The 72,089-nt window shown below is 39.5% G+C and overlaps 1 protein-coding gene and 1 non-coding gene across 2 annotated transcripts; both read left to right on the forward strand.

Moving 5' to 3' along the window:
- The first annotated feature begins 35,954 nt into the window (after positions 1 to 35,954).
- On the forward strand, positions 35,955 to 36,062 carry LOC127133704 (small nucleolar RNA R71). The gene has a single exon (XR_007807654.1). It is a non-coding gene; the product is annotated as a small nucleolar RNA R71 (small nucleolar RNA).
- A 9,288-nt stretch (positions 36,063 to 45,350) lies between these two features.
- On the forward strand, positions 45,351 to 47,359 carry LOC127130511 (eukaryotic translation initiation factor 4 gamma-like). Its single transcript, XM_051059503.1, has 3 exons — positions 45,351 to 46,324; positions 46,463 to 46,658; positions 47,300 to 47,359. The coding sequence occupies exons 1-3, from the start codon at positions 45,351 to 45,353 to the stop codon at positions 47,357 to 47,359; spliced, it is 1,230 nt and encodes a 409-aa protein (XP_050915460.1).
- Positions 47,360 to 72,089: the final 24,730 nt, after the last annotated feature.

The following is a 72,089-nucleotide window of genomic DNA, read 5'->3' on the forward strand; positions in this document are numbered from 1 at the left end:
GTACAAGAATAGTAAATTGCATAAAAGTAAAAGTTAATTGTTAATTGGTTAATGTTAGTAGTTAGTGTGCCATAAGGCAAATTTAGCTCTATGTTAAGCAATCGTAATTGGACTTATATAGAAGTCACAACTATCTGAGGCCGGTCAATAATAATGTAGGCAATAACACAAGTTAGAAGTCTTGATTAGTGAACCAAGTTCCAACAACTTGCCATTCCAAAAAGAAGAAGAGAGTTGATCTTGTATTGGTTTAAGTCCTTTGCATGATTTAGAAAACAACCTATCCTTAATGCAAAGCCATTCATTTGATCAATTGATCAAGATGAATTAGATTTGAATCAAGGAAGATTAAGTCTGCCTAATCAATACAAACTTATCAACCTTTAACTCATTGATCAAAAAGAAAAAAAAGAAGAAGGAAAAGAAAGAGATGAATAATGGAAAAGGAAATGGAAAGAATAAGGTGAAATAAAATGTACCAATCCATATGTATTGACCAAATGACATTTGAAAGTCAAAGTCAAACAATCAGAAATCAGAAAATGAGATGAAGATTGGAGGACAAACAATAAGCAAAATATTTTTGGAATTTTTAATATTAAAATAAACTTGAATTAAAAATAAAAGAAAGGTCAAACTTCAAAATCACTTCAAATCAACCTTGAAAGGTCCAAGTGATTTATCCCAAGTTCAAACAAAGTTTGACAAAAAATTTCAGCATTTTTAAAAGTCAGAAACTATTTTTAATCAATTAAAAATGAATAAAAATAACCTAATTGAACTAAAATCTTAAATAAATCTCAAATCAATTAAAAAATTGATGAGAATATTTTTCATAGATCCATCATCATTCAAATAGGTTAGGAAAATATTTTTGTAATTTTTTGAATATCAAAACTATTTAAAATGAATTAAAAATAACCAGAAAAGAAAAAATTCACAAAAAATATCAAATGATGAAATAAAAAATATTAAAAATGAAAATTAGAAAGTATAATTTATTTGGAGAAGAATGCAATTGGTCCCATATTTTTTGGATTTAAAATGAAGAAGATATGAATTTTTGAAAATAATGGAAATAAAAGAAATTAAAACAGAAATTAGAAAATTCAAAAAAACAAGGAGCGTCTGATCAAGCCTCATTATTGACGTGGCTGATCAGACGCTCCACATGCGCGCTTCCATGGTATACCAAAGTCATCAGCGAAACACATGGCATTATTAAAAGTCAAAAGATCCAAGGGTTGGGATACAAACTGGAGATCAGATCCAATGATCCACAATCCATTTGGCAAAGGGACGGTGACCGGAGCCACCGTCTTCTCCAGTGAGCACGAAGATTCTGGCCAAAATTGCAGGTTTCAAAAGCTTAACCAAAATACAAGATCCATACATCATTGGAAAGGTGGGAGGATGTACATCATCCCTGTACCACTCAATTCCACTCTAGATCTCTATATTGAGAGAAATCAGAGATGGAAATTCTGTGGTGTTCATGTGAACTTCATGGATTTCAACAATTAAGCACTCAAAACAATTGCCTCTATGAAAAGGACTTCAGCCAACCTAATATCCAAGCAAATAGATCATTAATGGTGAGTTTCAAAGAAAAAACCAGTTGAAGAACAACCTTGGATTGTGAAGATCTGAGCTCTTTTCCTTGCTTCCTTTGGCAAAACAGAAGTTCAATGGACTAAAGGATGAAGGTCTAGGAGCTTTAGATACAAAGATTCAACCAGATTTAGTTGAATTTTAGATCTGAAAAAATTGAAAAGTGAAATAGCTCCTTTGGTAAGAGGTTTGGTGTTCAGTTCAGTTGCATTTCAGGTTGATTCATGGATGAAATTTGAATGGAATGATGCTTCTATTTATAGATGGAGAGGCAAGGCAAGTGTGATCCAATCCGTGTGCATGGCAAATGGATACTCTTTGCATGGGCTTACATGATCATTCAAAAGGCCCAAATTCAATGCCAAATGCAATCTGAAGCATAATTGAGCTGGAATGGTCGTGTAATTGGCAATGCACAAGCTTGTATAATGAGTTTCAACATGTTATGCACAATTATGCCTAAAACTTCTTCTCTTCGAAAATGCCATTTGCCAAATCCAAACATGAGCATGTGAGTAATGGTTGGAAAGGTTTTGATGTAAGGAACAAATGTTATGTTGGGAAAAAATCCATTTAAAGTGTGGAAATTAGTGAATTTTGAGTTTAAAGTGTAAGGTGCTAAATATGCAAAGGCAAGGTTTCCAAATTTGGCCAATGTTCAAGCCCCTCTGTTTTGATGATGCATGCCTCAAATGAAAAAACCTCCCATATAAAAGTTGTAGAGCTTTTCAAGAAAATCAAAATGGACTTAAATTTTGCATCATTTGGAATTTTGATGAAAGCGTTATGGGCACTTGAAGTTGGACTTTTTTGACTTTCAATGCATTTGGTCCAAAGTGACCTATAATGTCTTACATTACCACATGTATTTCCTTTGAGATTTTGAAATTTTGTTCAACATAGCATTTGAAGTAGACATCTAAATATTTTAAATGCGATTGATCCCACCTCAAAATCACAAGAAATGAATGAGTTATGTTCTTGGGAAGTTGACCCAAAATTAGGGTTTCAGTCAAAATGACCTATAATGTCTTGGAATGGAAGATGACCTTCCAAGCTTCAAATCAATTTTTGATGAACATGAAAGTTGTTCATATTTTCCTTAAGAACATTGTTTCTTTTGGGATCATCTCCATTTGACCAACACATAAAAAGTTAGGTCTCAGTGCATTTCAATATAGTCAGATGAATTGACTGATCAACTTCTCAAGTCCATGACACATATCTTGATGAATTGATGATTGAGGACACTCAAATAAGTTCAAATATGCATTAAATGATGAATTAAAGAACTTCCCTTGATTGTATTTGACCATGGGCTGTGGTTGCTTCAAGAGCAAGGCATTGTGGTACACAAATGAATTAGGGTTTCCTTGGGGAACAAACCTGAAACCCTTTGACTTGCTTTGATAAATTGAGATGCTAGGGAGGCATATTTGATGGAGGAGAGCTTTGGGAACCATTACCATGCTTGCTTTCCTCTTCTTTTGACCTTTTCATGGCACAAAGGATCTCCTTGAAGCCTTTGACCTTGTGATTGCTCAAGCTACAAACAAAAGATGTTAGTGACATATTTTTGTGCTTTTGGTTAGTAAACAAAGTAAGAAAAGCAATAATATACATTTCAAGCATGCTTGATGATCTCAAACCACTCACAAGAAGTCCCACCCACAGGCAAAGGGAACCAAGATGCTTATGATCCTTGAGGCTTTGCAAATGTAATGTTATGATGCCATGAGGGATCTTAGGGCCAAAATTGGGGTCTTACAACTGTGACGTCGCCACTATCACAATTTTCTATCTGACCGCTCAGATCAGTGTGCTAGTAGCGCAACCGGTACCACCAGTGCGACCGCATCAATCCACTATGACCATCACGACCCCTTTCTATTTTTTGGACTATTTTTCTATTTTTTATGATTTTTCAAAGATGAATGAAATAATATGCATAAAAAAATAAAATGGAGGGAAAAACAATTATTTGAATTAATCAGAATTAATCCTAGCCATTGGATGAGGCGCGAAAATCTGATCACCGGTCCAAGTTTAAAAGGCAAAACGCACCGTTTCAATTAAACGTGTGGCAAGCATAGTCAACAGTCAAACAAACACATGGCACAGTCAAGCAAATGGTAACCAATGGAATACACACGCATGCAGCACAATCAGCATCCAGCAAGGCCAAATGAAACGCATCGTTTCATTAATGATTTGGCACGCAACGTCAGCGAGTTAAAGCTCACGTGGCCTGGTCAAAAGAACATCAGCCAATGGAAAGGCCATGCAAGCGCTCAAGTGGAATACACCTGTACAGAAACCCTAACCGAACCAGACGGCGGAGCCGGTCATCTTCTCCGGCCGTCTCCGGCGGAGTTCAACATGACATTTTCCAGAATTGAATAAATCTTATACCGTACGAAAGCTCTTCCAACACACATTCCAAATATCATAATCATTTCATCTAATTCCTCCTATCATGCACGAGTCGAAGCAAAACAATTTCAACATCAAAACTTTAAGTTCATCATACATGTTCATTTCTAAGCCAAATCAAGATCTAAACAAATCAGCATACTCAGCTAAGCAAGATCTACACAATTATCACAAGAAAACAGCAAAAGAAAAGGATCAATTTCAACCTACTTGAAATTGCAGTTCACTATTCACGAGTGTTCAAGCTCTCCAAAGTTCCAGATCCACTTCCTTGAACCTATATTGAAGCTTTGTGCAAGAAGAATCCACTGAAACCAACTGGATCTAGCTGAATTTCAAAAATCCATTTCCATGAAAGTGTTCTTGAACTAAACGATTATGGACTGAATTCTTGAAACCAATGGTTGATTCTCAGTCAATGATGCATGATAATCAAGAATATGCGAAGAAATTTGGTGTTTGTGTAGAGAAATTTGAATTTTGAAGAGAGAGAAAAATGGAGGGAATTTGAGATTTTGAGATCTGAATTCTGTTATGAACAAATGAGATTAGGGTTTGGCTTTTATATGATCTGTTAATGACACTGAAAATCCAAATTAGGCTTGTGCTAATCATTATTATAGAGAATTCAAGTGTCTTGCAAAATTGCAAATGAAGCTAGCATGGCCAATATCCACGTGGGCATGCTCATGCAAGGGTTTGATTTCACTTAAAAGCAACCAAGGATCATCATGGGATTGGTAATTTGCTTGTATCATAAGCCAATTTTAAATTGTAGAAATTCCCTCCAAAATGAACATGAATGAAATAGTGCGCATACAAGCTTCTCCCATGCATGGCAATGGTTCATTTGAAATGTATTGGTCATGAGGAGTATTTTGCAAAAAGAAGGGACCAAATTGGAGTTTTGTATCAAAAGTTATGCCACTTTGAATTTCCATGCACACCTTGTGATCATTTGGCCATAACTTCTCAACCATTCATCATATGGACATGAAATAGGACCTTTTGGAAAGGGGAGACAAATATCTACAACTTTCATGTTCACCAAAAATCCATTTGAAACATCCTTGATATTGAAAAGTCAAGTTGAATGTGGACCACAAACATGCCATTTTTGGAAACTTGAAATTACAAGTCATTTTCCATTTTTGGAAACTTTTTCCAGGACTTCAAAATCTTCAAGATAGATGTTTAGAATGACAAATGGACTCCATTTGAACATGATTGAGGTGTCTCAAATCATTCCCCCACCTCATGGCCCTCAGTTGACTGCCAATTGATTACTTGGTTCTCAGATGACCTTGAAATGCCTGATCAGCTTGAGCCTCTACTGTGCAAGTTAGGTGTGGCTTGCTTCCTGTGCAAGTCATATTTAGGATAGACTTGCTCCCTGTGCAAGTTAGCTAGAAACCTTAACTTAGGGATGGTTTTGCATGATAACATCTAGGCTCGAGCCGTAGTCTCCCTAGTTGTGTCTCCCTTTGTTATCTGGTTAGGCTAGTCCTTTATCCCCCCGTAGGGGAACTACGTCGCCCTGATCCTCATACCAGATGAGGTACGTAGGCAGGAGATGAGCTGATCTCTCCGGGCGCCTGTGTCTTTGTTTTGTCTTGTTGTGTGCTTGGAAGCTGATGTAAGTCCATCGAGTGGCATTTGGGTTCCAGTGTGGGTTTGTTGGTTCGGATGCTGATGTAAGTCCAGTGATTGGCATTCAGGCTCCACGTTTGCCTCTTTGTGTGTGTTTTGGTTCGGATGCTGATGTAAGTCCAGTGATTGGCATACAGGCTCCACGTTTGCCTTTACCAGTGTTTGTTTGTGTGTGTGTCAGCCGAGCTACGAATGCTCTGATTCTTCTCTCATCCGAGGAGATACGTATGCATAGGATGCGATATCCTAGCGAGCATGTGTCGTTTCCCCAGTCCGAACTACTTTGACTCTGATGTCTATGCCTGATAGACTAAGTAGGACCAGGATGCGATATTCTGCCGAGTCAGTCTCTTTTGTTTTCTTGTGTCTCTTTCAGCCAGTTGTGTGTGTGTGAGCAGTGTTTTTAGCAACCATTTTCCTTTCTATTGTGCGTGGATCCCGTCGAGTACGACGGATGCGTAGGGGTGCTAATACCTTCCCTTCGCATAACCGACTCCCGATCCCATTCTCTTTGGTCGCGAGACCACGTCTTTTCCAGGTTTACTCTGAGAGTTTCCTTTCCCTCTTTTGGGATAAATAACGCACGGTGGCGGGTCTGTTGTTCTTGTTTCCCGCCGGTTTTTCGCGTAATGCGACAGCTGGCGACTCTGCTGGGGATTATCAGACATTTACCGATGACTGCAGAAAAGACTCGATGTTTACCGACATCGAAAGATGATGTTTACCGACATCAAAAAATGACCAGACATTTACCGATGACTGGGGTGAGACTCGATGTTTACCGACATCAAAACAATGATGACCAGACATTTACTGATGACTGGAGTGAGACTCGATGTTTACCGACATCAAAACAATGGTGTTTACCGACACCAAAAATGATGACCAGACATTTACCGATGACTGGGGAGAATACCCGATGTTTACAGACACCGAAACAATGGTGTTTACCGACACCAAACAAAGAAACACACGCGGGTGCTAGCATGACACTTACCGGTATCTTAGATATGTCAAGGCAAAGTTGACCACTTGCTGGGGGTCTCACTGGGGAGAAACAAACTTTCTGTCACCAACGGGTGAGGTAATAAACCTCTGTGGGGATATCAATCCTGAATGCTGTCAAGAGCAACTGTAGCAGACTTGCTGTGCTGATGTTGAATGAAATGATCCGCCTCTGCCGGGGATACGGTCTGGTGAGGTTAACACATGAATGCATATGTTTGAATTTTTCTATGGCGTAATGCTCCATATTGAATGGGAATGCTACGCAGTTTGAGGATGCAATGATCACTAAAATACAAAAATGCAAAAATGATGAAAAAACTCCGGCTGGGGAGCCAAAACTGATCGGGTACTCCAACTCTGCGGGGAGACTCTGCAGGGAGAGCAACGACTTCTCACCCATGTTGGAGAATAACACTGCTGCTGGGGAAAGGTAAACTCCGCTGGGGATATCCTTCAGTCCACAGATAGGATAAATGCTGGAGATAAATTTCAATGAACCTGCCTCACTCGGGGAGGAAATCGGCAAATACAGGCCTGCTGGGGATAGGCAATCGTTAGATCTGTTGGGGAATAGAAGGCACTATCCACAGACGTCTCCGCAGGGGAACATAGCTCTGATAGCTTCCAAACTTGCTTGGGGAAAATATCTGCTGGGGAAACGTCCTCACAGACGCCAACCTGAAAAACAGCACAACAAAATGCCCCAGGGGATACATGGACAAGATACGCTCAAGTGTCCTCAACATTCAAAATGATTTTCAAATGTTTTGTCACTTTTGCACATTATTGTGTAGCCTTCATGTTCTTATATGCAATGCTTATCAAAAATTCGGACATTTTTGCAAACAAAACAGTAAAAAATAAAAGCAAAAGAGCCATTTATCTGAATAACGACTTTTATTGATTGAAAATGTGCCTGAAAAGGCAAATACATTGGGAAGCAATTCCTAGAAAGAGGTAATTACGCGTAAAAGGAAAAATCTATCCTAATGGCAATGTGAACACGGCATCCACTATTTCCCGGTTACTTGGCCAGGCACCTGTCTGAAGTCCTCCTTAAGAGGCAATGTTTGTGACTGTTTACATTTGTCCTTGTATAGAGTCAAAGACCTCCTAAGTGAAGAGGCAATTGGCAGACACAAGGGATATGCAATCTATCCCCTGCTATTTTGTGTGTCATCTGCTTTGCTCACACCACTGTGTTGATGCATTGCAGATACAAACCCAAGATCTTGTACAATTGTACAGTTGAGTCAGTTTCAAATGTGTAGGAGGGTTCCCACCTTCTGAACCCACACATTCTTGTCTTAAGCTCTCCCAGGCCAGGGATAAGAGCTGTGAAGTCTCATCTTCACTCACCTTTCATCTGCTTCACCTTAGCCCCTCAATGGCAAGGTTAAGAGCTAACACTACCCAGTTCCAGAGGTTTGTTTGTTGAGGTTGATATGACCCCTCGACTAAAACCTGACCTTGTTTGAGCCCATTGCTTGCATATAGTGTGTGCTACTTGTGCTTGTGTGTTTGCTTTAGCTTGCTTCCTGTGCAAGTCAGGTTTAGTTTAGCTTGCTTCCTGTGCAAGTTAGGTGTGGCTTGCTTCCTGTGCAAGTCATATCTAGGATAGGCTTGCTCCCTGTGCAAGTTAGCTAGAAACCTTAACTTAGGGATGGTTTTGCATGATAACATCTAGGCTCGAGCCGTAGTCTCCCTAGTTCTGTCTCCCTCTGTTATCTGGTTAGGCTAGTCCTTTTTCCCTCCGTAGGGGAACTACGTCGCCCTGATCCTCATACCAGATGAGGTACGTAGGCAGGAGATGAGCTGATCTCTCCGGGCGCCTGTGTCTTTGTTTTGTCTTGTTGTGTGCTTGGAAGCTGATGTAAGTCCATCGAGTGGCGTTCGGGTTCCAGTGTGGGTTTGTTTTGGTTCGGATGCTGATGTAAGTCCAGTGATTGGCATTCGGGCTCCACGTTTGCCTTTGCCTGTGTTTGTTTGTGTGCGTGTTAGCCGAGCTACGAATGCTCTGATTCTTCTCTCGTCCGAGGAGATACGTATGCATAGGATGCGATATCCTAGCGAGCATGTGTCGTTTCCCCAGTCCGAACTACTTTGTCTCTGATGTCTATGCCTGATAGACTAAGTAGGCCAGGATGCGATATTCTGCCGAGTCAGTCTCTTTTGTTTTCTTGTGTCTCTTTCAGCCAGTGTGTGTGTGTGTGAGCAGTGTTTTTAGCAACCATTTTCCTTTCTATTGTGCGTGGATCCCGTCGAGTACGACGGATGCGTAGGGGTGCTAATACCTTCCCTTCGCATAACCGACTCCCGATCCTATTCTCTTTGGTCGCGAGACCACGTCCTTTCCAGGTTTACTCTGAGGGTTTCTTTTCCCTCTTTGGGGATAAATAACGCACGGTGGCGGCTCTGTTGTTCTTGTTTTCCCGCCGGTTTTTCGCGTGGTGCGACATCTACCACTTGGGGAAATTTCTCAAAAATGACACCCTAGCTCATGTAATCTCTTCATAACAATCATGTGATCCTCATCCCCAGCAAATACCTCATCTCTTTGAGAAACCCTAGTTGGAAGAAAGGCATTGATTAGGGTTGACCAGAGGTTACAACCCTAATCCAAAGGAACTTGAGAATGAACAATGAAACCCTTGATGATGATAGAACCATGATGATGGTAATATATCCTTGCAAACACAATGATGCTCAGGACCTTTGAAGAATCAAGAAACCCTAACTGAAGCCCATGCCCTCAGATGGTTGATCATCAATTCATAGAGACCCTCAGGCTTGAATCATGTAACCTCTCATCTTCTGAAAAGACTTTGGAGCATGACCTTCTTATTTCACATGATACGCAAAATGCAATGCCTAATACTCTACACTATGAAATGCAATGTGTCAAACTAGTCTCAAGAAGAGGAGGGCAAATTTTGAGGTGTTACAATTATTAGGCGATGAAGTTTGATTTTCCGGATGAAGACATCATGTTCCTCAAGATGAAAGACTGTGAAGAGCCAGTTGTTAAGAAGGGACCTGATCCAGATGAAAAGTGGACTTTAATGTTTGATGGGGCCGTCAATGCCAAAGGAAGTGGAATTGGTGCTGTCATTACCACTCCAAAGGGTACCCACATGCCTTTCACCGCTCGTCTGACTTTTGAGTGCACCAATAATGAAGCTGAGTATGAGGCCTGTATCTGGGGTATTGAGCAAGCCATTGATTTGAGAATCAAGACTCTGGACATATTCGGAGATTCAGCTCTAATGATCAATCAAGTGAATGGTGATTGGAATACTCTCCAGCCTAATCTGGTCCCCTACAGAGATTACACGAGAAGACTGTTGACTTTCTTCGCAACAGTAAAGTTGTATCATATACCTCGTGATGAGAACCAGATGGCAGATGCTGTTGCTACTCTATCCTCCATGATCAAGGTGATTGGGTGGAACTATGTTCCCAGGATCGATGTTATGCACCTTAATAGGGCCGCGTATGTGTTTGTTGCTGAACTGGTAGTTGATGACAAGCCCTGGTATCACGACATCAAGTGCTTTCTGAAGAATCAAGAGTATCCTGCAGGGGCATCCAACAATGATAGAAAGACTTTGAGAAGATTGGCAGGAAGTTTCTTCCTGAACAAAGACGATGTGCTGTATAAGAGGAACTTCGACATGGTTTTGCTCAGATGCGTGGATAGACACAAAGCGAACATGTTAATGCAGGAAGTTCATGAAGGCTCCTTCGGTACTCATGCCGGCGGACATGCAATAGCTAAGAAATTGTTGAGAGCGGGTTATTACTGGATGACCATGGAATCTGATTGTTTCAAATATGCTCGGAAGTGTCATAAATGCCAGATTTATGCTGATAAGGTGCATGTGCCGCCAAATCCTCTGAATGTGATGTCTTCGCTGTGGTCGTTTGCTATGTGGGGCATTGATATGATTGGAAAAATTGAGTCGACTGCTTCCAATGGGCATCGCTTCATCCTTGTTGCCATCGACTATTTCACCAAGTGGGTCGAAGCAGCGTAATTTGCAAAGGTCACCAGACATGTGGTTGCCCGATTCATTAAGAAAGAAATCATTTGTCGTTATGGGATTCCCGAAAGAATCATTACTGATAATGGTTCTAATCTCAATAACAAAATGATGAAGGAGTTGTGCAAGAACTTCAACATTCAGCATCACAATTCTTCCCCTTATCGTCCTAAGATGAACGGTGTTGTTGAGGCAGCAAATAAGAACATAAAGAAGATTGTGCAGAAGATGGTCGTTACGTACAGAGATTGGCATGAGATTCTACCCTTCGCCTTGCATGGGTATTGTACTTCAGTACGTACATCGACTGGGGCAGCCCCTTACTCCCTTGTGTATGGTATGGGAGCAATCCTACTTATTGAAGTGGAGATTCCTTCTCTAAGAGTCCTGCTGGATGTCGAATTAGATGAAGCTGAATGGATTCAGACAAGGTTCAATGAGTTGAGTCTTATCAAAGAGAAGCGAATGGCAGCCATTTGTCATGTGCAGTTGTATCAAAGTCGGATGAAGAGAGCCTTTGATCAGAAAGTGCGTCCTCGATGCTTCCAAGTCGGAGATTTGGTGTTGAAAAGGATCCTTCCTCCTCAGACAGATCACAGGGGCAAGTGGACTCCTAACTATGATGAACCATATATTATCACCAAGATTTTTGATGGTGGATCCTTAATGCTTGCAACTATGGATGGTGAATACTTCACTTCCCCTGTGAACTCATACGCAGTTAAAAAATACTTCGCATAAAATAGACCCGTTGGACAATAAAAAGAATAGTCCAGGCAAAAAAATGGGCATCCCGACGAACCAAGAAAATGAAAAAGGTTCGGGAAAAAGTTAGGGATTAAAAATGAAAATATTATACACCCGGTAAGTTGAAAACCTGAAAAGGGCAACTTAGGCAAGAATGGGTATCCCGGTGGATTGAAGGCCCGAAAGGGCGATCCAGGCAAAAGTTAGGGATTAAGCGAATGACTGCGTTCTGAGTAGTTCTGAATCTCATCTCGTGTCAATAACTGGAAACTTTTGAAGGATAGGAAACAGTCCAATCACCTTTTTCAGAAAGCTGGTCATTTGGAGGATCTTGAAGACGAGCGAGTCATAGCAGAATTGGAACCCGATAGAAATCCATTTAACATTGCCATTAGATTAATTTATGTTTTTATCTTGTGTGCAATTACCTCTTTCCAGGGATCACTTCCTGATGTAAATGCCTATTCAGAGGCCATTCAATCAATAAAATCATGTTATTCAGTATATCTCTGTGTTCATTTTCATTTTACTGTTTTGTTTGCAAAAATGACGTCCAAATTTTTGATAAACATTGCATCATGAAACATAAGAGCTTTACAGGTACATGCTTAATAAACATTTAAAATTGGTGTAAATTTTAAGTGCTTTGGATTGTCTATTCAGAACAGGTACACTCGGGGCATTTCCTTAAGGTTCCCAGCAGATGATCGCGGATGTTTTTCTTCAACAGTTGGTATTTGGTATCTTATCCCTACAAAGTTTGTTCAAGCACTGGATTCTTCAATCCCTAGGAGGTTCTCAATACGATACTTCCCCAAGCATTTGTTTCAGATTATACCTTCCCTAGTAGAGTCGACAGTGTCAGACTGTATCTTCCCAGCAAAAGCGGATGCTCCTTAGAGTTTGATGCCAGATCGATGATCTTGATGCTAGATCCGCGGTCTCTTTCCTTGAAGCAGAATCTCGGTACCGTATCGGTGTTTTCTTCCCCTGCTGAGTCGTCTCTCTCGCAGATTATGGTTGCCAGAACCACGATTGCTTTCCTCAGCAGCAAACTTTAAGTGTCATTCTCTCCCCAATCAGATTCTCGATATTTTGTTATTGCCAGAACACCGCGTGGCTGATCATTTCCCCACAGAATTCATTGTGTTGTGTATCTCCAACAGCATTGCCAGGGTTCAGAAGATTGTGATCATTTCCCCCTAGCAGAATTCCTTGCCTCAGCTTGGCGTTCTCTCTAACCTAGCATTTCGCATCCCTGCATGTAGAATCATATCGCATTGCATCCTCCCAAATCGCGTAGCATTTCCATTTTCATGGAGCATTAAACCATTGAAAAATTCAAACATACGCATGTAAAGCATAAGACATTCAAGGTATCCCAAGTGATAAGCTAGAAGTTTGTTTTCAGTACTCAGACTGAAGTTTGTTCATGACTTATCCTTTATTATTCCCAGCAGGGGTCGTTGGCCCACGCGCCGCCTCAACTATCATCTTCCCTATTTCTGCCGATGCTGACAGGCATGCAAGTTTCCGGTATTCAGACCGAAGTGGCATCCAAGCCAGTTTTCCGATGTTCAGATGGAAGAAGTTTCTGACGTTCAGGTCGACGCAACTTGTGGCATTCAGTCCAGTTTCCGGTATTCAGGCCAAAGTGGCATTCAGGCCAGTTTCCCGATGTTCAGATCGAAGAAGTTTCCGATGTTCAGGTCGATGCAACTTGTGGCTTTCAGGCAAGTTTCCGGTATTCAGACCGAAGTGTTATTCAGGCCAATTTTCCGATGTTCAGATCGAAGAAGTTTCCGACGTTCAGGTCGATGCAACTTGTGGCATTCAGGCTAGTTTCCGGTATTCATACCGAAGTGGCATTCAGGCCAATTTTCCGAAGTTCAAATCGAAGAAGTTTCTGACTTTCAGGTCGATGCAACATGTGGCATTCAGGCTAGTTCCCGGTATTCAAACCGAAGTGGCATTCATGCCAGTTTTCTGACGTTCAGGTCGATGCAACTTGTGGCATTCAGGCCAGTTTCCGGTATCCAGACCGAAGTGGCATTCAGGCCAGTTTTCCGGTATTCAGACCGAAGTGGCATCCGGGCCAGTTTTCCAGTATTCAGACCGAAGTGGCGCTCAGGCCAGTTTCCCGGTGTTCAGACCGATGTTTGATAATCTAATATCTTTTGATGCTCAGATCTAAGTCATTTCCAGTATTTAGCTTGATGAGTGGCATTCAGGCCATGGTTATTTCCGTGTTATTATTTATTTTGGTATTCAGGCTAACATTCTTTTTCGGTGTTCAGACCGACTCTCATTGTACTAGATGGATTCTTTGTTGATGCTCAGATCAAGACCACTTCTTTGCCGATCCTGACAGGCATCATTACTTTATTTTTCACTTTCCTACTTCAGTGTAAATTTTCGGGCTTTTATCGTATTCAATCCCTTGATACCTCAAAAGTACGAAAGTCGTTTCTATCTTCCTTTCGAGTTTCCAGTTGATTGAATAGGGGCAGCTGTAATACCCCAAAATTTACCCTTCATCTTTCCAGGAAGCATGGGATTATGTTTTACACTTCATTGGCATCACACTAGGTCATACTCATCGCATACTGCATTAGTGACATGGAAATCAGGTTTTGATTGATCACTCCTTAACAGAAGGAGCCCACACAAAGCAAGATTGAGAATTGGACTTCATTCTCTAAGTATACAAGTCTCAAAGGTCGGAGGGGGCTCCAGGTATCTCATTATGGTCCTCAGTTCATCAGTGAAGGATTCAGAGCTATCAGAGTGTTCATCTGGATTTAATCTGGAAATTAGGGTTTCATGGTTACCTACAACAAGCAATGCTTGGTTAGAAGTAGAGGAGATCATCCTTGTCATGATTGGAGAGGCATCTTGGCCTAGGAAGATTCACAATTATCTTAGAAAGATCCATTGGCAAGCAGTGCAATCAGTTCCCGATCAATTTTGCCCTAAAACTAGGGTTTGGTATAAAATCAGTTTATTTCTGATTCATGGGGTGAAACTCTTTTCCATGGCCCTCCATATGTCCACAAGGGTCTACATACAAAAAACAGCTTTTTATTTGAGCCAGAAATGCTTCAATTGATCACTGGAATCGGGAATCAGACAGTTTGGGAAGAGTCAATTGTGGGGCCAGAAAAGTCAACTCCTGCCTAGGGGAGCCTACATGTGAAATTTGATCAAGGTTGGATTATGGATTCATCATTTAATCAGGAATTGGAAAAGTTACTTAATTTGGAAATGGTTGACTTTCCATTTAGGGCAAGTTTTTATGATTGTTGCACTCACTTTAAGCCCATTTTCCACGAAGATAAAAGCCCCATTTGAAAATTTCTCCAACATGAAAGTTGTTACTCTTGTTCCAAGCCTTCTAGAAATTAAAAGTTTGCTCCATTTGGATCAAAATTGAGAAAGTTGTGCTTGGTAAAAGTAGCTCATATTTTTGGGACACTTAGAAAAATTTCTAAGTATAAAAATCTTCAAAGTTTGTTAAAACATCTTGGCCAGTTTTCTTGCACTTCAAGGCACCAATTGAAAATATTTTCTTCACAAATATTATACCTTGCCATGTCCTCTTTCACCTCCCTTTGGAATCATCTCATTTGGATCCATGGTTTGAGAGGTACATTTACTTAAAGTTGGCACCATGACTTGAAATTTCTAGGCATATTTTATGCCTAGCGTGCCCAACTAGTTTTGCATGGTGTGATCTGAACTTGAGGCCCATTTTTCACCTTTTTCCACTCATCATTTCCACTTATGCTCAACATGAAACATGTCAAGCTCCATGATATCTTGCTACTGTTTGCATTATCTCATCAATTGGTGGTGTGCTCATCAAGTTATATGGCCACAAAGTCACCCCTTTGAGCCGATTTCTTGCCTGCCAAACCAGACCCACCATGCTGCACAAACCATCCCATGTTTTGTTTGCCTCATTTGGCCATGCAGAATATTTTCACTCACTTAAGAGTTTTGCCCAAAATAAGAAACCCTCACGTGCCATTGCTCATGCACCTCACCAAATTGCAACCAAGTTACATCATTTGCTCACCTCATGGACAAATCATTTTTGAGCCCATTAAAGACATTTGACCCATCATATTTAAAGCCATAAACCCTAAACCTGAAAAGAAGGCCATTGGAATTTTTGAGCAAGCAAGAAAAAGTTCATTGGGGAGTAGACTTTATTTCTCAGCAAGCTTTTGAGTTGAACTTTTCAAGCACCAAGGAAGCATCACCTTCTTCTATCCTCTCCACAACCAAGAAGCAGTGGACTAACTTCCACTAGGTAACACTCTTGTTCTTTCTCCATAGCCATTTTGTTAATGCATCCATGCTCATTCTTATGCTTGCTTCATTACTGTTTACAATGCCAATCATATGCTCATGCTTGTTTTTTTGAAGTCCTTAGTACGAGGCATTGTTCATGGTTTGATTTATGTTGTTGATTTTTGCCCTTACCCGTGTCCATATTGACATCTTATTGTCAATATTTCTCCATGAATAAGCTATCATTTCACTTAAAAAAAGGTACCATGTTAATCCTTGAATTTCATACTTGAGATCTGGGCTTTGTTTTGCGTGTTTTGATGCACTATGGTGGTCGCATTTTGGTGTTGAAGTTTGAAAAAACTCACTGTTTTCTGCGTTTGCATGAGCTTGGCTAGGGTTTTTCTGGCCCAATGAAGAAGACGATCACGTGTCGTCTTGAGGGCCTTTGGATCCCTTGCTTTTGTTTTAATCTCGTCCCTCCGTGTGTTTTTGTCTTTTAGTGTTTTAAAATAAAGGTGACCGGTTGATATTATGTCACATGGATTTTTTTAAATAAAATGTTATTTCATCATGTCACGCTTGATTATTTGTGGTTTGGATCATTGGGCCTTCGCCGTTTGCTTTCAGCACCCCCACGCTCATGGCCCATTAGCGCATAATCTTTTTCCAGTCCATTTAAAATGCTGACGCACCCCTCTTTTCATTTTCTTTTTTTTTAATTTAATTTCCAATTTATTTTGTTTTGATTTTAATTAATTTAAAATGTTTTCTTTGTTCATAAAAATATCCAAAAATATTTTCAATATTGTTTAATGCATTATTTAATTTTATTTAATTTTTATTTTTGCATTTATTTAATATTAATATTTTAATTTAATTATTGATTCCAGGTGGTCCATGTTAGAACACATTTGATTCATGATTTTATTTTTATAACTTAAAATTATTTTTAGTTTCTTATTTTTGGGATGAATGTTGACCACTGCCCCATGGTCAACCTGACCTTTTCTTAGATTTTTATTTCATATTTTCAATTTATTCTTGATTTATTTTTAACCTAGTCTTGTTGATTGGCTTTTGGTTTGACTTCTGTTTTGTTTCAATTAATTTATATACTAATTTTCATTATTTTTAAAATCTTTTTGGGGGATGATGGTGTCCTGACCCCACCTTACTTAGTTTAACTTTTCATAATTTTTTTGATTAATTTTTTATTTATTTGATATTTATTAAGTTGGCTCGAGTTTTCAGTTGACTTCTTTATGATCGATGTTTGACTTAGGGATTGCTTATGGCAATTGAAGAGATCTTTTGATCCTCCCTTGTTCATCTCATAGGCCATGTATTAGAGGCCTTTTATCTTGATTTTATTTGATCCTTACCTCATTTCTTGATTTAATTGTTTCAGTGGACCCCTTTTGTGCATCTTTTCATCTGTCTGATTCATCTATTATTTGTTACACTTGTTTCTTTCATCCATGTTTACTATTGCTTGATTGTTTAACATGTTCATACTTCCCATGCCTTGTTTAATGCTCCCTTACTTCATTCTTTGATTCTTTGATTTGATTATATACTTGTTTAACTTATCTGATCTGATTGATAACCGTTGCCTACTTGTATGATGATTGAGGCATATATTCTTATTGTTTGATTGCCATGAACCATCCCCATTCATAACAAATGTACCCCTCTCCCATAAAGTGTATAATATTTATTCTTTCATTCTTTATTCATCTGTTAATACAAGAATTAAAATGAAAATCCGATAATCATTTCAAAACAAGATCAAAAGCTCGATCCAACATCGAGTAATCATTTTCAAAACTTAACAGAACCAACACGTATTCATCCATCCTCTTGTAAGTCGTTTGCTTCATGCATCTCCATCTACTTGTAAGTCAATTGCTTCAGTCATCGCCATCTACCCTTATCTGTAGCTCCTCTCCTTGCTCCATCCGTCGACTCTTGTTTCGTTTAGGTAGCACCCATTAGGTAGAACCCTTTGTATGATAACATAGGTAGAATTCCCTTATTCTTTGCATGCTAACATTAGGTAGATGTACCCTTTTGTAAATCCTAACACATAGGTCCATATTGCATGACAACTCTAAGGCAGAGCTTCCCCACATTTAGACCTTTCGTGCGTCTCCGATCTTGTGGCATGTCAATCCGTTCTATTGCAAAGAGGTAACTGCCTAAGACTCGATTCAGCGAGTTGCGACACCTACTACTAGGATGTTGAAAACATTGCCCATTTTCCTTTGAGACAACTGGTGTCCTCTTTCGTAAATCCATGTTCAGATGGCAATCCTTAACCCCTAATTATCTGAACTACGACAACTCTGATTCTCATGTTCAGATGAGATACGTAGGCATGAGATTCGATGTCTTGCCGAGTTTGATTGACGACTAACAACTAATCCTTGTTTGCTTTCGCCCTTGCCGCGATTGTTTTCTCTCGCCCTCGTTGTGATCGAGACCTTCCCTTTCTCTTGCCCTAGTAGCAACCGAGACCCTTGTTCCCGTAGTTAGCTGAACTACGTTTTGCTCTGATTCTCATTCCAGATGAGATACGTAGGCATAAAACGAGATGTCTTACCGAGCACACTTCTCTTTCACCCATAGGTAGGCGAACTACGACAACTCTGATTCTCATGTTCAGATGAGATACGTAGGCATGAGATGCGATGTCTTGCCGAGTTTTGACTGACGACTAACAACTAATCCTTGTTTGCTTTCGCCCTTGCTGCGATTCTTTTCTCTCGCCCTAGTTCCGATCGAGACCTTCCTTTTCTCTTACCCTATTTGCAATCGAGACCCTTTGTTCCCGTAGTTAGTTGAACTACGTTTTGCTCTGATTCTCATTCCAGATGAGATACGTAGGCATAAGACGTGATGTCTTATCGAGCACACTTCTCTTTCGCCCGTAGGTAGCCGAGCTACGCAGACTCTGATTCTCATACTCAGATGAGATACGTAGGCAGTGGATGCGATATCCTTGCGATTCATTTCCTTTTAAGCCTTCTTTTAGCAGATAGTACTTTAGATATACCTACACCCTCTAGACTAGAACAACAAGAGTGGATCCCGTAGAGTACTACGGATACGTAGGGGTGCTAATACCTTCCCTTCGCATAATCGACTCCCGAACCCAAGATTTGGTTGCGAGACCTTGTCTTTTCCTCTCTTCAGGTTTTCTTCGATCGTTTCCTTTCCCTCCTTTGGGATAAATAACGAACGGTGGCGACTCTTCTGTCTTTTTTCGCCGTTGTTTTTTTTTTTCGCATGTTGCGACACATTTCTTCACATATTTGCAGCAGTCAGACTCCATTGTCAGCCAATAGTAGCCTGCTCTCAACATCTTTTTTGCCATGGCATGTCCATTGGAATGAGTACCAAATGAACCCTCATGGACTTCAGTCATCAACAGGTCTGCTTCGTGTCTATCCACGCATCTGAGCAGAACCATGTCAAAAATTCTCTTATAAAGCACATCACCATTGAGGTAGAAACTTCCAGATAATCTTCTCAAAGTCTTCTTGTCTTTAACAGATGCCCCAAGCGGGTAGATCTGACTTTGGAGAAAACATTTGATGTCATAATACCATGGCTTATCATCTTTCACTTCTTCAACTGCAAATACATGAGCTGGTCTATATGGGATGAGGCCAGGGTGATTCGTCTCCCATTCACCCTTAATCTGATTAACAACAAGGACCGAATCACCATAAACATCGAGATCTTTGATCCTAAGATCAATACACTCTTCCAAACCCATAATACAGGCCTCATACTCCGCCATATTATTCGTGCAATTGAAAGTTAGCCTTGCTGTAAAAGGAAAATGTGTGCCCTGAGGAGTAATAATCACTCCCCCAATACCATTTCCATACTGATTAACAGCGCCATCGAACACCATGCCCCATCGTGAACCAGTTTCTGGCCCTTCATCGAGCGTAGGCTCATCGCTACCTTTCATCTTCAAATACAGAATCTCTTCATCAAGGAAGTCATACCGAATAGACTGATAAATCTCAATTGGTTGATGTTCCAAGTGGTAAGCCAAGATACTACCTTTAATAGCTTTCTGAGCTCGATATTTAATATCATACTTAGACAACAGCATCTGCCAATGGGCTATTCTCCGAGTTAAAGCAGGCTTCTCAAAGATATACTTGATTGGATCCATTTTGGATATCAACCAAGTCGTATGATTCAACATATACTAGCGTAAGCGCTTAGCAGCCCAGGCCAAAGCACAACATGTCTTCTTAAGAATTGGGTATCGAGACTCACAATCAGTAAACTTCTTACTCAAGTAGTATATAACATATTCTTTCTTCCCTGATTCATCTTGCTAACCTAATACACAACCCATAGAGTCATCAAGAACTGTTAAGTACATAATCAAGGGTCTCCCTTCCACAGGCGGAGAGAAAATCGGAGGCTCAGACAGGTACTCTTTGATACTGTTGAAGGCCTTTTGGCAATCCTCGGTCCAATCATGACGCTGATCTTTCCGGAGGAGCTTGAATATTGGCGCACATGTGGCAGTCATGTGGAATATAAATCTAGAAATATAATTCAAGCGGCCAAGAAAACATCGGACTTGCTTCTCAGTTTTGGGCGCAGGCATCTCTTGTATTGCTTTGACCTTGGCAGGATCAACTTCTATACCTTTTTCACTGACAATAAAGCCCAATAACTTGCCGGAACAGACTCCAAATGTACACTTGTTCGGACTCCTTGTACTTCTTCAAACGCTGAAAAAGTTTCAACAAGTGCTCTACATGTTCATCTTCCATTCTCGACTTCGCAATCATATCATCAACATATACCTCGATCTCCTTATGCATCATATCATGAAAGAAGGTAGTCATAACACGTTGATACGTGGCTCCGGCGTTCATCAAACTGAAGGGCATCACTCGATAACAGAATGTTCCCCAAGGTATGATGAATGTTGTCTTCTCCATATCCTCGGGTACCATTTTAATCTGATTATGACCGGAAAATCTGTCCATAAATGAGAAGACATTGAATTTAGTTGTATTATCTACCAACATATCAATATGTGGTAGAGGAAAATCATCTTTCAGACTAGCTTTATTCAAGTCTCTATAGTCCACACACATTCGGACTTTTCCATCTTTCTTAGGCACGAGCATAATATTGGCCACCCATTGAGGATATGTAGAAGTCACCAGAAACCCAACATCAATTTGCTTCTGAACCTCTTCTTTGATCTTCACTGCCATATCAGGATGAGTTCTTCTGAGCATCTACTTCACAGGAACACACTCAGGCTTCAAAGGCAGGAAATGTTACACGATATCAGTATCCAGACCAGGCATGTCTTCATACGACCAGGAAAACACGTCGACATATTCTCGTAGCAACTCAATCAACTCCTTTTTCACAGATTCTTCCAGGAGTGCCCCAATCTTCACTTCGCGAACACTATCTTCAGACCCCAAGTTGACTGTTTCCAGATTCTCGAGATGCGGCTGAATGATCTTCTCTTTGTGCTCAAGCAGACGGGTAATCTCGTCAGGAATCTCTTCAACATCATCTTCTTCGGCCTCAAATACAGGGAACTTAAAGTTGGGAGACAGTGTTGGATCATTATGTTCAATGGGTTTGATCAACCTCATAATGATTTTGGATATAAACGAAATTTTAGAATTCAAACAAGGCAAATCATTATGCAGATGAAAAGATTGATTTTATTCTATTTTTAGGGTTTTATAGTGATCACCAATTTCATGCAAAAAATCAAAAAGGAAAAATAATTTGGAAAAATAAAGATTTAACATGTAATTATTGAATGAACATCATTGTATTAATGTGCCAACAATCTTATCACTTCTCCTTTTGGCATGGGAGAAAGGGTTTTTAAACAAAAGTGAACACATTACGTGGACTTATGGACAACTGTTGGAACATCAACAACAACCCAATTATTGCAGACTCCTCCAGGGATGACAAAGCTTCCCAGATCTTCCTCTGCATCATCTTCCACTATAGCAGCAGCCTCTTGGTCTTCAATAGTGTGGATGAAACCACCACTCTGGAACAACCCATGCTCATTGGAAATGCCTGAAGAATATCCTATGCCAGCCAGGGATTTATTATCTTCCAGCTTAATCATTTGTCCTAAACCAGTAGTTGCGCCATGCTCAATGGCCAACTTCGTATCATTGTAGGACGCAAATGAAGAAGTTCCTTTCCTTAAAGGCTCAGCAATAGATAAGGCTTGGAACCGCGTCCCAACCTCATCCTCAGCATCTATATAAGAAAAGGAAGATAAATGGCTTACCAAGAGAGCCTTCTCTCCTCCTACTACCACCAACTTCTTATTCTTGACGAACTTTAACTTCTGGTGTAGGGTGGATGTCACGGCGCCTGCCTCGTGAATCCATGGTCTGCCAAGCAAGCAGCTATATGATAGGTGTATATCCATGACCTGAAAAGTGATCTGGAAATCACTAGGTCCAATCTTGACTAGGAGTTCAACTTCGCCAATCACAGTTTTCCTAGATCCATCAAAAGCCTTAACAACCACTCCACTCTGCCTCATGGGAGGCCCCTGGTAAGAAAGTTTCGCCAAAGTGGATTTTGGCAACACATTTAGCGATGATCCTATGTCTACCAGTACATTAGACAAGGCATCATCCTTGCAGTTCATGGAAATGTGTAGAGCCAAATTGTGGTCTTTTCCCTCCTCGAGAAGATCAGCATCACAAAAGCTCAAATTGTTACAAGCAATTACATTTGCAACAATGTTATCAAACTGTTCAATTGTGACATTGTGATCCCCGTATGCCACATCCAACACCCTCTGCAAAGCTTCACGGTGTGGCTCAAAGTTCTTCAGCAAAGATAGGATAGATATCTTTGATGGAGTTTGAAGCAGCTGATCAACAACATTATACTCACTCCTCTTGATGAGCCTCAACATCTCATAACAGTCCTCTCTCAGAATGGCATTCTGGCCAACAGGGACAGGAGCTTTAACAACAATGGCAGGTTTATCAACAACAAGTGCCGGATTCAGAGAAGGAGAATAGGTCCCCACAGGACTGGCAGAATTACCAACAGCATTAGCTCTTCTTCTCATGTCATCTTGGGGTTTCAGCGACGCCAAGAAAACACGACCACTACGAGTCACACCACTGACATCAGCAATACTCACAATAGAAGTGGAGGGCAACGACACCTCCTTCCCATCTTCCAACGCGACTGTGTTATATCTGTAGAGAACAGCACAATCTGAAGAGTACGGGACCGGGCCCGCTGGCTTGAGAATAAGAGATGGAGAGACCTTCTTCTTGCTGCCATCATATCTGACAATAACAGGTTCAGGAATTATAAAAACATGTGATATAACATTCACTTCATCCTCATCACAATTCTGAAGTATCTTGATCACACCCTGATCCAGCATCTCTTGGATGTCCTTCTTGACTTAGCGACATCCCCTCTCATTGACAGTGCACACTCGGCAACTGTCATGGTCATGCTCATAATGACTGTATCCACATAACAGTCTATGCATCTCGACCAATGATTGCCTGATATGACTGACATACAGGACTTTGTACTTGCCAGGGCAACCCTGGACCATATTAACTGCAGATTTCCCATGCTCGGGCAATGGGTTCTTCTTAACATTTGGACCTACGTCCTCGAAAAACAATATCCCACTTCTAACAAGGTCTTGAACCTTGGTCTTTAGGGGATAACAATTCTCCACATCATGTCCGGGAGCATCGGAATGATAAACACAGTGAAACTCAAGCTTGTACCACCACTTAGGATTGCCCGGTACAGCAGGTGGATCACGTGGAGTAATCAGCTTTCGATCTATCAACAAAGGATAGAACTCAACATAGGTCATTGAAATCGGATCAAAAGTGACCCTCTTCCTATTATAGCTACTGCTGGTATTGTTGTTGTTTCGAGGCTGGTAGGCCTGCTGTTGCGGACGATGCTGTTGCTATTGATATTGTTGATGTTGTTGTTGGTGATGCTGATAATGTTGATTTTCCCTTAAGGTAAGTGCTATATGAGCCACCTGGTGCTGGTTACTGGCAGGGTGAACAGTCTTCCTCTTTACAGAGGGTCTTCTTTTAGCATGGGAAGACACGGCATGTGCCTCTCCCTCTTTCTTCTTTGCAAAGCCCCCATAACGCTTTGCAGAAGAGCCTTCATCTTTGGTCAGGCGTCCTTCCCTGACTCCTTCCTATAGTCTCATCCCCGTGTTCACCATTTCGGTGAAGTCCGAGGGAGCACTAGCTATCATCCTCTCGTAGTAACATGAACTCAAGGTCTTCAGAAAGATCTTGGTCATTTCCTTCTCTTCGAACGGAGGCATAATTTGTGCGGCCAATTCACGCCACCTCTGGGCGTATTGGTTGAAAGTTTCCTTCTCCTTTTGGGACATAGCCCTCAGCTGGTCCCTATCGGGAGCCATATCAATGTTGTATTTCTACTGCTTGACGAAAGCTTCGCCAAGGTCGTTGAAGGAGCGGATGTTCGCACTATCCAGACCCATATACCATCTGAGTGCGGCACCAGACAGACTCTCCTAGAAATAGTGGATGAGGAATTGATCGTTGTCAGTCTGAGTTGACATCATGCGTGCGTACATCACAAGATGGCTGAGAGGGCAAGTGTTTCTCTTATACTTTTCAAATTCAGGAACTTTGAACTTGATAGGGATCTTGACATTTGGCACGAGGCACAGCTCAACAGCAGATTTATCAAAGAGGTCCTTCCCTCTTAGAGTCTTTAGTTCCTTGCGCAGCTCAAGGAATTGGTCATTCATAGCATCCATTTTTTCATAAACATTTGGGCCCTCAGATGGCTCAGAATGATAAATGGTGTCATCGACTCTTGGTAACCTGTGCACAACGGGAGGTGGCACAGTAAGGACCGAGCTAGATGCCGGCATAGAAGCAAAGGTCGGAGCGAGACCCTCTGGCACAAAGTTCGCGGGCATCCCCCAGGGAAACTCGGCTGGCATAGCAGAAAGAGCGAAATGAGCGGTGGCAGCAGGCATAGTAGAGGAAGCTACCTCTGAGATGACCCTCCTCTTGGGAGGAGTTGCAGGCGTTGGAGAAGACTGACTTTGGGTGGCCAGGAATGACTCCATCAGGGTAGTCAGTGATGCGGTGCTTTTCGCAAGTATACGAATGCGTCAGATTAATATAAAAGATTGTCGAATCCACAGAGACCAAGTGTCAATCTATCGTTATCTATTGTTATGGTGTTTATCTAAGGTAATCAAAATAGGGGTTTTTAGAGTGTGTAATCAAAAGTAAAGTGTTGAATAAAGTTCTATTGAAAAAGGCAGGCTCAAATGTAATTCACATAATCAATTAATAATCCAATTACTTGCTAATAGAACAACTTATGGGCAGTGTTTCCTACTTTGAAAAGAACCAATTTAATGGGAACTGTCGCTTTTGCGTATTTAGAACCGAGTTGTACTCCCTAATCAAACCCTCTTATTGTCACATATAAAAAGGCGCGCATTGCGTTAGAGTAGTAAACCTATTTTTAAGAAATATAGTATCTTGACTAAGTTGAAAAGTATTTTGACCTGGATTTTCTTAACCAAAAGAGGTTCTCACGAACCAGACTCTAAACTTATAAACGCGTCCGAAAATAGTTTTAAAATCACTTTTCTTCTTAAGTTAAAAACTCCTAATAAACTAAACAAAGCGCTTTCGCTGTATTTGAAATAGTTAAAAACAACTAAGTTTAAAAGGACGTTGGACGGCTTTCGATCTTACCCAACGGAAATTAAGTGCGGGAAAACTTAAGTTGAAAGTTAAAAAAGCCCTTAAGTGTTTCTACGAACAATTGTACGGATTATCGGTTCAATTACGATCCTTAAATTCTAACCTTATTGGTTTAGTTAGACATGGTAAAGTAAAGGTGCATTTTAATTTAAATAAAAGTAGTGCAAGTGCGGAAAGTAAATAAAAGTAGTGCGAGTGCGGAAAGCAAATAAAAGTAGTGCGAGTGCGAGAAATAAATAAAGTAAAGCGAGTGCGGGAAATAAATAAAATAAAGTGAGAGTGTGGGAAATAAATAAATTAAAGTGCGAGTGCGGGAAATAAATAAAGTAAAGCGAGTGTGGGAAATAAATAAATTAAAGCGAGTGCGAGAAATAAATAAAATAAAGTGAGAGTGCGGGAAATAAATAAAGTAAAGTGCGAGTGCGGGAAAATAAAATAGATAAAGGTAAAGCAATAAAATCCTGCTCAATCGGAGGGTTGAATAAAATGCGAAACGGAAATGAAAATGGCGGCATGATTAACTTCCTTCCAAAGTGCTCCAAACTCGATTACAGACTCGATCAAAGACTTGATTACACAATTGTGGTAACACCCCAATGCAAAGTGATTACCACTTTTAAAATACTGAATATATGCCTAAGTGAAACTAAGTTTGCTCTAAGTTTGGATGATTAAACAAATGAAAACGAGTCTGTATTTATAGGTAAGGAAAATAATGGAAATGACAAGGATGCCCTTCAGTTTGAAATTGGGAGGGAAAAACTTTCTTCTTGTGGCGCCCGCCACAACCCCATGGCGCCCGCCATAAGAGAAAAGTGTGGCGCCCAAGTGGAGGTAGTGGGGAACGTGGCAGTTGAGGGAATTTGAGTTGTGACACGTCACGGCTGGACCTATGGCGCCAGCCACAGTGGGAGCCACAAGTGCAAAATGCTGAATTTTAGTCTTTTTAGCGCATTTTCACTCCTTTTCTCGATCGGGGCTCTGATTAGAATGAAAACCTGAAAACAAAGAGAAACATAGTAATAACATAACAAAATATCAATAAAACCACTAAAATGCATGTGAAATCGGAGTCGAAAATACGGTGAAATCCAGTGTCATCAAATTCACCCACACTTAAACCCTTGCTTGTCCTCAAGGAAAACACTAAAAAATTCATAGAAGAAAAACTGGTGTCAACGACTGCTTCGGGCTAAAAAGGTTCTAAGTTCAAGTCGGGATGAAGTGATAGGTACTAATTGAGTGAACTAAGGGTATCATGATGACACTTATCCACAAACACGGACATAAACTCCATTCCTATATTAACCAACCCATATTATCCCACAATACCTAGGCCTGCCTCTTCATCTCTTTCTGTGTCCTTTTCATTTAGTTGCAATCACATTAAGCCCGTTGTCCGTACATGCTTCATAACAAAGTGACCTGTTAGTGATTATGATCCAAACATGGAGTTCCTTGCACATAAATTTGTATAAACCCTTTTATTTGACCCAACTGCAGTTGTGGGGGATCAGATCATAATCCGCCCTACCGAGTTCAGCGCCAGATACCTTTGAACCAACTAACAGCGGGTGTGTTTTTCTTTTTCTTTCTTTTTCTTTTTGTAGTAGATTTTTATAACCTTTTTGGTTTAAAGGACTCTGTGAGGGTCACCTATACCTGAGTTGCCTTTTTGCTTTCTTTTATTTATTTCACTAGATCATTCACTTATGTTCATCGGTCCCCTACGTAGAGGATGTGTAGGCCGGAGTTGACTGCTGGAATAAACTCTTGAGGACTTATATTGAAATGATGATTAAGGCCATGGTATATGGGGTTTCGGGCGTGATTCCTATATTCATGAAGTCTATGGTGCTAAAACAATACTGATGTTTCAAAAAGTTCTCCCAAGTCACCGCATCCTTACTTAAACCCGTCTTTAAAAACCCAACAACTTTCAGAATAACACCGTTTTCTTTTGCAAAAATTTTTGGTGGGGTTAACGGAATGGGGAGATTAGACTGTACTAAAAATACACTATACTGGTGACTCGTCAGACTCATGCATTATCTAAAACACTCAAACTAAAAAAAAATGAAAATAAAGTAAACAACTAAAAAGCAATAAACAAACTAACTAAAAATAGCAAAGAAAATATAGAAAGTGATAAAATCTCCTCCCGCACTTAAATCGAACATTGTCCCCAATGTTTCGAAATAAGATAAGGGGAGAGTCACCTGACATACTACTGCTGACCACTGGTGCCTTCGCCATCCTGGCCTGTAAGGCATCCTGAGCAGTCCTCACCTCTCGAAGGTTACCTAAAATGGAACCCTGAGTGGCTTTTATCAGTGCAGTATGTTGATGGTGGTAGTGCTGCTGATGGGCTTGTTCGTTTGTAATCGTAAGCAGGGACTGTACAACAGTCTCATAGGATCTATCTGTCCTCCGCTGCGATTCTTGCATAAAGCTCATGTTGTCCGCCAGTTGTTGCTGAATGGTAGAGAGTAGGTCATCACGCCTTTTCTCTCTAGCCATGTGGTCACACCACATCTCCTTTGTAATATAGAAACCAGGAGCAGAACCTGCAAAAGAAGAAGATGGTGCGGTGTGTGGTGGTGAAGGGTGATGGGGGGACACATGAGGTACGGGAGATCGCTCTCTCCGATCATATTCTTCATCAGTGTCGTGTCCCTCATCATCAGGAACATTAGGAGGAAGTGGACCCAAAACAAGTGGAGCATCTAAAACATAGGTCCAATTCCTTTCATTACGTACATCAGTACGTCTAGTGCATGGTAAGACAACAGATGGGATAACTATACCATGAAACATAAGCACATATCCTCCTTCTCTCCTCAATTGGCACAATTTCATATCTCTCCGAAATTTTAGGTTGATTGTGCGAGGAGGTAAGGGATCCAGGGTAGCTATCTCATTGTTCAGGTTAAGCGCCCGAGCAATAGACGTAGTGAGTCCTCCGAAAACTATAGGTCCCGCTTTATTAAGGGTTAAAGCCATATGAGCGAGCATAAATGGGACCGAATTAATTCTTCTATTTGTGAGGCTTCCTTGCAAAAATAGAATCTCTCGATCATTGACCTTGTTTGGATTCTCCCGGCCAAAAATAGTACATGCCAACAGATATCTAAAAACTTTGATGGTCGGGTTATGGATGGTCGAGGAAAGAATTCCTTCAAAAGAATTTATTGAAGTGTTTGATAATCTCTTCCAGAAGGAAAACACCTCGACCGACCAATCTGAATCCAAAGCCCCCTCAAAAATAGCATCGTCCACATGAGGAATACCTAGCAGGCTTGCTAGTTCGTTGGTACTGAATTCATACTCAACAGCAAACATTCTAAATCAGACAGTACCAACTGTGCTAGCAGTGTTAGGATTGACAATATAAATTAAAGAACTTAAAAATTCGATTGTCAATCGCTCAAAGGTAGGTTCTTTGTTTGAAAAGATAGTATGCAAGCCTAAATTATCTAATAAATAAAAAATGCTATGGTAGATACCCAAAGTGTAAAGGAAATTTTCATCCACATACCTTATCGGGAGGATTTCCCGATTTTGCAACCTTTCGATAATCTTCTTCTGCCTATCTCCCGGTTTCCCTCCTCGAAGGATAAAGTCGTTGAACTCCATTATTTAGCTCTTGTAATGTGATGAATAAGATGAAGATGGGTTTGTATAAAGGTGAGATTTTTATGAAATTCGACAGATGAAAATGAAAATGGAAGTTGGGAAAATGGTTTGTATGGTGTGAAGATGAGAAATGTGGTAACTTTTATGGGGTTCAAGGGCGTATTTGTAAGGTGGAAAAATGGGTTTTGAAGGTTTGAAGGTATGAAAATGGTGAAAAATGGGAATCTGTCCCGAGCTTATACAGACGATGTGGCGGGCGCCATAACATCTATGGCGGGCGCCACAAGGCTAAATTCGGCTGGGCTGGATTTTTGCTTTATTGGCATGGGCTTCTCATTCTCTTTTTGGTTGGGGAGTCCAGATAGCGTTTGCATTGTATTTTCCTAGTGACATAAGGCTTGCATAATTTTATAAAAATAAAATTTAAACATTAGACTAATAAATAAATAAACAAATAATATAACTAGACTATGACAAAAATTTAAATATAATAAATACACATAAAATATAGATATATAGATGTGGAAATATCAATGTCCTGACATAGTTAAGAAAATATCCCAAATGCAATGATATAAAATAAGTTAGGTAAATGCGAAAAATATAAGCATAAATGAGACAAAATAAAATGAGATGGTAAAATCAAATAGTAGGGGGTTCGTCTGCCTGAGTAGATCCACGAAGCATGACTATCTCTTGGCGAAGCTCTGCGATCTCCTGGTATAAACAGTAAGCCTCGGTAGCGTGTGTGAGATCAGATACTCCCATCTGTAAGGTGAGGTCAGCCACCTCCTACCTAAGCCCGACAATCTCTCTACGACACTCTGCAATCTGGGTGCGGATGTCTGGGGTCTGCAATGATAAATTGTTAGAGAATATAGTGATCCTAGGTGAATGCGGTGTAGGAGTATACTCAGCAATAGGTGGGGATTTGGGCTCCTCGATAGTCTCTCCCTGACCCTCCAAAGCAAAACTCCAGTTAGCTGGGTCATGAACGCTAGTTATCATAGGATCTCCTCATCAACCCTCTAGTCAAGAAAAAGTCGATATCCATAGTAGTGTACCCACAGTAGGTCCTAAGATGTAGCAGCTTGCGGGATAGACCTAAGGCGATGGCGATCTGTGTGATGATTCCTCCTACATGAATGACTCGTTTGGACCATCTGGAAACACCGCAGAGCCCACACAACAGGAAGTTCCCACATGCCACTGGGCGATACTGGGATGCACAAAATAGAAGGAATATCTCCTCCTTACTTAATAACGTCTCAGCATCCGGTCTCCCTAGGAAGGAGTGTGCCAATATCATCTGGAAGTATCTAAAAGCAGGGTTGTGTATAGCCTGGGATAACTGAGTAGAAGGATCCTGGCTCCCTCCACCTGAGATGTCACTCTAGAACTTTTCCACTTCCTTCCCCATAAAGTATCCCATTGGTGTCTCAGGGATAGCGCCAGGGGTGGTCTGGAAACCCAATAGGTCACCGAAGTCCTTCCGGCTGAAGGCGTACTCAATTCCAAAGAGCCTGAAAGCAGCATACCCATCCGGTCGAGAGTAAGGGTCATAATCAAATAAACTGAGGAACTCTAATATCAAGTTCCTATAGGTGTTGCTCAGATCGTCAGCGAACTCGTCCCAATGGAGTTGGTGGCTCAGAAATCGGATGCTTGGCTCAATGCCCAAGGCTTCCATGCAGTGATGGTCTGGGTAGTATGTGGGCGCCACAGGGCGCTGGTAAAGAGCTATGTAGCGCTCTCCCTAGGCATCATCTCTATAGGCTACGTGCATATCGTCGAAGTCCTGCATCCTGTAAAAGTTAGGAAAAAGGGTCCTGAAAATACAAACATTTCAAATATTTAGTCTCGGTGAAAATATGATAAAAAAAAATAAAAAAAAATAAAGTAAATGCATAAAAGTTAAACAAGGTAAGAAAATCATGGGTTGCCTCCCAAACAGCGCTTGTTTAACGTCATTAGCTTTACGATCAGAATTTATACACCTGTAGTAGGGATCGGTGGATCAATCCGAGTGTGGCTTGATTAGTCCGTTTGAATGTCTCCTCCTTCGTATAGCTTCAGTCTTTGTCCATTTACCATGAATGGACTACAAGTTTCGTTCTTGATTTCTACGGCTCCGGATCTCAGAATCTTGGATACTGTGAAAGGGCCAGTCCATCTTGAGCACGACTTCCCAGAGAAAAGTCATAACCTAGAGTTGAACAAGAGAATAGGGTTGCCTATATTGAAATCTTTCTTTACTATTCTTTTGTCATGCCAAGCTTTTGTTCTTTCTTTGTATATTTTGGCATTCTCATAGGCAGATTGCCTGAGTTCTTCTAGTTTGTGAATATCAAGGATACGCTTTTCACCAGCGGTCAGGTAGTCTAAATTCAAAGTTTTAATGGCCCAATAGGCCTTATGCTCTAATTCGAAAGGTAAGTGACAGGATTTTCCATAAACTAGTTGGTAGGGAGTAGTTCCTATAGGGGTTTTGAAAGCGGTTCTATAGGCCCATAATGCTTCTTGAAGCTTCTGAGACCAGTTTCTTCTAGATATTGAAACTATTTTTTCTAGGATTTGTTTTATCTCCCTATTGGATACTTCTACTTGGCCACTAGTCTGTGGGTGGTATGGTGTTGCTACTCTATGCCTAACTCCATATTTTCTTAAACGTTTATCAAATATTCTTGATATGAAGTGCGATCCTCCATCACTTATGACTAAACGGGGTGTTCCAAATCTATGGAATGTGTAGTTTTTAAATAACTTGGTCACCACCCTAGTATCGTTTGTAGGTGCATCTATAGCTTCAATCCACTTAGACACATAGTCCACAGCGACTAAGATATACTTGTTTCCTAAGGATGGTGGGAAAGGACCCATTAAATCTATATCCCATACGTCAAAGAGTTCTACTTCTTGAATGTTTCTTAGAGGCATTTCGTCAAGCCTTGAAATGTTTCCAGTGCGTTGGCATCTATCACATTTGACAATGCAAGCATGGACATCGCACCACATGGTAGGCCAAAATAGGCCATCTTGAAGAATCTTGGTGTATTTCTTAGAGGTGCTCGCATGTCCACCATAGGGTGCAGAGTGACAATGCTCAATTATGGTTTTTACCTCCTCTTCTGGAACGCAACAGCGAAAAATGCCATCTTTACCCCTTTTGAAAAGGAGTGGTTCGTCCCAATAAAAGTTTCTCACATCGTTGAAGAACTTCTTCTTGCGGTGGTAGTCAAGATCAGGGGGTACGATATCAATAGCTAGGTAATTAACAAAGTCTGCATACCATGGTACGTTACTTACTGCTAAGGATTTTTGGAAGTGCTCATAAGGGCCTAGGCTATCATCTCCAATGGTTTCTAGTCTAGCTATCAGTCTATCATAGGCAAAATCATCATTTATGGGTACTAAGTCTGGTTTTAGGTGTTCTAGCCTAGAAAGGTGATCAGCTACTACATATTCAGTGCCTTTTTTATCTCTTATATCTAAATCAAACTCTTGTAGTAACAGAATCCATCGGAGTAACCTGGGCTTGGCATCTTTTTTACTTAATAGGTAACGAATGGTAGCATGATCGGTGTAAACTATAATTTTGGCTCCTACTAGATATGATCCAAATTTGTCTATAGCGAAAACTACAACTAGTAATTCCTTTTCAGTTATTGCATAGTTAAGTTGGGCAGCGTCTAGGGTTCTACTGGCATAATAAATGGCATGTAATATTTTATCTTTCCTCTGTCCTAGGACGGATCCAACGGCATAATCACTAGTGTCGCACATTATCTCAAAAGGTTCTGACCAATCAGGGGGTTTCATAATAGGTGCTGATATTAATGCTTGCTTTAAAAGATTAAATGCTTCATTACATTATTCATTGAAAATGAATTCAACATCTTTCATTAAAAGGCCAGTTAAAGGTTTACTTACTTTGGAGAAGTCCTTGATCCAGCATGTCCAAGAAAACTTCGGACTTCTCTGATGGTTTTGGGTGGTTTTATGTTCTCTATAACTTCTATCTTAGCTCTATCTACCTCTATACCTTTTTCGGAAACTATGTGCCCTAAAACAATTCCTTCGGTCACCATGAAATGACACTTTTCCCAATTTAGTACAAGGTTTACCTCCACGCATCTCTCCAGGATTTTCTCAAGGTTAGCAAGACAATTGTGGAAATCAAATCCGCAAACCGAGAAATCGTCCATAAACACTTTTATGCTACCATCTAGGTAATCTTCAAAGATTGACATCATGCAGCGCTAGAAAGTAGTTGGGGCATTACAGAGGCCGAATGGCATTCGTCTGTAGGCAAAAGTTCCATAAGGGCATGTAAAGGTAGTCTTTTCTTGATCTTCGAGGTGAATAGGTATTTGGAAAAATCCAGAGTATCCACCTAGATATACGAAATAAGAGTGTCTGGCTAGACGCTCCAACATCTGGTCTATAAATGGTAAAGGGAAATGATCCTTCCTGGTTGCTTTATTTAACTTTCTATAATCTATACACATCCGCCATCCTCCTTCCATCTGTTTTGCTACATGTTCGCCTTTATCGTTTTGTACGACTGTGATGCCTCCCTTTTTAGGTACTACATGCACAGGGCTCACCCACTTACTATCCGAGATCTGATAGATTATGCCTACCTCAAGTAACTTAAGAACTACTTTTTTAACAACTTCACTCATTATAGGGTTTATTCTTCTCTGATGTTCTCAAGAGGGTTTTGAATCTTCTTCGAGTGAAATCCGATGCATGCATACGGATGGGCTTATACCTTTTAGGTCAGAGATATTATATCCTAATGCTGAGTGATATCTTTGTAAAACGTTTAAAAGTTGGTATGTTTCCTCTTGGCTCAAGGTAACACTGACTATAACTGGACGGTTCATCTCTTCATCGAGGAACTCATATCTCAGGTTCTTAGGCAGCTCCTTAAGTTCTAAGGTTGGTTTCTTAGGGCATGGCATATGATCTGGGGTAAGGGATAAACATTCGTAAAGGTTATCATCGATGTAGGGTTTCCTAAAGTCATCATCTTCTAGTATGAGAGTTGATGGAAACTTAATTGTTTTTATGATTTCTTCTTGTTCTAATTCCCTAACGCATTCATCAATGATATCTAAGGCATAACATGCGTCTCCCATCACAGGTGCCATGAGAAATTTCGAAAGTATAAGTTCTGGTTTCTCGTCACCTACCTCAAAGGTCAACTTTCCTCTCTTGACATCTATTATGGCTCCTGCAGTTGATAAGAATGGTCTACCTAGAAGGATTCGTATATCATTGTCCTCTTTGATGTCCATGACAACAAAATCAGTAGGGATAAATAACTGACCTATCCTAACAGGGACATCTTCTAAAATTCCTACTGGATACTTAGCAGATCTATCGTCTAACTGAAGTGACATCTTAGTAGATTGTATACCACTAAGTTTAACCTCTCACAAACCGCTAAAGGCATTAAGCTCACACTAGCTCCTAAGTCTAGAAAAGCTTTTTCGATGACATGACTTCCCAAAAGACAAGGAATGGAGAAATTTCCAGGATCTTTATCTTTTTTGGCTAACTTATTCTCGGAAATGGAATTACATTCCAAGGGCTTCGGATCGTCAAGTCTACGTTTGTTGGTAAGGATGTCTTTGAGAAATTTTGCATAAGAAGGTATTTGGGTAATGGCTTCTGTGAAAGGGATTTCTACGTGAAGTTTTTCTATAAATTTACTAAATTTCTGATATTGGTTATTGATCTGGGTTTGTTTGAGTCTTTGCGGATATGGTATAGGTGGTTTATATGGGGGGGGTACGTAAGTTTTATCTTTAGGTTCTTCTCCTTTTTCTTGACCTTCTTGTTTTTCAGATTCCTCTAGTTCCTTTACTTTGTCTGTGGGTTCGGTATATTCCTTAGGGTAATGGCATTGGCTTGTCCTCTCGGATTCTGTTAAGGTTGTCCAGGGAACTGTCCTCCAGGTGTGGTTTGGGGGGCTTGGTTTAAAGCTACCTGAGAGATTTGGGTTTCAAGCATCTTGGTATGAGTAACTATTTGGTCAACCTTGGTTCCTAACTGGGTAATCAGTTCGTTAACGTGAATGTTTTGGTTCACGAACTCTTTATTTTAATGGGTTTGAGCACTGATAAAATTTTCCATAATTTTCTCAAGGCCTGGCTTTGGTAGTACATGTTGCATAGGTTGATTTGATCTTGTGGCTTGGTAACCTGGTTGTCTCGGAGGTGCGTTATTCTGGATAGGGTTATTGTTCTTATAGGAGAAGTTCGGGTGATTCCTCCATCCAGGGTTATAGGTATTCGAATATGGGTTCCCTTGGGTGTAGTTCACTTGCTCATAGCGGGTTTCGTTTAATAGACTGCATTCTGCATATTGGTGTCCTATGGTTCCACATTTCGCACCATCCGACAAAACTACGACTGTAGTATTTGGGTTTATGCACATATGCTCGACCTTAAGGGCTAATGCATCCATTTTAGCTTGCATCATGTCTATAGATCTTAGTTCATGTGCTCCTCCTTGGGCTTCCTTCTTCTCAAATGTCGCTCGTTCGACTCCCCATGATTGATGGTTTTGAGCCATATCTTCGATGAAGGCACTAGCTTCAGGATAAGGTTTGTTCATCAGCGCACCGCCTGCGGCAGCGTCGATGGTCATCTTAGTGTTATAGTGAAGTCCATTATAGAAGGTCTGAATGATTAACCAATTTTCTAAACCATGATGTGGGCACGCTCTTAACAGCTCTTTATAATCTCTCCCAAGCTTCGAACAACGATTCTCCTTGGTTCTGGGTAAATCTAGTTATATGGTTTCGAAGAACGGCGGTCTTACTTGGGGGAAAGTATCTAGCAAGGAATACTCTTCTAAGGTTATCCCAAGTCGTAATGGAATTGGATGGAAGGGAATCTAACCATGATAGGACTTTATCTCTGAGGGAAAACGGGAATAATCTGAAACGGATTGCCTCAGGAGAAGCTCCATTGGTTTTAAAAGTGTCTGCTAATTGGAGAAAGATTTTTAAATGTTGGTTTGGGTTTTTAGTAGCGAGACCTGCGAATTGTCTTTGTTGCACTAGTTGTAACAGGGAGGGTTTAAGTTCGAAATTATTAGTTGGGATGGTTGGGTTTACTATACTAGAACTAGGTTCTTCGTTGGATGGTTGGGCGAAATCCTTAAGAGGTCTTTGGTTTTGATCTTCGGCCATAGCTTTCCTAATTCTATGGAAGAATAAACGTGTGTGAGCGTATCGTTCAGGTTCTGCCAGAGGGTATACTAAGCTTCCGGTGTTACGAGTTCTTCGCATTGACCGGAGGGTAACAACCTAAGTCTAAACGATATAACAACAGGGTACGAAATTTGACGAAATTGGTCCTCGACAACGGCGCCAAAACCTTGATGCGGTGCTTTTTGCAAGTATACGAATGCGTCAGAGTAATATAAAAGATTATCGAATCCACAGAGACCAAGTGTCAATCTATCGTTATCTATTGTTATGGTGTTTATCTAAGGTAATCAAAATAAGGGTTTTTAGAGTGTGCAATGAAAAGTAAAGTGTTGAATAAAGTTCAATTGATAAAGGCAGGCTCGAATGTAATTCACATAATCAATTAATAATCCAAGTACTTGCTAATAGAACAACTTATGGGCAGTGTTTCCTACTTTGAAAAGAACCAATTTAACGGGAACTGTCACTTTCGCGTATTCATAACCGAGTTGTACTCCCTAATCAAACCCTCTTATTGTCACTTATAAAAAGGCGCGCATTGCGTTAGAGTAGTAAACCTATTTTTAAGAAATATAGTATCTTGACTAAGTTGAAAAGTATTTTGACCTGGATTTTCTTAACCAAAAGAGGTTCTCAGGAACCAGACTCTAAACTTATAAACGCATCCGAAAATAGTTTTAAAATCACTTTTCTTCTTAAGTTAAAAACTCCTAATGAACTAAACAAAGCGCTTTCGCTGTATTTGAAATAGTTAAAAACAACTATGTTTAAAAGGACGTTGGACGACTTTCTATCTTACCTAACGGAAACTAAGTGCGGGAAAACTTAAGTTGAAAGTTAAAATAGCCCTTAAGTGTTTCTACGAACAATTGTACAAATTATCGGTTCAATTACGATCCTAACATTGCATTCTAACCTTATAGGTTTAGTTAGACATGATAAAGTAAAGGTGCAATTTAATTTAAATAAAAGTAGTGCGAGTGCGGAAAGTAAATAAAAGTAGTGCGAGTGCGGAAAGTAAATAAAAGTAGTGCGAGTGCGAAAAATAAATAAAGTAAAGCGAGTGTGGGAAATAAATAAAATAAAGTGGGAGTGCGGGAAATAAATAAATTAAAGTGGGAGTGCGGGAAATAAATAAAGTAAAGCGAGTGTGGGAAATAAATAAAGTAACATGCGAGTGCGAGAAATAAATAAAGTAAAGTGCGAGTGCGGGAAAATAAAATAGATAAAGGTAAATCAATAAAAACCTGCTCCAATCGGAGGCTTGAATAAAATGTGAAAAGGAAATGAAAATGGCGGAAGGATTAACTTCCTTCCAAAGTGCTCCAAACTCGATTACAGACTCGATCACAGACTTGATTACACAATTGTGGTAACACCCCAATGCGAAACGACTACCACTTTTAAAATACTGAATATATGCCTAAGTGAAACTAAGTTTGCTCTAAGTTTGGATGATTAAACAAATGAAAACGAGTCTGTATTTATAGGCAAGGAAAATAATGGAAATGACAAAGATGCCCTTCAGTTTGAAATTGGGAGGGAAAAACATTCTTCTTGTGGCGCCCGCCATAAGAATAAAGTGTGGCGCCCAAGTGGAGGTAGTGGGGAACGTGGCAGTTGAGGGAAGTTGAGCTGTGACACGTCATGGTTGGACCCATGGCGCCAGCCACAGTGGGAGCCACAAGCGCAAAATGCTGAATTTTCGTCTTTTTAGCTCATTTTCACTCTTTTTCTCGATCAGGGCTCTGATTAGACTGAAAACCTGAAAACAAAGAGAAACATAGTAATAACATAACAATATATTAATAAAACCACTAAAATGCATGCGAAATCGGAGTCGAAAATACAGTGAAATCCAGTGTCATCAGTCAGCCTAGCCACTTCCTCCTTAAGTTCTCTATTTTCTTGTTCAAAATGATCCATCAACTGTGAGGAATTGGCCCTAGTGTTGTACCGGTGCGTCAACTTGTGTTCAAAATAAATGAAGAACACAGAGTTAGACCATTAATCAAGAAGCCCTAAATAAAACCTGCTTATGCATATGATGCATGCAATACTCGTGCATATGATTTATTTTTTATCAGAGGAAATTTTAGAGATCTATTTTCAAATATTTGGAAATATTAATCATTTAGACATATAATGGAATATTCATATCAATAATATTTGGGAAATTTTTTACACCAAAGAAGTACAGTCTTGGTAACCAAATACAATACAAAAGAGAAGGAAAATGAACATCCTATGGAACCCTAGAAGCAATCGTCCAAAGCTCTCGAGACCAAAAGATAAGTTGCACGAAGCCTCTTCACCTCTCTCTCATAGGCTGCCTCCATATCCGCCTTCTCCTTGGCGAGTCGATCATACTTCCTCTTCCAAAACCAGGATGACTGAGGAAGAAGAGAAGTCACCACATCATCTGGCTCATCAATAACCTGATGCTCCAGAAATTTATCAAAGCATCCTTATCTTTGAGTTGCTGAAGTAGTTCCTCTCACTCACGAACCCAAGCACGCGAACAGTCTTCATCTCTCAACTCCTCTAGTTCTTGGTTAGGGAGGGTTGAAGGCCCAACCATAACCATAGTTGTAGGTCTCGGATAGTCATAGGGCATGCGGTACTCAGAAGCTCTCTTCCTCACCCACGAGGTGTAGGGGTCCAAAGCAATACAATTCTTCGGACCAAGCTCTTTCCTTCCCTTCCTATGAATCTTGCGCCAAGCGCGGACCATCCTGCTCTACAAGTTTTGGGGATCTTTACCCTCTTGAAAGAACACGCCTTCTAACAAAATGTTATTAGGTTTATCCTTTAAGGGGAACCCAAGCTGACGGCGTGCCAAAATAAGGTTGTAGTTAATCCCACCACATGTACCAAGAAGAGGCACATTGGAGAATTCACCACAAGAGTCAATAATCTACACACCATGATACACACGATTGTACCAAAAGATATCATCATTAGTGAGAGACATAAGTCTCGTGGACCACCGTAGACATCCTTTGTTCTCCTTGAAGGCGAGAGTCTGAGGAAAGTGCGAAATAAACCACTTGTACAACAGAGGCAAACAACACACAATGGTACCAACACCCTTTGCATTCCTCATGTGCAAAGAGAAAAGTCTCGCCCAACAGAGTAGGAACGGGATTAAGAGTAGAGAAAATCCAAATAGCGTTCACATCCACAAAATTGTCGATGTTGGGGAATCACACTAGCCCATAGATGAGAAGTACAAATATGGCTTCAAAGGCGTCCTCACTCATGGCCTTCTTAAATAAAGTTGCTTGAGCAATGAGGAAATCAGATGAGAGACCTTGAATTCCACCTTTGGTAGTCATATAAGCACCAATATCAGATTCATCTATATGCAACAGATCAACAATCTCTTGGGAAGAAGGAACTCTCTCCGAGCTACTGGACGACAACTGATCTAAGATAGGTATACCCACAAGATAGGCATACTCCTCAAGTGTAGGCAAAAGCTGAAAATCCGGGAAAGTGAAGCAACAATATAGAGGATCATAGAACTGCACCAACACACTCATCAGACCTTCATCCACCTGAGTAGCGAAAACAGACAGAAGCTTCCCATGGCGAGCTTTGAACTCCAAGGGATCTAATACATAGGATGTCAAACTCCTTAACTCTTTCAAGTCGGGTTGTCTGAAATTGTACTTCTTCGTATTCCTTCTTTGCTTATCCATGTCTGAAAATTTGCAAATAGACCTCTTAAGTTCCTTGAAAATTTTATTATTGTTGATGATATGGATGTAAATGAATGCATGAATGCCTGGATACAACAATCACACTCAAGGATCAAGCAAGTCATACCACACAAAGGTCACAGGATGGATCAAGTCATCCTTAATATCAATCATCCATTTTGGTGGATTATGGTTTAAACCTTATCAACAACCAAGTTCCTTTGATATTAAGGATATACGAGAACGGATCAACCGTGAATCAAGGGTTTGTTACAAGTGACGAGCATGGAGTCTCGGCTAACAACCACCCAGAGGGAATGTACTATGTTTAAACCTGACAATCATGTTCTAAAAGAGGTTCCCATAGTCATCATCCCATCTTTCGGATATTATCGGATAAACGACTACTCATATTCTAAAAATATTCTCAAGAGAGACTCTTATAAGTGTAGTATCACGTAACAATCGTATCAAATCTTACACTTGAACGATCTTCGCTCTACGTCCTAAAATTGGCTAAGATGGGCTAGGTAATCTAAGGTCCTTGGCTTCTAAGGTATATATTGGAAAGAGTAATGCCTAACCACGACTACTCATGTGAAATTATTGATCCCAACAAAACCTCCACCAAGTGAATGGACTTGCAAGTCAACTTGCTAAGGAATAACTCCACACAAGTCAACAAGACTATGTCGTTCTCCTATCATAAGTGCACTCGAGTTTGGGTATAGAACTCATCTCACAAGAGACCACCAAGCACACAAGCAATCGATATATATATCAAGCAATTCATACATTACAAACAATACAGTCATCCCAACTTTGCACAAAAATATGTCACAAATAATACAACAAAGGAAAAAAGTAGGCTAAACCCACTAGGAATTTTCCCCCCCAGCAGAGTCGCCACTTTTCTGTAGCGGGGTATTCGTTACCTTTAGATTTATTGACTAAATCAAAAATAAATCATACAATTCGAGTCGCCACCACACTTCTATTTATCCAAAGGAAAGGTTAGAAAGCGAATAAAAACCGAGAAGTTTTATCAAATCAAAAACTAATAAATATATCAGAGATCTGGGTAAGGGGGTTGGTTATGCAATGGGAAGGTTTTAAGCATCCAAAACATCCTTAGTACTTTAAGGGAGCCCTTTTTGCAAATGTTGTATGGTAGGTTGGTATTTGTGAAATATTTGTGCAAACATGATTGGGGAGATAAGAAAAGAATATACAAATTATTTACAATTTTGTTGTTTGAATGGATAAACCCATTGCTTATGTACCATCACAAAGGTAGGATTAAAACCTCGTAGTTCGGGGTAAAAATCTCAAAATAAGTTGGTGAATTGATTTGTCAAAAGCCTTAAGGTCTTTTGTTATCAAAGGGAGAAAACTCAACCTAAACCACAATCCACCATGTGAGGAGAGATTTAACATACTAGTGAGGGATCCACCCTATAATAAGTATGGAAGTCTTATAGTCCAATCACTAAGGATAAGGTGAGGTTTACATCAACCACTATGATAACTCAAACCTATGGCTAATGTTTATGAAAAGCTTTGGCAAAGGTGGCCATTGGAACCACAAAAAATCATTTGAAGTGAGTTGGATTTACCAATTAGAAGTATTCACAAAATGAAGTCAAAGTTGACTTAAGGTTCAATTCAAAATAAGTATTAATGAAAAGAGTTTGAAAAATCAAAAGCATAATGCCTAGGTTTCTAGTTTTGAAAACAATGTCAATGTTTGCACAAAATGAGTTTGGCTTGGGTTAGAGTGGAGAGAAGAAGAGAAGGGCTAGTCCTAAACATGCAAAGATGAGAGAAGAGAAATACAACCCTTGGAGTTCCTTTCTTGAGATCATAAAGATGATCCAAGAGGCTCATTTCCTTTGGATTTAGCAATTAACTCAAGCAATCAAACAATTATTCAATCAAGCTCCTAGGATCTTCCAATTGGATTTGTCTCTCTTAACTTGGATGCTCATGACAATGGTCCTTCTAACTAGCTCAAGTTTGGGATCCCTATCACACAAGAACAAATAATCAAAAAGTTCACAATGCAATAAGAATGGACAAAAAGAGAGTTTAGATTAGGGGTCCTTTCAAGTCAACTTCAAGATTAAGCATTCTAAAGGCATGAGGCCTAGTTGCTCTTCAATCAATTTTAGCATTCTAAAGGCATAAGTCCTAGTTACTCTTGAAACTCCACTAAGCATAGGTGAGGTCCTAATTCTAAGTCTTTTCTCCATTTTGCATTGGGTTCACACAAACAAAGACAAGGCAATAATATATTTACACAATAACGTTTTCAAGTGAGAAAAAGGGCAAATGGCATAAACATAAACATGAGCTCAAGTGAGCAAAGGAAAATGGCAATATGAATAAATGAGAAAGAAATTAAATTGCATTAAAGTAAATTGCAAGAATTAAATGCTTGAATTAAAAGTTAGTAAGTAGTAGTTAATGTTATGTTAAGCAATCGTAAGTGGACTAATGTAGTAGTCACACCTATCTGAGGCCGGTCAATAAAACTATAGGCAACTAAACACAAGTTAGAGATCATGACTAATAAGCCAAACTCCTACAACTTGCCATGCCAAAAGAAAAGAAGAATGACCTTATATGGACTTTAGGTTTTTTGCTTGACTAAGAAGCAACCTATCTTGGACACAAAGCATTCACTTGATCTTTGATCAAGTTGAATTTGATTTGGATCAAAGAAGGTTAAGCCTCCAATATGTCAAGGCTAACCACAAATCATTAACTCATTGGTCAAAAGAAAAAGATGAAGAAAGGAGATGAAGATAGAATGTACAAAATGGAAAATTAAATGACATAACCAAAACACATTGATCAAACATGAATGGAATTAACATCAATCAATGATAAACAGAAGTGAAATGAAGATTAGAAGTCAAGAAAGGTCAAACATATTTTTGGTATTTTTTGGAATTAAAATAATACATAAAATAAAAGAAACAAATGAGGTCAAACTTCAAATCCCATTCAAATCAACTTGGATAAGTCCAATTGGATCATCATAAGTCTAACATGGTCAAACAAGGTTTCACAAATTTTCCCAACATTTTTTGAAAACAGAAACTAATTTTAAACAATTAAAAATGGAGAAAAATAACATATATAAACTAAAATCTCAAATAAATCTCAAATCAATTAAGAAATTGATGAGAATATTTTTCATAGACTTATCATCATTCATAAATATTAAGAAAATATTTTTGACATTTTTGAATATCAAAAGGTATTTTAAATGAATTAAAAACAATTAAAAACAAGATAATTCACAAAAAATATTAAATGGAATCAAAAAAATAATTAAAAATCATATTATTAAACTAGAATTTAAGAGAAGTTTTTTGCAATTGGTCCCATATTTTTGTGATTTCAAATAAAGAAGTTATGAATTTTTTAAAATAAATAGACTTAAAGAAAATAAAATAGAAATTAATAAAAGAGAAAAATCCAGAGGCGTCTGATCCATTTCATTAAATTACGTGGATGATACAAAGGCTCTCAGGCGCGTGCTCATTGTGTTCCCCAGTCAACCGCAAAACACATTGGATTTAAAGAAGTAACTAAAACGCATGGCCATGATAAGATCCTGTGAGCCAGATCCAAGGGACACAAGGCCAACCACGTGTGGATGGTGGTGGAAACCACCGTCTTCTCCGGTGAGAAGACAAAATCTGGCCAGCAGTTGCAGGTTTTGCAACCTCAACCAAATCAAACGATCCTTATACCAAATTAAAGTTGGGGTGATGTACATCACCCCTGTAACCTTGGATTGTGCTCTAGATCTCTATGGAAGGAGAAATCAGAGATGGAAAATCCAGGTACTTGATCTGAAGTTCAACAATTCACAAAATTAAAGCCACCATTGGCTTGCCTCTCACACGAGGACTTCAGAAAACCAAACCAACACAAGCAATGCACAATATATAGTGAGATTCTAAGCAAAACAGTTGAGCTGCAAACCTTTGAAGTGCAGCTTTGATGAGCACGATCCAACCCATCCCTTGCTTGCAGCATGATCTTCATGTATGATATGAGAGTTAGGCTTAGGAATTAGTATTGAAAATCAACTGATGTTGTTGAAAATCAAACTTGAAAAAGAGAAATGAAAATTCAAATTTCTTTGGTGAGAGGTTGGGAGTGGATTTCAGTAGGGTTTCAGGCGCCTTCAGATTGCCAATTCAATAAAGTGATGCATCTATTTATAGCTGAAATGCAAAGGGGAATGGATGGAACTCGTGCGCAAGAGAATTGGGTCCTCCATGCATGGGCCTGTACAGGCGCATGTGAGGCCCGAAATCAAATGGTTTTACATGATGAGCTCAAATGAAGTAAGTTTGGACGTGTATATTGCATTACATTTGCTTGTGTGTCAAGATTTAACATGAAATGCATAAATGGTCATAAAAGTTCCCCTCTTTTAAAATCCTATTTGGAAAATCCAAACATAGGCATGTGAGTAATGGTTGGAAAGGTATTGACATAAGGAACAAAAGATATGTTGAACAAAAATCCATTTGGAGTTTGGAAAATTGTGAAAACTGGCCATGAAGTTTGATGTATAAAATATGTGTTTGAAAAATTTGCCAAAAATGAACAATTTCAACCCTTTCTGTTTCAAAGATTCAAGCCTCAAATGGAAACACCTCCAGCATCAAAGTTGTAGATCTTGTCAAGTCAATCAATTTGGACTTAAAGTTTGCATCATTTTGATTTTTAATGATAAAGTTATGGGCACTTGAAGTTGGACTTTTTCAAGATTCAATGGCTTTGGTCCAACGTGACCTATAATGTTTTGTATTATCACATATGTTTCTTTTAGGATTATGAAGGAAATCACTCCAAGAACAAAGAGCTACATCAGAACCTCCGAGTCTGGCTGAAGATCATCCTGGGCACCATCCATCATCGCCCAGCTTCAAATTCTTCAGATTACATCAACACAGACCAGAAGTGCATCTTGTACTGCATCCAAAAGGGTCTGAAGCTCTGCCTTCCAGCACTCCTCTTCAAGTACCTCAGAGATTCTGTACAAGATACAAGAAATAACATGAAGCCCAAAAACTACATTCCTCTGGGAAGGCTAATCTATGACGTTCTGATCGAAAGCCCTCTCGTGGACCATCTGATAACGTTCAGACTCATGGAAGACGTGATGATTGACACTGGGAGAGCTCTCAACGCCAAAAATCTGAAGAGCATGGGGATTTTGGATCAGGTCAAGTTCAAACCTACTATGGACACCTCCTGGGAAGCTCACAAAGATCAGAGGAAGATCCCACATGGACTTTATCTGTTCTCAAAGATCGACCCTCCAGGGGTAATCCTGTATTATTTAGATGATCTGAGGAAACAAGGAGTGGATATCTCAGACTTCAACATTAGCCAGCTTCCAGCTGAGCCTCCGAACTTCATGAAGCGTTCACGAGGACCATCTGAGAAGGCGAAGCAAGCAAAGAAGGCAAGATTGGGAGAATCCTCCGGATCAAGACCTCCAGCACCTCTGCCTGGACCTTCTGGTAAGTCCGTTTCACTAGCTCCCTCTGCACAAACATATAATATTGCTTCTTCTCTACCTCAACCCACTCATATCTATACAAACTCAGAAACTCCCCCCTCAACCACCAGAACTTCTCACCAACCATCCCAAAAATTTAACCTTGCCACCACAACCCTAACTCTTTCTGACGCAGAAATGCTGAATGAAACCACCTCACCATCCTCATCTTCTTCTCCAGAATCACCCCCCTACTACAACATTTCATCAGACACAGAACACTCTGACCCCTCATCTCCCACTCTGGCCCAACTTCAAGCTCAGACTCTGGCCTCACAACAGCCAACACAACCCACACCTGAACCAGAAATTAGCTCTTCACCCACAGAACAACCAAACCCAACAACATCTGACCCTCAACCTTCTGAAACAACTCCAGCTGAAACTCAACCAAACAACTCTGACACAAACCCACATAATACATCCGCTGAACTGCAAACTCCCACTCTCAACCTATGCCCTCCCACTTCTCCACCTCCAACCTCTGAACTAGAAAACACCCTGCCAACCCTAGAGGAAACAATAATATTGTTTGTAGGAGCTTTAGTTGACAAGGTCAAGTCTCTGACCATCAACTCTAGCATCAGTGATGATCCTTCAGTTGTTAGGACACACTGGAACAGAGTTATTGGTTGGATGACCGTTGAAGCCTTCAAGCTGAAGAGCCTCTCTGAGCAAGTCCAAAATGACTTCATCAGAGACGCTGAGCTAAGACTCCAGGAGCGTCTAGTCAAAGAAGCTGAGGAAAGAGCCCGCAAGGAAGCAGAAGAGAAAGCCATACAAGAAGAAATGAAAAGACTTAAGGAAGCTGAAGCCCAAGCTCTAGCTGAGGCTGCTGCTGCTGAAGCTGAAGCTAAAGCCGAAGCTCGTCGTGCTGAAGAATCTGCCAACAGGGTAGAACCGGATGCTCTGACTCAGGGGGAGTCTTCCACCTTTGTCCCTCTGGTTCTCAAGACACTTGAAGATCCTCAGAAGGAGCAGAAAGAAGTTCGATCCAGATTAGATCAACAAGATTCAGTCAATGTCAACATTCAGAATCTGCTGACCCAGCTGCTTCAGAGGATGCCTCCACCTCCCAACCCTTAGGTACCTAGGATTCTTTTGCTTGTTGTTTTGCTTGTTGCTTTCTGTTATCGCTTTCTGCTGTTTGTGCTTTCTATCTGGATATATATATATATATATATATATATATATATATATATATATATATATATATATATATATATATATATATATATATATATATATATATATATATATATATATATATATATATATATATATATATATATATATATATATATATATATATATATATATATATATATATATATATATATATATATATATATATATATATATATATATATATATATATATATATATATATTTGTCTTTCCTTCATTTATCTAAGTCTTTTTGATTCTGACAAAAAGGGGGAGAACTTAAAACAGCTCTGATGAAAACATATCTAACTCCTTTTAGTACTCTGCAAACATTGTTTAATAAATTGGTTCTAATCCTTTTTAACTTAGAAATTTGCAGAAGAGTATCTAGAAACATCATCTCATGGACGCTCCGGTAAGAACTTCTGAACTCCCAGACTCATCTCAGGGGGAGCTCACTTCTATCTAATCCAAAATTTATTATCTCTAAAAGTGTTTCATCTCTTAATTAAGATTGTTTTGTCATCATCAAAAAGGGGAAGATTCTAAGAACAAAATTAGTTCTACAATAGAGTTCCAGGATTTTGATGATAACAAAGGATGAAACCAAAAATGGCACCCTAACGAAAATTCTCTAAGTGTGCAGGACTCTGAACAACAACAAAGGAATCTGATCGCTTTATCAGATACAAACGTTAATCAGATATAAAGTACTAGAAGATTAGAAGCATCTGAAGAACAAGTGCGCTCTAGAAGTTCTGATTCTGAGCAAAACAAGACAGCAGAAAGACCAGAAGCTCTAAACTTCCACTGGACTTAGTTCTGATGATCTAGAAGACCACTACTCTTAGAAGCACTAATGTAACCTCAACGCAATCTCCCTCTGACACAAAAACTCCGAGATAACAAAGATTCTGATGAAGATTCTCCAAATCCAGAAAGAGTAACGGAAATAATTTCTTCAAATGGAAAGAAATTATTTTTAGAAAGAAGTTATTAAGGGAGACAAATTGGTTTTGGCAAGAAACACATAAGTAATGACATTGAATGCTCATCAAAGGCCAATATTCTGTCATCACTCCAACGGTCCTTTCACCACTATATAAAGGACATCCTACCGCATTGAGAGATACACAACAACACACATAAAACTCTTTACATTCTCTCTCAAAGCTTTTCACGAGCTGCTGCTCATACGTGAAAACACTTGCTTGATTATTCTGCTGTAATATTCGCTTACTCTTAGAAGCACTCTCTATTACATATTTATTTTGCTAAGTTGCTTTTGTTCCTCAAGTGACTCTGCGGAGTCTGTATACTTGGGAGGACTAAGAGATCAATCTCTTAGACGTTTGGTTGTATTAATCTTTCAAGATTAGTGAATTAAGTCCTTTTTGAAGGCGAAATCACCTTGGCCGGGTGGACTGGAGTAACTTTGTGTTATAAGCGAACCAGTATAAAATTTTGTGTGTTCTTACTTTTGAAAAAGCTTTTATTTTCTAAAACAATTCAAACCCCCCTTTCTTGTTTTTCTCACCTTCACAACTTCCTCTTTCAACTCTCTATTCTCTTGTTCAAGATGATCCATCAGCTTTAGTAGATTTGCCCTGGTGTTATATCGGTACGTCAGCTTGTCTTCAAAATAAATGAAGAACATAGAGTTACACCACTGATCAAGAAACCCTGAACAAAACCTGCTTATGCACATGATGCATGCAATGCTTGTGCACATGATATTATTTTTATTTGAGGAACTTTATAGAGATCTATTAGCAAATATTTGGAAATATTGATCTTTTAGACATATAATGGAATATTCACATCAATAACATTTGGAAAAAATTTAGACCAAAGAAGTACAATCTTGGTAACCAAATACAAGAGAAGGAAAATGAACATCTTATGGAACCCTAGAAATAATCGTCCAAAGCTCTCGAGACCGGAAGATAAGCGGCACGAAGCCTCTTCACCTCTCTCTCATAGGTTGCCTCCATATCTGCCTTCTCCTTGGCGAGTCGATCATACTTCCTCTTCCAAAACCTGGATGACTGAGGGAGAAGAGAAGTAACCACATCATCTGGCTCATCAATAATCTGATGCTCCAGAAATTCTATCACATCATCCTTATCTTTGAAATGCTGAAGTAGTTCCTCCCGCTCACGGACCCAAGCACACGAGCGGTCTTCATCTCTCAACTCCTCTACGCCTTGGTTAGGAAGGGTTGAAGGCCCAACCATAACCATAGGAGTAGGTCTCGGATAGTCATAGGGCATGCGGTACTCAGAAGCTCTCCTCCTCACCCAAGAGGTGTAGGGTTCCAAAGTAATACAATTCTTCGGACCAAGCTCTTTCCTTCCCTTCTTATGAATCTTGCGTCAAGCGCGGACCATTTTTCCTTTCAAGTTCTGGGGATCTTTACCCTCTTAAAAGAACACACCTTCCAACAGAATGTTGTTAGGGTTATCCTTTAAGGGGAACCCAAGCTGACGGCGTGCCAAAATAGGGTTGTAGTTAATCCCACCACATGTACCAAGAAGAGGCACATTGGAGAATTCACCACAAGAATCAATAATCTGGACACCATCATACACACGGTTATACCAAAAGATATCATCGTTAGTGAGAGACATAAGTCTCATAAACCACCGTAGACATCCTTTGTTCTCCTTGAAGACGAGCGTCTGAGGCAAGTGCGAAATAAACCACTTGTACAACAGAGGCAAACAACTCACAATGGTACCACCACCCTTTGCATTCCTCATATGCAAAGAGAAATAAGTGTCACCTAATAAAGTACGAACGGGATTAAGAGTAAAGAAAATCCTAATGGTGTTCACATCCATAAAATTGTCGATGATGGGGAATAATACTAGCCCATATATGAGAAGTACAAATATGGCTTCAAAGGCGTCCTCACTCATGGCCTTCCCAAGCAGAGTAGCTTGGGCGATGAAAAAATCAGATGGGAGACCTTGAATTCCACCTTTGGTAGTCATATGAGCACCAATATCAGATACATTAATGTCCAACAGATCAGCAATCTCTTGGGAAGAAGGAACTCTCTCCAAGCCACTGAACGACAACTGATCTAAGATAGGCATACTCCTCAAGCGTAGGAAAAAGCTAGAAATCCGGAAAAGTGAAGCAACGGTACAAAGGATCATAGAACTGCACCAACACACTCATCAGACCTTCATCCACCTGAGTAGAAAGAATACACAGAAGCTTCCCATGGCGAGCTTTGAACTCCAAGGGATCTAATACATAGGATGCCGAACTCCTTAACTCTTTCAAGTCGGGTTGTCTGAAACTGTACTTCTTCGTATTCCTTCTTTGCTTATCCATGTCTGAAAATTTGCAAATAGACCTCTTAAGTTCCTTGAAAATTTTCTCATTGTTGATGATATGGATGCAAATGAATGCAACAATCACACTCAAGGATCAAGCAAGTCACGCCACACAAAGGTCACGGGATGGATCAAGTCATCCACAATATCAATCATCCATCTTGGTGGATTATGGTTTACACCTTATCAACACCCAAGTTCCATTGATATGGAGGATATACGAGAATAGATAAACCGCGAATCAATGGTTTGTTGCAAGTCACGAGCATGTAGTCTCGGTTAAGAACCACCCAAAGGGAGTGTACTATGGTTAAACCTGACAATCATGTTCTAAAAGAGGTTCCCATAGTCATCATCTCATCTTTCGGATATTATCGGATAAACAACTACTCGTATTCCAAAAATATTCTCAAGAGAGACTCTTATGCGTGTAGTATCGCGTAACAATCGTATCAAATCTAACACTTGAACGACCTTCGCACTACGTCCTAAAATAGGCAAAGATGGGCTAGGTAATCTAAGGTCCTTGGCTTCTAAGGTTTATATTGGAAAGAGTAATGCCTAACCACGACTACTCGTGTGACATTATTGATCCCAACAAGACCTCCACCAAGTGAATGGGCTTGCAAGTTAACTTGCTAAGGAATAATTCCACACAAGTCAACAAGACTATGCCATTCTCCTATCATAAGTGCACTCGAGTTTGGGTATAGAACTCATCTCACAAGAAACCACCAAGCACACAAGCAATTGAGATATCAAGTAATTCATACATTACAAACAATACAGTCATCCCAAATTTGCACAAAAATATGTCACAAATAAATGTAAACATACAATACAATAAAGGCAAAAAGTAGGCTACACCCACTAGGAAGGTCATGTCCCCAGTAGAGTCGCCACTTTTCTGTAGCGGGGTATTCGTTTCCTTTAGATTTATTGACTAAATTAAATGTAAATCATACAATTCGAGTCGCCACCGCACTTCTATTTATCCAAAGGAAAGATTAGAAAGCGAACAAAAAACCATGAAATTTTATCAAATCAAAAACTAATAAAAATGTCAGAGATCTGGGTAAGGGGGTAGGTTATTGTAGCGGGGTATTCGTTACCATTAGAGATATTGACTAAATCTAAGGTAAACCGTACAAGTCGAGTCGCCACCACACTTCTATTTATCCAATGGAATGGTTAGAAAGCGAACAAAAACCTAAGAGTTTTATCAAATCTAAAACTAGTAAAAATGTCAGAGATCAGGGTAAGGGGGTTGGTTATGCAATGGGAAGGTTTTAAGCACCCAAAACATCCTAGGTACTCCTAGGGAGCCCTTTTCACATTTGTTGTAAGGTCGGTATTTTGTGAAAATTTGTTTGTGCAAACATGATTGAAGAGATGAGAAGAGAATATACAAGTTATTTACATTTTTGTGTTTGGATGGATAAACTGATTGCCTACGTACCATCTTAAAAAAGATTAGGATCAAAACCTCGTAGTTCGGGGTAAAAATCTCAAAATGAGTTGGTGAATTAATTGGTCCAAAAGCCTTAAGGTCTTTTGTTATCTAAGGGAGAAAACTCAACCTAAAACCACAAATCCACCATGTGAGGATAGCTTCAACATGCTAGTGAGGGGTTAACCCTATAATAAGCATGGAAGACTAATTGTCCATCACTAAGGATATAGGTGAGTATTACATCTACCTCAAGGATAACTCAAACCTAATAACTAAAGGTTATGAAAAGTTTTGATTAAGGAAGTGGCCATTGAAACCACAAAAGTATTTGAATGAGTTATATTTACCAATGAAAAGTATTTACAAAATATGGTCAAAGTTGATTTAAAAGTTCAATTCAAAATAAGTATTATGAAAAGAAAGTTTGAAAATCAAAAGCATAAAGCTTAGGTTTCTAATGTTTGTAAACAAGCTTTAATGTTTGCACAAAAAGTTTTGGCTTGGGCTAGAGTGGAGGGAAGAAGAAAAATGGCTAAAGTTCTAATCATACAAGAGACGAGGGATAAGAAACAAAACCGCAAATGGAGTTCCTCTCTTGAGATCATATTGATGATCCAAGTAGCTCCCATCCTTTGGAATATGCAAGAAAAATAATTGTAAGCTCAAGCAATCATCATAATCAAACAAGCTCTTAGAAGATCCCAAAGTCTCTTGTATCTTTTACTTTGGATGAACATGGCAATGGTTCTTCAATTTGATCTCACATAGGATTCCCTGGCACAAAAGCACACACATCAAAGAGTTCTATGAAGTAAATCAAGAATGGACAAGAGTGAGTTTAGAGATTTGATCCTTCTAATCCATCTTCAACATTAGGCATTTTACTCCAATTTTGCATAGGGAATGTCCTAGAAATTAAGTCCATTTGTCCATTTCTTTGCATTTGGTCCACAACATAAAAAAAACACAAGCACAATTATGTGCTCAAGTGAGCAAAAGGAAAATTGCATTAACATAAACATGTGCTCAAGTGAGCAAAGAGCAAAACAAATGAATAATATGTACAAGAATAGTAAATTGCATAATGTAAGGAGCAAGAATTAAATGTTAATGGTTAATGGTTAGTGTTAATAGTTAGTGTGCCATAAGGAAAATTTAGCGCTATGTTAAGCAATCGTAATTGGACTTATGTAGAAGTCACAACTATCTGAGGCTGGTCAATAATAATGTAGGAAACAACACAAGTTAGAGGTCTTGATTAGTGAATCAAACTCCAACAACTTGCCATGCCAAAAAGAAGATGAGAAATGATCTTGTATTGATTTAGGTTCTTTGCATGATTTAGGAAGCAATCTATCCTTAATGCAAACCCATTCATTTAATCCATGATCAAGATGAATTAGATTTGAATCTAGGAAGATTAAACCTCCATGTATCAATGCTAACCACCAATCTTTAACTCATTGATCAAAAAGAAAAAGAAGAAGAAGAATTAAAGTGCATTAATGGAAATGGTATGTATTAATCATCATGCATTGACCAAAGATAGAGGAGATCAAGCTCAAACAATAGATAACAGAGGAAAAATGAGAATTAGAAACCAAGAAACAAATAAAAAAAAATTGGCATTTTTTTTAATATTAAAATAAAACTTGAATTAAAATAATAAAGAAAGGTCAAACTTCAAACTCACTTCAAATCAACTTTGAAAAGTCCAACTGAATTATCCCAAGTTCAACATAGTCAAACAAAGTTTGACAAAAAATTTCAGCATTTTTAAAAGTAAGAAACTATTTTAAATCCATTAAAAATCCATAAGAATAACCTAATTGAACTAAAATCTCAAATAAATCTCAAATCAATTAATAAGTTGATGAGAATATTTTTCATAGATCTATCATCATTCAAAGAGGTTAGAAAAATATTTTTGTATTTTTTGAATATCAAAAACTATTTTAAATGAATTAAAAATAACCAGAAAAGAGAAAATTACTAAAAAATATCAAATGATAAAATAAAAAATATTAAAAATCATTTTTACAAAGTAGAATTTAAAAGGAGAAGAATGAAATTGGTCCCATAATTTTTGGACCAATAATGAGAGAGATATGAATTTTAGAAATAAAATGGAATTAAAAGAAATTAAAGAAATTAAAATCAGAAATTTGAAAAAGAGAAAAAGCGTGAGCCATTGGATCTGAGCTCATTAATTGAGTTGGAAGATCAAAGACTCCACAAGCGCGCGCCTAGCATGTTCCTTAGTCAATGCATCACATGTGGCATTATGAAAAGTCATAACATGGCACGGCTGAGATTCAATCTGGAAAGTATAATGGATGATGTAAGTAGAATGGACGTGCATATTGGATTGTATGAGCTCATGCATGGCAATTGAAATGATTTTCACAAAATGCACTATTACATTCAAGTCTTCGAAAATGCCATGTCCAAAATTGAAATGCAACCTTATGAGTAATGGTTGGAAAGCTTATTGCATAAGGAACAAATGTTATGTTGATCAAAACTCCATTTAAGCCTTGGAAAATAGTGAAATTTGAACTTGAAGTGTAAGGTGCAAAACATGCATATGTGAAATTTTCAAAATTGGCCAAAGTTCAAGCCCTTCTGTTTCAATGATGCAAGCTCCAAATGACAACATTTTCAACATGCAAGTTGTATATATTTTCAAGGCAATCAATTTGGACTTAAATTTTGCATCATTTGGATATTTTATGAAGAAGTTATGGGCACTTGAAGTTGGACGTTTTCACATTTCAATGCATTTGGTCCAAAGTGACCTATAATTTCTTGCATTATCACATGTATTTATTTTGAGATTTTGAAATTTTTCTCAACATAACATTTGAATTAGACATCCTAAGCTTTCCAATGCATTTTGTATCACCTCCAAATCATGAAAAATGAATGAGTTAAGTCCTTGGGAAGTTGAACCAAGATTAGGGTTTCAGTCAGAATGACCTATAATGTCTTGGAATGGATGATAACCTTCCAAACTTCAAATCATTTTTTTATGAACATGAACGTTGTTCATATGGTCCTTAAGAACACTTTTTCTCTTGGGGTCATCTCCATTTGACCAACACATAAAAAGTTAGGTCTCAGTGCATTTCTAAATTGTTAGATGAATTGATTGATCAACTTCTCAAGTCCAAAACTCATATCTTGATGAATTGATGATTGAGGGCACTCAAATAAGTTCAAATATGCATGAAATTATGAATTAAAGAACTTCCCTTGATTTTATTTGACCATGGGTTGAGGTTGCTTCAAGAGCAAGGCACAGTTGATGAATAGATGAATTAGGGTTTCCTTGGGAAACACACCTCAAACCCTTTGATTTGCTTTGATCAAAATGATGAATTTGTAAGAACAAAAATTGTTCTACAACAGATTCCATGATTTTGATGATAACAAAGGATGAAACCAAAAATGGCACCCTAACGAAAAGTTTCTAAGTGTGCAGGGTTCTAAGGAAAGAAGGAAGAAATCATCAGATACATAATTATATCATATACAAATTATCAGAAGACCAGAAGCATCTGAAATAGAAACACGTTCAAGAAAGTCTAACTCTGAGCAAAACAGCAAAATATCAGGAGCATCTGAACAAGAAGTACGCTCTAGAAGTTCTGACTCTGAACAACGGTATGTCAAAATCCAGAAGCTCTCAGCGCTATCTGAAGAAACCATCAGAACTCAAAAGAGATCAACATCAAGTTAAATAGCAAGATTTCAAGAAACAAAAAGACTCTGATCATGGATTTCCAAATAAAGGAAGAGTAACGTTAACTTCAAATAAAGGCTTGGAAATGGAATTCCTAATACAGAAAGAGACGTTAACTCCAAATTCAAATGAAAAGGAACTATATTTGGAAAGTAGTCATTCGAGGAGAGAAAGTTGTCTTGGCAAGAAGCTATATAAGTTATGGCATTAATTCAAATTATTGACCATCAGTTTCAACAACTACTTCACTCCTATATAAAGGACTGCAAATCAACATTGAGACTATAACAATAATACAAGCATATACTGAAACATCAACACACATAAAAACGTTTTATTCTCTCAATCTTCACAAAGCTTTTGCTTAGAACGTGAAACACCTTGTTCTTACTGTTGTAATATTTGCTTATCTTAGAAGCACTCTAGATTACATAAGTCTTTATCTTTGTTGTATTTCCTCAAGTGACTCTGTGCAGTCTGTATACTTGAGAGGACTAAGAGATCTTTCTCTTAGACGTTGTTTGTAATCAATCTTTCAAGATTAGTGGATTAAGTCCTTGTTGAAGGCGAAATCACCTTGGCCGGGTGGACTGGAGTAGCTTTGTGTTATAAGCGAACCAGTATAAAATCCTTGTGTGATTTTCATTTTGAAAAAGCGCTTATTTTCCAAACAATTCAAACCCCCCCTTTCTTGTTTTTCTCACCTTCAATTGGTATCAGAGCTCCGGCTCTGTTATTTATTTTCTAATCAAACACTTAACAGTGTAGAGAGGAAGAATTATTTGACTCTAATGGAATATCCCATGTTTCTCCTGCCCTAGAACTCCACAACAAAATGGAGTTGTAGAGAGGAAGAATAGGACACTCCAAGAGATGGCCAGAACCATGATCAATGAAACTAATGTGGCAAAGCATTTTTGGGCAGAAGCTGTAAATACATCGTGTTACATTCAGAATAGAATCTCTATAAGACCTATTCTAGAAAAGACTCCCTATGAACTGTGTAAAGGAAGAAAACCAAACATTTCATATTTTCATCCTTTTGGATGTTCTTGCTTTATCTTAAACACTAAAGAACATCTGAACAAGTTCGATTCCAAAGCACAGAAAGGTATCATGTTAGGATACTCAGAACGCTCTAAAGGCTACAGAGTATACAACACAGAAACCAAAATTGTGGAAGAATCAATTCATGTCAGATTTGATGATAAGCTTGACCCTGAAAAGTCAAAGCTAGTTGAAAATTTTGCAGATTTAGAAATCACTCTTGCAGGATCTGATAAAACTCCAGAAGCAACTGTCACTCAAAACTCTGAAGAAATTAAATCCCCAGAAATCCCAAAGAAAGTTAAAAGTCGTATCAACGTATCTGAAGATTTGATTCTAGGAAACAAGGACGAACCTGTCAGAACCAGATCTACCTTCAGGACCTCTGAAGATATTCCTCTGGGACTAGTGTCTCTGATTGAGCCTACGTCTTGTGATGAAGCACTTCAAGATAACGATTGGGTTTCAGCCATGCAAGAAGAATTAGATCAATTCACAAAGAATGATGTCTGGGATCTTGTTCCAAAGCCCAGAGGCACTCACGTTATTGGAACCAGATGGGTATTCAGAAACAAGCTAAATGAGAAAGGAGAAGTTGTCAGAAACAAAGCTCGACTGGTAGCTCAGGGTTACAGTCAACAAGAAGGTATTGACTATAATGAAACCTTTGCTCCAGTCGCAAGGTTAGAATCTATTCGTCTTCTTGTATCTTTTGCTATTAACCATTCTATTAAATTATATCAAATGGATGTCAAGAGTGCATTCCTTAATGGTTATATATCAGAAGAAGTGTATGTCAACCAACCTCCAGGTTTTGAAAATCCAAATTTTCCAGAACATGTTTTTAAACTTAAAAAATCTTTATATGGACTTAAACAAGCTCCCAGAGCTTGGTATGAATGTTTAAGAAATTTTCTTCTGGAACACAATTTTATCAGAGGGAAAGTTGACTCCACACTCTTCTGTAAGAACCTTAACAATGATCTCATGATATGCCAGATATACGTTGATGATATTATTTTTGGTTCAGTTAACGCCTCTGTTTGTCAAGAATTCTCTGAGTTAATGCAGGCAGAATTTGAAATGAGCTTAATGCAAGAACTAAAGTTCTTTCTGGGAATTCAAATTAACCAAACTTCAGAAGTTACATAAGTTCATCAAAGCAAATATATTAAAGATGTTCTGAAGAAATTTGACATGGCTGATTGTAACTCTGCAAAAACTCCCATGCATCCGACATGCATTCTTGAAAAGGAAGAAGTAAGCGCAAAGGTTTGTCAGAAGCTCTATCGAGGTATGATAGGCTCTCTTCTGTATCTAACTGCTACTCGTCCTGATATTCTCTTTAGTGTCTGTCTCTGTGCCAGATTCCAATCAGATCCCAAAGAATCTCATTTAACAGCAGTTAAGAGAATTCTTAAGTATCTGAAAGGAACTCCTAACCTGGGCCTGATGTATGAGAAAACATCAGAGTATAGACTTTCTGGTTACTGTGGTGCAGATTATGCAGGAGATAGACTAGAACGAAAAAGCCCATCTGGAAATTGCCAGCTTCTGGGAAACAATCTGATATCCTGGGCCAGCAAGAGACAGTCAACTATTGCTCTATCTACTGCAGAAGCAGAATATATCTCAGCATCACTGTGCACAACTCATATGCTCTGGATGAAGAATCAGTTAGAAGATCTGCAAATCTTCGAGAGTAACATTCGTATCTTCTGTGATAATACTGCTGCCATTTGTCTAAGTAAGAATCCCATTCTACACTCCAGAGCTAAACACATTGAAATAAAACATCATTTTATCAGAGACTATGTTCAGAAAGGAATAGTAACATTGAAGTTCATTGATACAGATCATCAATGGGCAGATATCTTTACTAAGCCTCTAGCTGAAGATAGATTTCTTTTTATCTTAGAAAATCTGAACATTCAAAATTGCCCCGATTGAAGTGTGGCTCTGAAGATGTAAAATGAGACTCTGACATAAACAAATGTGCTTCTGCCTCTGACTCTGATACTTCTACTAGTTAAGAAGATATCTGAGTTAGAAATCTCCAGGAACCAATCCTTTGGTATTCCTGAAGATCAGATACATCAAAACACGTGGAGCACTTAGCGTCTAACCCTAGAACTTCTAGACAGCTGTCCAGAAGAAAATCAAAGGGGAAACGTTTGAGATCTCCTCGAGCAGTGTGCATACTGTTGGGATTAGACATTCATTAATGAGCCTTAATCATTTTTCTCCCAAGCGTGCTAACTTGTGTTTTGTGCCAACGCTGAATTGTGTGTCGTTTTGCATGTGTTTTCGTTTAGGGTATTTAAACACTCCTCTCACATTTCACACACTTATCACTCTCTCTCACTCACAAACCCTCTCTGAAGCAATTCTACAAACACTTCATCTTCATTTTTCTTCTTCATCAACTATGGATGCTCAACAACAACAAGTTTTCAACTTTTCTCAACAAATGGAATCCAACGCCACAGCCCAAAGTTCAAGCATTTCCACTCCAACAGTTACAGGCGTTTCCATTACTCCAGTGTACAAGGAACCCCATGTTCTTGATCGTGAACCCCACATTAACCTAGCAACTCCCTTTGAGGGACTAGAAGTTTTGTGTGAAACTCTAGTGGACTTCAACAACATGAAGAGAAATGGAGTAGATCTTACTGAAGAACTCCGTCTACAAGGGTGGGAAAACTACTTCCAAAGACTTTATGGCCCTGTTTACCCAAATCTCATCAAAGAGTTCTGGAGATTTGCTGACGCTGATGACCATTTCATCGTCTCCTACGTATTGGGGGTAAAGATAGTGATTACTGAAAAGTCAATTGCTTCTTTACTAAACATGGAGAAAATGGAGGAATAAGGATCTACAACATCAACCCTAGGTCAAAGCGCATTGCTTCAGAAATCAATCCCACCATCTTCAAACAAAATACTGAAGGCAATCCATCAAAGAAAAAAGAACTTCATTAGAACCTCAGAGTATGGCTCAAGATCATTCTGGGAACCATTCATCACCGTCCAGCATCAAACTCCTCTGACTACATCAATACAGATCAGAAGTGCATTATGTATTGCATTCACAAGGGTTTGAAGCTCTGCCTTCCTGCACTACTCTTCAGATATCTCAGAGACTCTGTAAGGGAGACAAGAAACAACATGAAACCCAGAACCTACATCCCCCTGGGAAGACTTCTGTCTGATGTCTTCATCGAAAATGGGCTTGTAGATCATCTGGAGAAGAACAAGCTTATGGAAGATCTGGCAATAGATACTGGAAGGCCTCTGAACGCCAGAAATCTGAAAAGTATGGGAATCTTGAAGAAGATTCAAGTCAGACCCACGATGGACACCTCCTGGGATGCCTTGAAAGATCAGAGGAAGCTGCCCCATGGTCTTGCAAGGTTCTTCAAGAATGAACCCAGAGACGCTATCCTCTTCTATATGCAGCGTCTGAAGGATGAAGGAGTCGACATCTCTGACTTCAGACTGGACGATTGTCTAGATTCAGAAGAAGACTTTGTCAGGTTCAAAAGAGGTCCATCTTCAAAGAAGTCTTCAAAGGCAAAGAGAGCAAGGCTAGGAGAAACTTCTGAAACCAGATCTCCAGCGCCTCTGCAAGTAACTACTGGTACGTCTGCTCCCTCTATTCCCTCTGAACATCTTATGGCTTCTTCTAATCCTCTCCCAACACCACCTATATACACATCCTCTTAAACCCCACCTTCTACAACCAGAACCTCTCAACCTCTACCCAAAATTAATCTCGCCCATACATCACTACCTCTATCTGAAGCTGAAGAAATGAACCAAACCACTTCCTCTTCATCATCTTCAGACCCAGAATCACCTCCATACCTTATCCTCTCCTCTGACCCAGAACACTCTGACCCTATCTCTCCAACCCTAGCCCAAATTCAGGCTCAAAACCTTGCTTCACAACAACCACCACAATCTGAAGTAAATTCACTTCCCCCAGAACAAACAACCAACATCCCTTCTGAAGACCAACCTTCTGAAACTCCACCCTCTGACCTCCACACCTCTGATATCACCCCTCCAAATACCTCCGCTGAACCTGAACCTGAAGCTGAACCTGAACCTCTAACATTAAACCTCAGCCCTCCAACCTCTTCACCTCAAACCTCTGAAACTAACATTTCCGTACCTACCCTTGAGGAAGCCATAATGCTGGTCGCAGGGGCTTCAGTACAAAAGGTCAAGTCTCTGACCATTAACTCTGAAGTCAGTGATGATCCTGACTCTGTAAGGACACACTGGAACAGAGTCATTGGCTGGATGACCTTTGAGGCTTTTAAACTGAAGAACATCTCTGAGCAAGTCAGAAATGGCTACATCAGAGATGCTGAGGCAAGACTACAGGAGAGACTTGCTAGAGAAGCTGAAGAGGAAGCCAGAAGGCTGGAAGAAGAAAGAGCAAGGGAAGCAAAAATCCTAAGGGTAAAGGAAGCTGAAGCTAAAGGGGGGGAAGTCATTAATATCTCTAATGAAAATACTATCTAAATACCTTAAGCACTCTGCAACATATTTTTCTTAAAAATAAATTTATCTAACAATAGACTTAAGAAATTGCAGAAGGTATCCAGAAACCTCATTGCTTGGAAGCTCTGGTAAGAACTTCTGAACTCCCTAGCCTATCTCAGGGGGAGCTCTTGTCTATCTGATCTGATATTGTTTATGTTTCATCTGCTAACTAAGTTTGTTTTGTCATCATCAAAAAGGGGGAGATTGTAAGAACAAAAATTGTTCTACAACAGATTCCATGATTTTGATGATAACAAAGGATGAAACCAAAAATGGCACCCTTACGAAAAGTTTCTAAGTGTGCAGGGTTCTAAGGAAAGAAGGAAGAAATCATCAGATACATAATTATATCAGATACAAATTATCAGAAGACCAGAAGCATCTGAAATAGAAACACGTTCAAGAAAGTCTAACTCTGAGCAAAACAACAAAATATCAGAAGCATCTGAACAAGAAGTACGCTCTAGAAGTTCTGACTCTGAACAACGGTATGTCAAAATCCAGAAGCTCTCAGCGCTATCTGAAGAAACCATCAGAACTCAAAAGAGATCAACATCAAGTTAAATAGCAAGATTTCAAGAAACACAAAGACTCTGATCATGGATTTCCAAATAAAGGAAGAGTAACGTTAACTTCAAATAAAGGCTTGGAAATGGAATTCCTAATACAGAAAGAGACGTTAACTCCAAATTCAAATGAAAAGGAACTATATTTGGAAAGTAGTCATTCGAGGAGAGAAAGTTGTCTTGGCAAGAAGCTATATAAGTTATGGCATTAATTCAAATTATTGACCATCAGTTTCAACGACTACTTCAATCCTATATAAAGGACTGCAAATCAACATTGAGACTATAACAATAATACAAGCATATACTGAAACATCAACACACATAAAAACGTTTTATTCTCTCAATCTTCACAAAGCTTTTGCTTAGAACGTGAAACACCTTGTTCTTACTGTTGTAATATTTGCTTATCTTAGAAGCACTCTAGATTACATAAGTCTTTATCTTTGTTGTATTTCCTCAAGTGACTCTGTGCAGTCTGTATAGTTGAGAGGACTAAGAGATCTTTCTCTTAGACGTTGTTTGTAATCAATCTTTCAAGATTAGTGGATTAAGTCCTTGTTGAAGGCGAAATCACCTTGGCCGGGTGGACTGGAGTAGCTTTGTGTTATAAGCGAACTAGTATAAAATCCTTGTGTGATTTTCATTTTGAAAAAGCGCTTATTTTCCAAACAATTCAAACCCCCACCCCTTTCTTGTTTTTCTCACCTTCAGAATTAAGATACTTGGGAGGCATATTTGATGGATGAGAGCTTTGATAACTATAGCCATGCTTGCCTTCATCTTCTCTTGACCATATCAATGCATATAGGATCTCCTAGAAGCTTTTGACCTTGCGACTTCTCAAGCTACAAATAAGAGATGTTAGTGACATATTTTTGTGCTTTTGTTTAGTGAAAAAAATGAGAAAAGAAATAATATACAATTCAAGCATGCTTGGTGATCTCAAACCAACTCACAAGAGGTCCCACCCAAAGGTAAGAAGCCAAGATGCTTATGATCCTTGAGGCAATGTGAATGCAATGCTATGATGCCATGAGGGATCTTAGGGTCAAAATTAGGGTCTTATAGATGCCCCTATTTAAGGTCATTCTAACAGGAGAAGTGAAGGTTAAAATCTTCATCTCGACGAGGTAGAATGGGCTTAAATAATAACTGAGAGACGAATTTTGGTCCCTAAGAGGCCTCATGATGCAAATGTATGTATGCAAAAGGTAATACTCTGTGGAGATAGGTGTCCACAAAGAAGAAAAGAAATCAGAAGAGAATGAAAATCCATATGAGTAATACACTCATAAATGGGATAGAGACTCTAGGGATTCTTATGGGGATAAGAAAAGGAATGAAATGCGTGAGCAGGTCACGACTTAAGACTTGCTGAGGGACACGAGAGGAATTCCATGAAAATAAATCAATGGAAAGACTCGAGCTGACTCAAAGGTGCATGTATTGGGGGATGTGTCAATACAACAAAACTATCCACAAAGGATACTTCGGATGAAAATCTAAGACCGGTATGAGGGTGAGAGATATCAAACATCCAAAATCATCTGAGGAAGACCTAAAAAGGTATATTTCAACTCAGGAAATCTGACTCCACAGGGGACAAAAAGTCATAATAGGGAGTAGAAGGGAAGGAACACCAAGGATACCGGTCACTGGGCATATCTTAGGTGACCAACCAAGCGTGAATTGGGGAACATTTCCAAAACACTCATCATCCAAAAGAGGGCTAAAAAGCAAACTCCATTACAGGATGGGCATTCGACTCCGCAAAAAGGGATATGAATCTTACTCGACTGGGGAAGAGCAAAAGACTTCGACCAAAGAGCGCATGAGATATATTATCTATTACCGTCAGAATGTAGATAACATACTCGCATGGAAGATTATCCATAAACGGTTACTGGGTTAATAAAGGATAAATCGACCGAAAGAAAAGGGCATCGGGATACCAAATACTAGGTATAAAATGATGACCAATCAAAGGGAGAAACAATCATTGCTAACAAAATGTAAATGAAAGATGACTCGCTGGGGATACATTGATAGAGGCAATGATCCGGGAGATATATCACCGGTTACTGGGAGATATACTCAAAAGGTAAAGGAATATCGATACCGAATATTGGATAAAGATAACCGTCAAAGAGGGAATTACATCTACCGGATACATAGGTAGAAAACCATGGAAGAGTAACCGTCATCGGTTAGGATGAACAAAAAATAAGGTTAACTCTGCAAGGGGGTAGAAATAGGGTTTACAACTACTGGTATGAGGGTAGAAAACCACAGATTCCGCTAGGGAAAAGATGGATAATTACTGGTTACTGAGCAATCATTCATCTAAACTTCGGGAAGTGTAGGGAAAATCCCAAGAAGCCAATCTAGGAACAAAACTAGAGAGACACCATGAAACAAGACTCATCCCTATGAGGATATAACTTAGGGGGAATTCCATCCCAATATATGTGTTGGGAGGAATCGAGAGTAACAATCATCCACGAGGACATAACTCAGTGGGGAGTATGGAAGAAAGGGTAGACGTTTTCTGTTTATGGGGCTGACTCTACATGGGGAGATCAGACGCAAACATCTACTTGGTCAAATATATATCACTGAATAGCAGGAGACAACAAACAAAGGTATTTATGGAAAATAATGCAACATGAATATTTGAATGTCAAAATTATATGCATATATCTGTGGTTTATGTATGATATATGCTGACAAAACAGACATATCTAACACAAATAGGTCTGCAAACTGATGAACTAACAACCGGTACTACATCTCGAGAGGGAAAGCCAGGCCCACTGGATAACACCCAATCTGATGAGGTCGAAAGATACCGGGAACCAAAGATCCCTTGCAGGGGAATGAGCATCAGTCATCCCAGCTGGGGACACACAGGGATAAAATCCGCTGTGGAATTAACTCTACTGGGGAAATAATCAGAGGAGAAGATGGAACTCTGTGGGGAACAACCACCAATTAGAAGTCTCTAGGGTCACCACCATATATCGTACTACTGACGAAATCGCATCTGCCGAGGAGGAAGGATCATTACTCCGCCGAAGGAAAGAAAGATGAATACCTTTCCCAACCACCCCGCTCGGGAGGAAAAACACAAATAGGCTCCGAAAAAAAGAGGATACAATCATGTTGGTAATAGGACCAAATGTCTCACCCTATTGGGAATCATACCATCTTTGGGAGAGCACTGAAGACATCCCAAGTATCCTTTCATCATTGTGAATGTTCACTTTGTTTAAAACACATTATGAAAATTTTATTTATTTTAAAACAATGATATTTCTCAATTAAAACATGCAAGACATTTGTTGAATATAAACAAATAAGAGTGCAAAATAATTGGATAAAGGCTCAAATTGATTTGATGGAATGGCAGTCTGCAAATGGCGAGACTCCATAGATTTTTTCAAATTTGAAATTGGTGATATATATTGGAAAAAGGGCTACATTGAACATAATGACCATTTCTCCACCAACTCTGAATCAAATGTATTTGAAGCTTTAGTTGACAATGACTAAGCGAGAATCTCTGACAGATGATAGTTTGTAGAATAAAGTCTTGTCAGGATGCAGTTACTTGCCAAATCCCTAATTCTTGCCTAGATTGCCCCAGGGTGAGGTGCTCAATCTAGCGGGATACATATTCATCATTTTTTTATGTCTCTAACTTTTGCTTGGATCGCCCTTTCGGGTTTTCAATCCATCGAGACGCTCATTTTTTGCCTAAGCCGCCCTTTCGGGTTTTCAACTTAGCGAGCTATTCTTTTTTATTTTTTAGGCGATGTATTTCTTGACTGCATCTGAATTCACAGGACGAGTGAAATCCTCTCCATCCATAGTTGTAAGGATCAAAGCCCCGCCTGAAAAGGCTCTCTTGACAACATATGAACCTTCATAATTTGGAGTCCACTTGCCCCTGGAATCGGGCTCGAAAGACAAGACTTTCTTGAGCACGAGGTCACCTTCTCGAAACACACGAGGCTTGACCTTCTTATCAAAGGCTTTCTTCATCCTTTGCTGATATAACTGACCATGGCACATGGCAGTTAATCTTTTCTCTTCTATCAAATTCAGTTGGTCATAACGACTCTGAACCCATTCAGCATCAGTCAACTTAGCTTCCATCAAAACTCTCATTGACGGGATCTCCACCTCTATTGGGAGCATAGCCTCCATGCCATAAACAAGAGAGAAAGGGGTTGCCCCTGTTGAAGTGCGGACAGATGTACGATACCCATGCAAGGCAAATGGCAGCATCTCATGCCAATCCTTGTACGTGACAACCATCTTCTGGATAATCTTCTTGATATTCTTATTAGCAGCTTCAACAACCCCATTCATCTTGGGTCTATAAGGAGAAGAATTATGATGTGCAATCTTGAACTCGCTACACAACTCTTTCATCATCTTGTTGTTCAAGTTAGATCCATTGTCAGTAATGATCTTATCCGGTACACCATAACGGCATATTCGTTGATTCTTGATAAACTTCACGACCACCTGCCTAGTCACATTTGCATATGACGCCGCTTCAACCCACTTGGTGAAGTAATCAATTGCTACAAGAATAAATCTGTGACCGTTAGACGCTTTTGGCTCTATCATGCCAATCATGTCAATTCCCCACATGGAGAAAGGCCATGGTGATGAAATCACATTCAGAAGTCTCGGGGGAATATGAATCTTATCCGAATAAATCTAACACTTATGGCATTTCTTCACATATTTGCAGCAGTTAGACTCCATTTTCAGCCAATAGTAGCCTGCTCTCAACATCTTTCTAGCCATGGCATGTCCATTGGAATGAGTACCAATGGACACTCCAATGCGATTACAGACTCTATCACGGACTTGATGACACAATTGTGGTAACACTCCAATGCGAAGCGATTACCACTATAAAATACTGAATATATGCCTAAGTGAAACAAAGTTGCTTCTGAGTTTGCCTCTGCTCTAAGTTTGGATAATTGTAGAACTGAATTCACGTTTCTATTTATAAGCAAATAAAAAAAGTGGAATTGACTTGGATGCCCTTCAACTTGAAAATAGAGGAAACCGTTTCCTTCTTGTGGCGCCCGCCACAAGGCTATGGCGCCCGCCACAAGCACAAAGTGGGGCGCCTTAGTGGATGAAGTGGGGAAACGTGGGAGTTGAGGAAGTTGGACTTCGACACGTCATGGCTTGGTCTGTGGCGCCCGCCATGGGGTAGGCCATAAGCACAAAATGCTGAATTTTAGGGTTTTTAGCTCTTTTTCACTCCTTTTCTCGATCGGGGCTCCGATTAAAGTAAAAACCTGAAAACAAAGGAAAACACAGTAATAACACAACAAAATGACAATAAAACGACTAGAATGCATGTGAAATCGGAGTCAAAAATATGTAAATTTTAATGTGATCAAACTCTCCCACACTTAAACTTTTGCTTGTCCTCAAGCAAAACATTATAAAGCTCATATAAAAGAAAAACTGGTGTAAACGAGTGCTTCAGGTAGAAATTCTAAGTTCAAGTCGGGATGCAGTGATAGGTACTAACTGAGTGAACTAAGGGTATCATGATAACACTAATCCGCAAATACGGACATAAACTCCATTCCTATATTAACCAACCCATATTATCTCACAATACCTAGGCCTGCCTCTTCATCTCTTTTTGTGTCCTTTTCATTCAGGCGCAATCACATTAAGCCCGTTATCCGTACATGCTTCATAGTAGAGTGGCCTGTTAGTGATTATGATCAGAGCTTGGGGTTTCTGGCACATCAACATGTGTAAACCCTTTTATTGGACCCAACTGTAGTTGTGGGGGATCGGATCGTAATCCGCCCTACCGAGTTCAGTGCCAGATACCTCTGAACCAACCAACAATGGGTACTGCTTTTCTTTTTCTTTTTCTTTTTCTTTTTCTTTTTCTTTTTGTAGTAATTTTTTACAATTTTTTGGTTTAAATGACTTTGTGAGGGTCACCTATACCGGAGTTGCCTTTTTGCTTTCTTTTATTTTTTTGTTTTTCTGGATCATTCACTTATTTGCATCGGTCCACTACGTAGAGGATGCGTAGGCCGGAGCTGTTTGCTGAGATAAACTACTAAGGACTTATACGGAAATGATGATTAAGGCCATGGTATATGGGGTTTCGGGAATGATTCCTATATTTACGAAGCTTATGGTGCTAAAACAGATACTGATGTTTCGCAAAGTTCTCCCAAGTCACCGCATCCTTACTCAAAACATGTCCTTAAAACCTGAAAACTTTCGAAATAACACCTATTTTCTTTTGCAAAAAATTTTGGTGGGGCTAAAGGTATAGGGAGGTAGGATTGTACTAAGGATCTACTATATTTGGTGACTCGTCAGACTCATGCATTATACTAAAAAGAAAAATAAACAACTAAAAGGGAAATAAACAGACTAAAAAAATAAAAAATAAACAACAGCAAATAAAACTGAAAAATAAAAGGAAAATGATAAATGCTCCTCCCACACTTAAATTGAACATTGTCCCGAATGTTTCAAAATAAGATAAGGGAAGAGTTACCTGGCAACCTATTGCTGACCACTAGTGCCCTCACCATCCTGAGCGGTCCTCACCTCTCGAAGGTTACCAATAATGGAACATTGGGTGGCTTCAATTAGTGCCATGTGTCTCTGGTGGTATTGTTGTTGACGGGATTGCGTATCGGTGATCACTTGCAGGGACTGTAGGATAATGTCGTAGGACCTGTCTGTCCTCCGTTGTGATTGTTGCATGAAGTTCATATTATCCGTCATTTGTTGCTGGATGGTAGAGAGTAGGTCGTCACGCCTTTGCTCTCTAGCCAGGTGGTCACGCCACATCTCCTCTTTAATATAGAAGCCAGGAGTGGTACCTGCAAAAGAAGAAGATGGTGCAGTGTGTGGTGGTGAAGGATGATGGGGGGACACATGTGGTACGGGAGATCTCTCTCTCCGATCATATTCATCATCAGTGTCTGGTCCCGCCTCATCAGGAATGTTAGGAGAAAGAGGACCCAAAACAGGTGAAGCATCTAAATCGTAGGTCCAATTCCTCTCATCACGTATATCAGTACGTCTAGTGCAAGGTAGAATAATAGATGGGATGGCTACACCATGAATCATAAGTGTATAACCTCCTTCTCTCCTTGAGCGACACAATTTCATGTCTCTCAGAAATTTTAAGGTAATTATGCGAGGAGGTAAGGGGTCTAGGGTAGCCATCTCATTGTTCAAGTTAAGTGCTCGAGCAATAGACGTAATCAATCCACCAAAAGAAATCGGTCCCGCCTTATTCAGAGTTAAAATCATGTGGGAGAGCATAAATGGAACCGAATTAATTCTCCTATTTGTGAGGCTTCCTTGCAAATATAGAAGCTCTCTAACGTTAACCTTATTTGAATTCTCCCGGCCAAAAATAGTGCATGCCAACGGATATATAAAAACTCTGATGGTCGGGTTATGGAAAGTTGAGGCAAGAACTTCTTCAAAAGAGTTAATGGAAGTGTTTGATAAACGCTCCCAGAAGGAAAATACCTCAACAGACCATTCGGAATCCAAAGGGGCCCCACAAATAGCACCTTCCCCATGAGGGATCCCTAACAAGCTGGCTAGTTCTTCGGTACTGAATTGGTATTCAACAGCAAACATTCTAAATTTGACAGTACCAACTATGCTAGCAGTGTTAGGGTTGACAATATAAATTAAGGAACTTAAAAATTCGATTGTCAGCCGCTCATAGGTGGGTTCTTTGTTAATAAAGAAATTATGCAAACCTAGGTTGTCTAATAAATGGAAAATGCTATGGTAGATGCCTAAAGTGTAGAGACAATCTTCGTCAACATACCTTGTCGGGAGAATTTCCCGATTTTGCAACCGTTCAATGATTTTTCTTTGTCTCTCCCCTGGTTTCCCTTCTCGAAGAATGAATCCGTTGAACTCCATTTGAATGCTCTTGAAATGTGAATGAAGAAGATGAAGTGGTTGGTGAAAAGGTTGGATTTTTACAAAATGCGGCGGATGAAATTGAAAATGGAAAGTGGAATAATGATTTGTGTGGTATGGTGGTTAGGAAAGTATGAGCTTTTTGAGGGTTCAAGGGCTTTTTTCCAAGGTGAAAAAATGGGTTTTGGAGGTTGTAAGTTGCAAAAATGGTGAAGAAAAGTGGTTTGCCCCGACCATTTACAGACGCTGTGGCGGGCGCCACAGGTCCTATGGCGGGTGCCACAAGGCAAAATCTGGCTGGGCCAGATTTTGGTCCTTTGGTTTGGGCTTCGCTTGTCTTTTGGCTTTGAGGGGTCTGGATAGCATTTGTCTTGTGATTCTCCTAGTTTCTTTGACTTGCATAATTTTATAAAAGTAAAAACGAAAAATAAAAAGTGAAACTGAAACAAAAACAAAAACAGAAATTAAATATAAATAAATAAATAACTGAAAAATTAAAATGCAAATAAAATATAAAACATATATAGATAAAAAATAGAAATACTAATGTATAGTGGTAGTTTATATAATATCCAAATGCGATAATGTAAAATGAGTAATGCAAATATGATAAATATATGAAAGAGAAATAAAGTGAAATGAAATGGTGAAATCAGGTATTAGGGGTGTCGTCTGCCTGAGTGGATCCACGGAGCACGGCTATCTCCTGCCCGAGCTCTGCGATCTCCTGATATAGACAATCGGCTTTAGTAGCATGGGTGAGATCGGACACTCCTATCTGTAATGTTAGGTCCGCCACTTCCTGTCTAAGCTCTGCAATCTCTCTACAACACTCAGCAATCTGGGTGCGTATGTCAGGTGTCTGCAATGAATGATTATTAGAGAGAACAGTGATTCTAGGAGATGGTGGTGCAGGTGTGTATTCAACAACTGGGGGCGATCTCGGCTCCTCAACGGTCTCTCCCTGGCCCTCTAGAGCATAACTCCAATTCGCTGGATCATGCACACTGGTCATCATAGGATCTGGCAATGTGAAGTAATGGATGGCCTCGCTGTCGACTAGCAGTCGAAACTGACATGGGTGGAAAGAGGCTCTCCTCATCAATCCTCTGGTTAAACAGAAATCGATGTCCATGGTAGTATATCCACAGTAGGTCCGAAGATGCAACAGCTTGCGAGACAGGCCCAAAGCGACTGCAATCTGTGTGATGATTCCACCAACATGGATGACTCCTTTAGTGGATCTAGAGATACCGCTGAGATTATTCAATAAAAAGTTCCCACATGCTACTGGGCGAGACTGGGATGCGCAAAATAATAGGAAGATCTCCTCTTCACTTAGTAATGTCTCTGCATCCGGTCTTCCCAGGAAGGAATGTGCTAATATCATCTGAAAATATCTAAAGGCTGGGTTATGTATGACATAAGATAACTGTGTAGATGGATCCTGGCTTCCGCCACCTGGTATATCACTCCAAAACTTCTCCACTTCCTTACCCAGGAAATATCCCATAGGTGTCTCCGGGATAGCATCAGGAGTAGTTTAGAAACCTAATAAGTCGCCGAACTCTTTCTGGCTGAAGGAGTACTCAACTCCAAAGAGCCTGAAAGCAGCATACCCATCTAGTCCAGAATATGGGTCGTAGTCGAATGAACTCAGGAACTCCAAAGTCAGGTTCCTATATGTGTTACTCAAGTCATCAGCAAATTCGTCCCAGTGGAGCTGGTGGCTAAGGAATCGGATACTAGGCTCGACACCCAGTGCCTCCATACAATGCTGATCAGGGTAACGTGTGGGTGCCATAGGGCGCTGGCATAAAGCAATGTAGCGCTCCCTCTGAGCATTGTCTCTATAGGCAACATGCATGTCATCAAAACCCTGCATCCTGTAAAAGTTAGGAAAGTGATCCTGAAAATACAAACCATTCAAACTTTAGTCTCAATGCAAAATAAGATAAAAAAAAATGTAAATAAATGCGAAAAAAAAAGTAAAATGAAAAGAAAAACCATGGGTTGCCTCCCACGCAGCGCTTGTTTAACGTCATTAGCTCGACGGTTAGAATTTATACACCTGTAGTAGTATGAATCGGTGGATCAATCAGGGTGTGACTCGAGTAGTATGCTGGAATGTCTCCTCCTTCGTAGAGCTTCAGTCTTTGTCCATTTACAATGAATGGACTACAGGTATCGTTCTTGATTTCTACGGCTCCGGATCTCAGAATCTTGGATACTTTGAAAGGACCAATCCATCTTGAACGTAGCTTCCTAGGGAAGAGTCGTAACCTAGTGTTGAAAAGGAGAACAGAATCGCCTACATTGAAGTTTTTCTTTACTATTCTTTTGTCATGATAGGCTTTTGTTCTCTCTTTATATATTTTTGCATTCTCGTAGGCAGATTGCCTAAGTTCTTCTAATTTATGAATGTCTAGGGTACGCTTTTCTCCAGCGGCTAGGTAGTCTAAATTCAAAGTTT

Source organism: Lathyrus oleraceus, chromosome 3 (assembly GCF_024323335.1).
Source record: "Lathyrus oleraceus cultivar Zhongwan6 chromosome 3, CAAS_Psat_ZW6_1.0, whole genome shotgun sequence".
NCBI lineage: Eukaryota > Viridiplantae > Streptophyta > Magnoliopsida > Fabales > Fabaceae > Lathyrus > Lathyrus oleraceus.

Bases quoted from the DNA above. Each gene is read 5' to 3' on its own strand.
- LOC127130511 (XM_051059503.1), top strand. From the start codon at position 45,351: ATGGAAGACGTGATGATTGACACTGGGAGAGCTCTCAACGCCAAAAAT. The intron at 46,325-46,462 runs GTCTCTGACCAT...TGACTTCATCAG, and splicing joins GCTTTAGTTGACAAGGTCAA to AGACGCTGAGCTAAGACTCC. The intron at 46,659-47,299 runs GTAGAACCGGAT...TTTTTAACTTAG, and splicing joins CTGAAGAATCTGCCAACAGG to AAATTTGCAGAAGAGTATCT.